Source organism: Callorhinus ursinus, unplaced genomic scaffold (genome assembly GCF_003265705.2).
Source record: "Callorhinus ursinus isolate GAN/ISIS: 27379988/994484 unplaced genomic scaffold, GSC_fseal_2.0 scaffold2, whole genome shotgun sequence".
Lineage (NCBI taxonomy): Eukaryota > Metazoa > Chordata > Mammalia > Carnivora > Otariidae > Callorhinus > Callorhinus ursinus.
Genome location: NW_027397064.1, coordinates 17,165,765 through 17,234,072, shown reverse-complemented (window position 1 = coordinate 17,234,072; position 68,308 = coordinate 17,165,765). Strand labels below are relative to the sequence as shown.

Genomic DNA, 68,308 nt, shown 5'->3' with positions numbered 1-68,308 from the left:
CCATAGAATATGTGAGCCTGCTCTTCCACCTCATGACATCTATAGGGCATAATAATATGGAACATGCCTGTACCAGAATATTAGGTGACTAAAGTAAGGTACCATTAAATTCTAAAAGGCACAGTGAAAAGGAAAGAGATTATGTCAAAGAGATATGAATAGTGGCCTCTGTGTAATGGGTCATTTTTCTCCATGCTTCATTACACTCTTCATCCAAGTCATATTTAATGAAGGCCTTGTGTGTGTATCTTCCAAAATTTCTATGCCAAGGATGTGTTATTTGGAAAACCAGGAAAAAATTAAGTGAAATAAAATGAAAAAAATAAAGACTCTTTCCCTAGGTGGACCTTGATGACTTCATCAGCACTCTTTGGGGAAAAGCATCCCAGCCCTCCCTGTACCGAACTGTGCTGCCTTCCACCTGCAAGTCCCCTTCTTGCAGGGAAATCTTCTCGGCCTCCTGCGGGAGCCCAGGGTGTTCTCCCCTCAACCCGCAATCCACAGAAACCTTGGGAAAGAAGCACCAAGACCATGGGGGAAGGGGGGGCTTGCCTTTGTGTGCAGCCCAACATCGCAGCAATCACTTCATGCACCTGCCCGGGTGTTGTTCCATCTAAGGGAACGCGTTTAAGGCAGTTTTCCTGCCAACAGTTTTTGTAAAATGCTCCGAGAGAGCATAAAGGCCATGGTCCCAGTGGGTGCAGGATTCAGAAGGGCCTCCAGGAGGGTGGTGAGGAAAAGGGCCCAGCCATTAAGTGTCTGCCTTCAGCTTAGGTTGTGATCCCAGGGTCCGGGGATCAAGCCCCACCTCGGGGCTTCTGATCTCTGCCAAGAGATCAGAAGTTTCTCCCTCTCCCTCTGCCCCCCCACTCATGCGCACTCTCTCTCTCAAATAAATAAAATCTTTAAAAAAGGGGAGGCAACCAGAATGACCCACTTGAGTCACTTCTAGGACTTCCTGAGGGAGGCAGGGCTAGGGTTCCTCCTCTGCCCTCCTCTCTGAAGACTAAAGGAAGCCTGGAAGTGTCGGGGTCCTTCTGGACTCCAGGAGATGGGACACCAGAGGCTTCACCAGGCTAAGTCCAGGCTTAGGGGCAAAACCCGGCCCTGGCTTACCCTCCTCCGACCAGCAGAGGGCGCGCGCCACCCGCGAGAAGGAGAGTGCCTCACCAAGCCACCGCCGGGAGCCGCGGGTGCGGAACCCGGGGCGGGGGGATCCCTCTTTCTGAAAATCAGGAGGCAGATCCACAGAAGAGAGAGCGTTGCAGATACAGGGGCAGGGGAGCGTTTTGTGAATGAGGGTGAGAGAAAGTCAAAGTGAGGGTAGGCTGGGGAGGGGAGGAGAGGTGGGGAAGGAGACGAACTGGAGACGGGAAAGGTTGAAATGGTGTGCGGATGAGACAGGCCGGGATGGGGGGTAGGGTGGGGTGAGGTGAAGGGGCAGGTGGAAGGCAGGGTGAGGCAGGTTGGGGTCGACTGCCCGGCGGTCAGTCGGGTGGGGCTGCTGCAGCAGGGCAATCTCGTTCTTGGGCTGAGCCTACCCACCAGAGGCTCCTCTGTCTCCTCTAGGAGCACCCAAGTCGGCTTTGCCCTCGTTTTCTTCAACTCTTCCTTGTAAGGCCTTTGTGCTCAGGCCTGAGCTGGGCATCTCCTTTTCCCCTGAAAGAAAGGTTCTGGTGCATCAAAGAACACAGAGAGGAGGCAGTGGGGAGCTTGGGAGCTTTAATGGGTCTGGAAGGGAATAGAAACACATCAGGCCATCCTGCGGGAGAGAGAGAGAGAGAGAGAGAGAGAGAGAGAGAGAGAGGGAGAGGAAGGGGGGCCGGAAGCTACCTAGATGAGCCACAGGGGCAGTGGCCCTCACCAAGTCCGGTGAAGCCCGGGTAGTCAAGGAGCAGGTGGACTGTGTGAGGCCGCTATCATTCTAGGATGGGGCAGCTCAGCGGGGGGAAGAAAAAACGAGAAAAGATTTGGAATTGGAAAAAGAGAGATTATAATGGAGGGGGCTTCCAGGAGCCAGGCGTAAGTACTGGTGGAGGGCAGAAAAAGGAGAGGTCCGGGAACCCCCTTCGGGGCTCTGGGGCCTAGAAGATAGAGGTTAAAGAAAGCCGGGGGGGGGGGGCGGGCCCCCTCCCCCAGGGGCTGAGGGTACAGCGAGGGGCGGGGGCGGGGGCAAATCCAGGGTTCAAAGAAGACGGAGGAGGCTTCAGGTCCCTTCCCTTCCCTCCCCCTCAGCCCCCCGGGGCTGGGTGCGGCGAGGGCGTAAAATCTGAGATCAAAGGAACGGTGGGGGAGGCTCCGGGCCCCTTCCCCGGGTGTGAATGGGACCGAGCGAGGCTCTGGGCGCCTGGGAGAGGCCGCACGGCTCCCGGCCGCCCCGTCTAGTGGTAGTGGCCCCCCAAGTGCGAGGCGGCGGCCACCGCGCCGAAGGGCCCGGGCGGGGGCTGCAAGCCGGGGCTGGGGTAGAGTGCCGCGGTGGCGGCGGCGGTGGCGGCGGGGCCCGGGCCCGGCCAGTAGGAGAAGCCGGCGGGCGCGACGCCGGCCGACGCGGCCATAAGGTTGAGTTTGGAGAGGCCGGGGAAGGGCAGCGGGGCGAGGCCAGCCGGCAGCTTGTAGAGCGCGCCGTCCTGGGCGGCGGCAGCGGCGGCGGCGGCGGCGGCGGCGGCGGCGTGGGCGTGCGCGGGCGGCGGCTGGCAGGCCTGGGCCAGACCCTGGAAGTCGAAGCGGTAGGCGTAGCGCTTGCCGTGCACCTTGCTCATGATGTTCTTGTCGTAGTAGTAGCGCAGCGCGCGGCTCAGCTTGTCGTAGTTCATGTTGGGCTTGCTCTTGCGCTCGCCCCAGCGCCGCGCCACCTCGTCTGGGTCCGTGAGCTTGAACTCGCCGTGGCCGCCCTCCCACGCGATGCAGCCGGCGTTGGCGCGGTCCGCCAGGAGCTCCAGCAGAAACTGCCAGAGCTGGATCTGCCCGCTGCCTGTGGGGAGGGGGCGGTCAGCCACGGGCGGGACCGGGGAGGCGCGGGGCGGGGAGGGGGACAGGTGAGGCGGCTGACCGACCCGGCCGGGTGGGAACCCGCGTCGGGTGAGGGAAAAAGCGCGCGTCGGGCAGGGCAGCTGGGCGCCGCTGCAGCGGCTGGCCGGGGAGGGGCCGATCGGCCGAGCGGTTCTTAGCCTTTCCCGTGCTTTTGCACAATGGAAGCACGGCCCCCTCTTAGGAGGACGCAGCCCCGCGGGCTCCTGGCTTTGTGAGAATTGGGCAGGAGGGCGAAGCACAGCCTCCTCGGCGTGGAGGTAGCGGCGCACCAGGGCACGCGGCTCTGGGAAGCCAGCAAGGGCCCAATACCCGCCCCTACTGCCACCTTGGCCCTGCGCCCTTATTCGGAGCGGAGAGGAGCCTACACGACCGCACAGGGTCGTCTGCGCAGGTGCTTAGACTGCCACATCCCAGCTGGACCATGTCCGCAAGTCCAGGGGGAAGAGGCCGGGGTGCAGGGGGACCAGCCCCGCCGCTAGACAAGGCCTAGCCCTCAAAGGCACAGTTGGACCCGCCCCGCCTGAGGTGGAGAAGAGGTGGAGGCCGGCTTTCTTGCCGTACCAGTCAGACAGGAATGGGAGCAGTGGCCTCCAAAGCGTGCGAAGAGGGTCAGACTCTGAAGGCTCCTCACCCCCTCCAGGGTCCGGGGTGCAGAGCGCCGCGCTGGCGTTACTGGGGTTCCGCCCTGTTTTTCGGACCAGCCGGGATTCCCGGCCTGGGAAGGTGTCACACTTTGGGGGCGTGATGCACAGCTCTTAGGAGAGGAGAGAAGACCTGGAAGCCGCTCGGCTTGGCTCCCTGCCTCCTACCATCTTTGGCCATCTCTGCGCTCTTTGGGCCGGGCCGTCCAGATTTCGGGATTTCTGGAAGGGGCAAGTAGGATTTTCCCGGATATTCGGGTGATGAGAGAGAGGGCTGCCCGATAATTCTCTCTCACTCCCCTGTTTTGGAGCCTCAGTCAGACAAGGGGAGAAAAATCTTGATACAAAGACTTCCTCTCACTCTCTTTTAGGGGAGAGGAGGGAAAAAAGGATTTTCCTCGAAGTATTCTGATTATTGATTCAAATCAAGCCTGGGGGAGCCTCTCTTCCTTTCTCAACCACTTGCTCTGAACCCAGACGCTGCCCCTCACCATCATTTCAACCCCAGTCCCTCCACACCAGCTCAGCCAGTAGCTGCCTGACTCCAGGTTGGGAGCTTTAGGGTCAGGAACAAGGGAAGGTTAAGGGAAGGTTTGGGTTAAAATATACAGCGGGCACCCACACAGACTGACATCAGAGGCTTGGAAACCCATTCTTGCTGGGAGTCAGTTCCCTTTTGGATAAAGCTGTTGCCAACGTTGTCATTGTGGTTACTGTAACTTGGTACTAGGTCTAGGGTACTGGGGGGTAGGGGTAGGCTGTGGGGAGGCTTTGCCTGGAGGACCAGCCAGGCTCAGAGACCAACAAGACAAAGCCAAGAGTAATTTAGCGACTTGCGGAGCCGGGTGGAGGAACCTGAGGATCAATGTCAATGGCCCAGCCCACTTGGCCCCCAGAGCCCTGCTGGCCTGGGCCATTGAGGCAGGTAGGTGCTGACCCAGTGCTAGTGGTGAGAAGGACTGGAGTGGCCAGGGAGTAATTCCCCTTGCCCAGAGGTGCCCTGGCCTTGTGGTCCTGCTGCCAAGAGGGGAAGGACACCAAGCACCTGGGTCCTGGCCCCTCACTGTAAAAAGGCCAAGGGCCAGGATCCTCTCCCTCTGCCCTGGTCTGCAGGTCCAGCTCTGGGACTCAGAATATACTGGAGTGGAGCCCAAGGCCAAGTGGATGCCTCCTCCCCTCAGCCTCCCCACAGTCACGCCTGGACCCTCCCTTCCCAGAGCTCCGCTGTGCACATCGCCTCCACCCTCTGGTCAGGTGGCGGTGGCGCCTGTCCTTCTGGGGTGGGTGCCCCGGCCTCCATCCGCTGTCCTCACCCCCACCCTCAACCCCCGTCCGCGGGCCAGCTCACCTTTCTGTACCGCTGGGCTCAGCGGCCCCCACCCCGGGCTCTTCCCTTCCTTGAAGAGACCGTCTCCGACGGGATCTGTAGCAGCAGGAAAAAACAGTCAGGAGGAGCCGGGCGGAGGTTGTGGGCTTGACCGAAAGGGCTCCGGGCCAAGGCTCGGGGCGGGGGGGCGTGGGGGGTTGGTTCCTGGGTGCGAGGCTGGGGGCTCGAGCCGCCAGCCCCTCCTCCCCGAGCCTGGCCCGGGCGCGCGCCGCGCGGAGCCCCTCCATAACGCCCAAGTCAGGAAACGCGTCCAGGAAAAAGGAAATCCGCTTTCCGAACGGGCCGGCGGGAGCCTTATAAAGCCGAGCAGGGAGTGCGCCCGCGAAGCGGGAGCGCCCGGAGCCCATCGGAGAAGAGAGGAGGGCGCCTGGAAGGCTGGGCTGGTGGGAACGCTCGGAGCACCGAGGTGAGAAGCCACGAGGGCGCAGGGGCGACGCTCAGCTGACCACAGCTTCCCAATGCTGAACGCACACTGAGTCAGTCCCCTGCCACACCGAAGACCCCTGCCCCCCCTACCAGGCTCCCTCAGCCGCTGAGCTCACGCCCTCGGCCTCCCAGGTTCCCAATCTGCTCACTTCGAGTCCTTAGACCTCACACTAAAACCCCAAAGCTCTCTATCTACCTTTAAGGTCCCCCAGTGCCCCTCGATTGCTCAGTCCTCCCAGCAATCCTAGTCTCTGGTCCCTTTCCCTTGGACCCCAGCAACCCCTTCCCATGCCCGAACCCAAACTTCCGGCCCCATGTCTTGGTGCCTCCAGCCCCCGGCTGGTCCCTGGTACCTGGCAGGTACATGTTGATCAGCAGGGGCTGGGAGGCGCCGCTCTGTCTCATCGCCGCCAGGGTCTGGGTGGTGGGAGGTGTGTGGGGGGGGATGAGAAAGGGGGGACGCGTCAGGCTTTGCGCTCCGGGGCACCGATCCCCGCCCGAGGCAACCGCGGGTGACAAGAAGACGGCGCGGGTCCGGGAGGGCCTGGCGGGAGGGGGCTGCCCGGGTGTGGCGGGGAATGGAGGGGGTCCTGGAGCGATGCTCCCAGCTAGCAGGCTGCCTGGAACCCTCCGGCCCCCCGCGCGGGCAGGGGCCGCAATTTCCGTTTTAATTAAAGCGCTGCTGCCTCGGCCCCCCGGGCCCCGCCCCCGCCCCTCTTATCGCCCCATCGCAATAAAGTCTCCAACGCGCCGCGCCGCAGCCAAGCGCACCCAGCAGCCCCCAGCGCCCCGCAACCCGGGAGACGCGCGGGGGATGGGCCTGGGCCTCCCGCTCTGATAGGGGTCGGGAGCGCGTTTCTTTTCCGCCTCCGTGACTCTCAGCAAACAGCGATGGGGCAGGGTACCCGGCCCCACCTCGGACCCCCGGGGCCACAGCCCCTCCTTCCACCCATTCCAGCCCCCATCAAGGCTCCACTCTCCTCCCCCCTTCCTCCCCCCACCCCCACCCGGGTTCCCGTCTCCAGGCTGCGTTATCTGCATCTTCACTTTTAAATTTCCGCTTCCCTCCCTCTCGCCTGTCGCTCCGCTCCCGGCCGGGCAGCAGTTGCTCGCTTTATCTCCGCCCCCACCTCCTCCCTGCGCCTTCTCCCTCCTCCACGGCTCCCACTCTCTGCTCTTCCCTAGAGACCCGATCTCCTTCCCCGTCTCCCTCTTGCTTTGGCCTGTTTCTCGCCTTTCCAGGGTTCCAGGCCTCTGGGCCAGCGTTGTGTCGTCTCCCCACAACTTCTAGCAGGTTGCCCCTCCTCCCCCTTTTGTAGGTCTCTCCTTCCTCATCTACTCTCTTCAGTGCCATCCCCCCTTCCCGTCTCAATGTGCGCTCTCTCTGTCCTATCTCTCTCCTTCCCCTTCTTTTTTCATTCATTTGTTCCTCACTACTTTGGGTCATGCGGGAGGCTCATGAGCCCCTTTCCATTTCCCCCCAAAAGGGTTGCTCTTCCATCCTTCCCTATCCCCTGTCATCCCAGCCTATCATCCACCCTCTCAACTACTCCCATCCTGGTAATCCCTGAACCAGGCTGCAATTGGCACCTTGCTCTAGCAGGAGTAGAAGGCTTGAAACGGGGCTCTGTACTTATACGGCCTCCAACGCAGGGGAGGTGTGGAGGCTGAAATCCCTTCGAAAGACTCTGATTGTATATTAGCATAGCTGATGTGGTTCCCAGGTGGCCTGAAGTCTCTGAGTACCTGTGGGGCTTCTTGGCTCAAGAGAGGCTAGCTAAGGAGGGATGCTAGCTGAAGATGAGGCTCTGGGCTTAGGAGCCCACCTGCAGGCATCCAGCACCTGGTGGCTACCGTCAGAATTGCTAATCTCGAGGCATTTCCCTCCCACTGCTTGAGCCCAGGAGGTGAGGAGGCTGGGGACTTGATGGCACACAGATTGGAGTGGGCAAGTTTCCTGCAGGATCCGTGATCCTGGAGTGCCCAACTGACGATGGCTGGAAAGTCCAACTTGGGGGGTTCTTCAGGGCCCCTGTTCATTCCTCACTTGCTGTAACTGCTGGAGTATTCACCTTTCTGATGGAGGGTGCAAAAGTCAGAAGGAACAAAGGAGGAGTGAGGGAGGCAGAGTCCAGGGGGAACGAGGGGATCCCAGGACCCCAGAATCCTAAAGGAAGATGTGGATGAGGAATCTGGGGGGAACAAAGATGAGAGTTTAGGATGTTCCCTGGAGACCAAACCCAGGGGTTCACAGGAGGGGAGGGCCTTGGAGGTGGGGTTGAGGTCCTAATCCTTTTCCTTCATGCCTTCTTATTCCTTTCCCAGATGGAAACTGAGGAGCAGAAGGTCAGAGCTGAGAGTGGGGAGGCAGTGGAGTTTACTCAATGCTCTCAGCAGAAGGCTGAGACAGAAGGGAGAGGTGCTCAGAGTTGGAGGTCTATCCAGATATCCCAGCTCCGGACTGGAGAGGGATCAACAGCTCAGGCTCTGTGTCTCTGCCTCATTAAAGACTCAGGTGCTGAAGGGGTAGGTGAGCGCTGGAAAGAGCTTGAGAGGTGCCCCCCCTCACTGCCCCTGGGTCTTGGCTGCGCCAGAAAGGAGATGACCTCCTTCATCCCCTTTGGCCTTGGCTGAGTACAGCCAATGGACAAGTCCCAGCCAGCTTCTCCTCCATCCTCCTCCCACCTGGCTGGATCTCAGTCCAACAGGGTTCTGCTGACCGTCAGCCTACCTAGAATGGGAGAAGGTTGGAAAGGTGAAAACACTCTCAGCCTGGTCTTTGAGCCCCCTACTCTCTAGGTGCCAGTGTGGGATGCAGAGTTGGACCTCTAGGTCCAGGAAAACCTAGAAGGTTCCTGTTGACAAAGACTGCAGCAAATATTAGCTCTCTCAACTCCCTAGTTGTACAGATGGGGACACTAAAACCTAGAGATGGGGAGTGTCCTATTCAAGTTCCCACTGCCATTCCTGCAGCCATCTTGCTGACTCTTCCCAGCAGCCACAGACCCTCCTAGAGTGAGGGCAGTTTAGCTGATGGTGGATACTAGATCTCCTTTTGCCCATTGCCTACCCTTCCAAAGCAGGAAGAGGGAAGAAGGGCTGCTGGGCTCTGAGGCTAGTTCGTCTGGGTTCTGGGTTCAACTCTGGTTCCCCTATTTCCTAGTTGTATGACTTTGGGGAAGTTAGTCTCTTCCTCTGTAAAATGGGGATTACAGTACCTATCATACAGAATTATGAGGCTTATATAACCCATGCTGAGCACTCAGACAGCCTTACATTTAGCTATTATTATTATTATTATCATCCTCCAACGGGACAGTTAAGAGCCTGTGACCAGGCAGGAACTCCAGACTCTTTGGGGGCCCACAGAAGTGTGGGGTTCTGCTGAGGCCTGAGGCTTTTAGCCCCAGCTCAGGTCAGCCTTCCCTTAACAGCCTGAATTTGAGGTCAGGAGCCCTGTGTTCAAGTCCTGGTTTTGTCACCAGTAAATTGGATGACCTCATCCAGGCTTCTCCCTCTCAGCCCAGAATCTTTCTTGATTGGTGAAATGGATGAAGTATGGGAGGTGTTAAGAGAACCAAATGCAGCAGGCGCCTGGACTCTAGAACCCATTCATTTAAAAAGCAGAATTCATACTCTACCCAGAATTCTGTCCCTTGCTCCCCCGACTCTACCCTGGGATCCATGGGGGGGGGCAGTGCAGGGGAATGAGGGCCCTACTTTGACTGCCCCGGTGCTTTTCCATAGCACCACAAGCATTTTCAGTGGTTTCTCCTTGAATCCTCACAACCCTGTGAGACAGACGAGGCAGGGATCAGTAGCTCCACTTCACAAGTGAGGGAATAGAGGTTCAAGGGTACTATATGATTGGATCCCAGATGTTCTGACTCCTGGTCCAGGGCTCTTCCCAAGGGAGCAGATGCCTGACTGCACAAGTGGGCCCTTAGGAATGGCTCAGGTCCAAGTCTAACTGTTCTCCAACATTGCCCTACCTCCTCTGGGCTCAGGCAATGATCTGGGCCACTCCTCCCCATTGATAGGTCCACTAGGGGCTTGAAAACACAAACATCCCTGAATGACAGAATGAGGGGAGTCCCAAGGGCCTTGAGGGCCCTGCCTATGTGGGATTGAGAGTATCATTAACTGGGCCAAATAGGGAACTGGGTAGAAACTGCATTGGTGCCAGGGGCTGCTACCACTCAGCCCCAACATGGCTGTGGGCTTCTGCCACCTGCCCCAGAACCCAGGCTCACTGTGGTCAGTGGCTGAGGGGTGGCCTCTCCAGCTCACCAATCCTCTGAAGAGAGGGAGGGAGAGGAAGAATGAAGAGAGGGTTCTTTGGAAGAGCTGAGAGGAAGGGTATGAAAATGCTTTGTCTAAGCTGGAGCTCGATATCATGAAGGGATTGTTATTATTCAGACAAAGGGCCTGGGGGCTCCACTAAGAGAGAGAAAGTCTCCCCTTTAGAAAGCCCTGGGAGGCAGTGGGACCTCCCACTCATTTCTCCTCCTACAGCCTTGCAGAGACTCTATAAAGCTGGGAAAAGGGTGCAGGCTTTGCTCAGTTGGATATCGAGCCAGGGTAAAGATAAAGGCTGGAAATGCCCTGGGGGTTAGGGAGGAACCCAACTGAGCTCTGCATAGAATTAAGGAGGTCCTGCCCTAGGAGCATGCTGGTGCCTGGCCCACGTGGTTGAAATTCAGCTATGAGCCCCTGCTGTAGGGCTGTGTGCACCCAAACCAGAAGATGGCAAAGGCACCATGTGTGTGCTATGGTACACCTGACCCAAGCTGATGGGCCTTTACCAAGGAGAGGTGTGGGAGTGGTTGTATTTAACAGGATCCCCAAGATTCTTGCCAGCAGTTTTCTCAGCCTTATCAGGGTCTAGCCCCATACATCATAAGCCAGTTTATGCTCCATAGTCAAGAATCCTGAAGCCTGAGAGGAGGGTCAGGTTGGCAGGGAAAGACCTTAAGAAAGATTAAGATGAAGATCACAAAGCAAGACCACAAGAAAGAGGCAAGAGGGGCAGGCAGGTTCAGGAGCCTTTATTGAGGGTCCTCAGGGGAGGTGTCAGGGCTGTGGAGCTTAGTGCTGGACTCTTCGAATGGACTGCAGCAGCCCGGTGTGGGCCTGCGTGCCAAATTCACTGTAGGTACGGAACTCTCCACTGTGCCGGTCCCGCTCCAATACATACTGGTAGCCCCGGTAGCCTGGGTACTGGTAGGCCACCCACCTAGGCCAGTGAGAGCACAAGGGTGGTAAGCAGGCTCAGCCCCCACCCCCACCAATGTCCCCCATTAGTAGCCCTCCTTTCTCAGCCCCCAACCCCCCAGCTCCAAAACCATTGCTTCAATTTTCCCTACATGGATCTCTCTCTGCCCGGCCCACTGCTCCAGGTCTTCTTAACATGGTTCTCCCCTCATCCCCTATTCCCATCCTCCATTGCCTCCTCATCTGTCTTTTTAAAAATCTCTTCCTCTCCCCCCACATTGGCTCCCTGACTCCTATCTCCTACTACATGCCCCCCACAGTCTGTCTCCATCATCTCACTTCCCCCAGTCCCCAACATCTCTTTACCATGTCTCTTAGCACCCCATCACCTTTCCCAACCCCCCTCCATGGTGCCCATTGCCTCCCTTCTCTTCTTGTCTCCCTTGTTCCAGTCGCAGGACTCACGCTCCAGAGCTGACTTTGAGGGAACCCACATCCTTGCTGGCCCAACCCATGGAGGGCAGGGATGGGTAGTCATCGCTGAGTTCAAACTTGCTGCCCTGGAAGTTCTCTCTCTCAAACAGTGTCACACGGCTGTCACTGTGATTCTGGAAGGTGAGGGTGGACAGGTCAGGCCCTCCAAAGATTTTCCCCACCTCGCCTCCCAACACAGCTGCGCAGACACTTTGGCTCCACGGACATTCCCAGAGATCACTCCGTCAGGTCCATAGCAGTCTGGGAAGCTGGGATGCTCAGAAGTCCCCAGTCTAGTCCCTTCTATGGCTTTGGGTGGAGGTGGTGAGACTGAGGGTTTCCCAGAGACCTTTCCAGGTCAGGGCGAGAGGGCATCTTGTAATATGGACCTATTTGCAGAAGGAAAATAAGAGATCCTGAGAGAAATTTGGCCCATTAACCAAGACAGTTTTCCTAAAGGTCTCAATGACTACTCAGTCCCCTGCCCAGCACCTTGGGTACAGCCTCTCACAGGATTAGGCCCAGCTAAGGGACGCCAGCTGACAGAGCCAGAATAGACAGGCCAGGGCATCAGAGTTGGTTGGGTCTTGCCTTCCATGGCCCTACAGCCTTCCCCTCCTGGAATGGAGAAGCTAGGCTGAGTCAGCATTTGCTCTTTGCCCTCTACCTCTCAGCCGCAGGCCTCAACAGTAGGGTACTTAAGTCAGCACAAGTGAGAAGTGAGAGCCTCACCTCCAGTGACTCATTTGATTCATTGCCAACCCTTCCCCCACATACACACACACAGAGACTGACCCCTTTTCACCAATGATCTCTGAATCGAGTTCTAGTTTCATCTTCATGTTAACACTTGCGTCTGAGAGCAAGACACTTTGCCCTTCTGAGCCCCATTTCCACAGCTGTATATGAGGCTAACAGCAGCCACCCCAACCTTGCAGGACTGTGTGATGACAGAAGCACTCTCTTACAGGTGTGGGGGACACAAATTGAGGAACAGTAGGTGCTCAAGACTGGCCCCGTCTTGGTGCTGTCCGTGGTGCTGATTTTGGGCACCTGACTTAGGCCCACTTTCTGAACTTTTGGAGACTCTTCTGGTTCTGGGAAGTAATGCCACTACCACCCATCTAGGAATTGTATTTACACATCTCCATACAGTGACTGGACAGCTTTTCTGAGGCACCATGGTGGGGTCAGGGCCTGGAGCTAGGAGCTAGGAGGCAGAGGGGCAAGGGGAGGGCTGTGCTTACCGCGCAGAGCACTGGCCGGAAAGAGAGCAGCTGGTCACTGTGGTGGCCACCACTGCCGCTCCAGGCGCTCCAGCAAGGATAGTCACCCTTCTCCAGAATGAACTGCTGTCCCTGGAAGTCGGGGTACTCAAAGGCCACCCAACTGGGGAAAGATAAAGGAAGCTGGGAGGCATCTGCTCCAGCCTCACTCCTTCCTCCCCACCCTCATCCTCATTGTGCTCGAAAAGACTGAAACTAATCTTTTTCTCCAACCCCAGGCCCTTACCCTGACATACACAGCTCACAGCAATCTGGCCCCTTCTAGAAGCTAAAGACACTAAACCACCTGCTATCCAGGGTTTGAGGGACCCAAGCTTCCAGCTTAGGCTCCCCAGGTTGGAAGGAATTTTCCAGCTTCTGAAGATCACCTAATCAAGGGTTCCTAACTCAAGGATTTAGGTGCCGGCAAAGGTAGGTGTAGGAATCCCCCAAACCTGCAGTAGCGATCTGTGATAACAACCTGCAAAAGTCGGGGGCCTCAGCTCTCCTGAGGGCCCCAGGCTCTCAGAGAACAGGGTGGAGCGAGAGGAAGGGATTTGGCTTCTTTTATTATACCAAGCGCAGAGCCATCTAACTCTGCACAGAGAAAAACTCTGGGGAGGAAGTAACTACACTGGGAGCCGCTTCAGGGTTCAGGCTGGTCCCATGGGGCGCCCACAAAGGGTTGCCTCTCGCCTATATCCCTTTAGTTCACATGGTTTGTCTTGTGGCGCACGGGGAGTTCTGGGGAGGCCAAGGGGTTCCCCATGTGGATCGGTCTCTCTCAGGCAAGACTAACAGTCTGGGAAACGGAGGGTCGAGAGCTGAGGTCCCAGGCTTAGGCCAGGGGAGCCCCGCGCGTCCCAACCCAGCCCGGCCGCTCCTGGACCATCACTCACGCGCCATTTTCCACCTTGACAGAGCGCACCCTGCGCAGGCCTCCGCGCTCGGCGATGTTCGCGCAGTCGCTCAGCAGCCGGCAGCGGCGGCCCTGGAAGTCCTCCTCGTCCCAGAGCGTGAGGCTGGCGGGCGCTGGGCCCGGCGCGGGGGCGCTGCTCATGCCGCTGCGGGCGAGAAGGGCGGGACCAGAAGTTCAGCGTCCGACTGCCCCCCTCCGGGGCCCAGGCCCTCCCAACCCAGGCCGGGGGTGAAGAATTCCGGGCCGCACCGGGCTGCTAGCGGCTCTCCCTCACCTCGCCCTCCCCCGCCCCGGAGAGACCCTGCCCCAGCCCCGAGTATTCACCGGGTGGGGTGAGGGCTGGACTGACGGAAAATGGAGAGGCTGCGCGCGGGCCCGGCGGCGTGTGGGGCTTTATACTGGGCCTCGCCCCCCTCCCCGCATTCTCTCCCGCTGCGGTGGGGGAGCTGAGTCAGCGGGCAGGCTGCGGTCAGTTCTCGTGTCCTCTGGGGGAGCCCAGGCCTTTCCCGCAGCCTCCAATCTGGCCCCAGCCCTCGGGGATCACAATAGAAAGTGCTGAGGCACACGTCCCGCGCCCGCCACAGCTGAGGCTGACTCCGCTTTTTCTTTTCTGGGGGACTGAGCCAAGCAAGGCGCATCCGACCTCTGGGCAGAACGCGCCCTCCCTGGCCCAGACCTTTAGTGATGGAGGTACCAGGCCACTCTGGGGCCACCCGGCTAAGACCGCGAATTCTTGACTTGAGTCTCGGGAGTTCTTCCCAACGTCTAAACTCCACCTCCTCCTCAGGCCTACGTCGAGGCCTCTCTTTCGAGCGACACTGGACGGAGTCAGACGCGGCTCTCCGCAAGCGACTTTCCTCACACCCCTCAGTCCTCTTTCCCACTGTGGCTCCTTTCCTCCCAAGCTTGAATTCCCAGACCCGGCTCGGCGCTCCGGAATTTTTCTTGCGCGAAGGGGCCAAGACTCACCGCGAGGCGGCGCTGAGCTCAGGCAGCATAAACCGCCCTAGGGAGGGCGTGGATTTAGGAAGCGCTTAGAAATAATAGTAACTAAGGGAGTGGCTCACTGTAGTAGGTGGAATATTTCAACCTCAGCGCTACGCTCCCAGTCGCCAGACAGAGCTCCAGGGTCTGGTCGGGACCTGAAGGTCCTAGGCTCTTGCCCTCAATCCCAGTGCCCTGTGTGGTGGGGAGAAGGGTGGAGAGTGGGGGAAGGAGAGGAGGAGGAGGAAGAAAGGCTTGGGACCCCCAAGGGAAGCTGCAGGGAGGACATTTCCTCCCAATTCACAGCCGAATTTCCTAATCATCATAGCTGTCAATAAGGCACAAGGACTTCTGGCAAAATTGTGAGCTTCCCTTAACGGAGGGGCTATTTCAGCGGAAGTGGAGGGGAGAGTGAGAAGGAAGCTACTGTTTTGTTGTAGGTGCTCAACAAGAGTCCAGTGAGGGTAGGCGTGGACATATAGACGTGGAAACTGAGGCACCAGGGGGCACAGGGCCTCCTCCACACTCCCACGGCTCTTACCACTCAACATCCTGTGACTAAAAGGACTCAGGCCAGATGCAGCCGCCCCAGCTCCTGGCAGTCTACCATGCTGGTCAGCCATCCTTTCTCCCAACTGCCAAGTTCATTCCCACCTCAGAGCCTCCCATTACCTGGGGTGTCTTAGTCACAAGATCTTGGCAAGCTTTCTCGTTTGCTATCTCCTAGGTGATGCTGTTCCTGGTATTTACTGTTCATCATATCACCTTGTTTTCTTTAGTGTTTATCACTCTCTAAAGTTGTCTTCTTCATCTTTGGTTTATGAGTGTTTGTGGGTGCACTGACTGTCTCCCTTACTAGAGTGTAAGCTCCATTTAAAGGGGCAGGGGTTATATCAGTCTTGTTCTTTGTTATCCTCAAACCCAGCACAGTACTGGACACAGAGTAGGTGCTCAATAAAACTTGAGTGAGGGAACAAGCTGGTCAGGCTGGGCCAAATGTCCATGGAGGAAGGGGTATTGAGGAAATTCCCCAGTGAGAGCGCAAGGGTATTTGCCCACTCTACCCCCCTCCCCATCCCCAAAATTCTGGAGTGCTGAGAACAAGCGCTGGTATCCACTGAAACCTCCCTTAGGTCTCTCTTTTTTACTGGTGAGGAATTACTATTGAGGATCATAAGGTATGTGAAGGTGAATGCCAAGAGCAAAGCGCCCTAAAACAGGAGGAGTAAAGTCCAAGTTCGGAAAGTTTGCGTCACAGCAAGGACGACCACAGCCAGGCTTGACTGGAGATGGGGTCGGAAGCACGCCCAGTCCCCGGATTCCCTACCCCAGAGGGGTTTTGGAGAAACACAAATAGGGTATAATTTCCCCCAAATCCATAAGGGAGGAATACAGACTGTGGAGAGAGGCCAGAGGCCCTCCTGGATTCTTCGTGTCCTGGCCCTTGCACTTGGTCTCACAAGTCGGGACTACGGACGTGGCGGGAGGTGAGGACCGAATCTCTCCTTCCCTCCCTCCCTCTCCCTCCCTCCTCCTCCTCTATCGGGCAATTCTGGATGCGGCCGCCAGGGGGCGCGAGCGGGCCGCGCTGGGTGGGAAGCCGGGAAGGTGGGGTGGGGTGGAAGGGGGAGTTGGTGGGAGGCTGAGGGCCGAGGGGCGGTGCGCGCGGGTGGCGAGTGCGTCAGCCTGTGCGTCTGCGCTGGTCGGTGACGCGGGCGCCCGGTGTTAGGCTCGAGGGTGCGCGGATGTCTGTCAGAGGACGGACGCTACGTCTGCGGGAGCTGGGGCTGGGGGCCTGGACATGGCCCTGAGATCAGGGTTGCACCTGATGGGCAGTTTCTGATCCAGCTGTCGGCCAGACGACCACAGGCTACAGGAGGGTGTGTGTGTGTGTGTGTGTGTGTGTGTGTGTGTGTGTGTGCGTGTGTGTGTGTGTGTGTGGCCAGGGAAGTAGTGGGGAGGTAATAAGAGCTGAGATCCAAATTAGAATTAGGAGTCCAGCTGGGATTTGGGGTGGAGACCCTTCGTGTGAGAAAGGTTTCCTTTCTAGTCCTAAATCCTGAGCTTGGCTCTGCTCTAAGAAGGTGTGAGGCACTAGCCAGCCTCTTCCCTCCTGTGTGCCTCAGTTTCCTCATCAGAAAAATGGTGTGTGGGGCCCCCAGTCCATGGCCTTTAGTTCTATAGCTGTCTGTGGCCAGCTCTCTCAGAAATGGGCACACCCACCAAGACCACCAATAGCCACTTGCCTAGACCTCTCTCAGGGTCCCCACACCCCCCAGACCTTCCCCCCACCATCCCCCGCTCTGGGGTTCAAAGTCATGGAGAAAGGGAAGAATGAGCCGCTGAAGGAGAAGGGGCAGTCAGGCGGCCCTGCCCGGTGTGCTAGAACTGGACTCTGGGATCCTTGTCCCTTTCTCGTGCTATGGACCCCATCCCAGCCTCCTTTCTCCACGAGGCTGATCCAGCTCCAGCCCCCCAGCTTCCCCCCACCCACTCCCCTCCTAGCCCCCTTTCCCCCCCCAGCAGCTGGTCCTGTTTGTTTTCCCTGATCGGTTGCACTCAGAGCTTCCTGAAGGATGGATGCACAGGTGGCTTTGTTTGCCAGCTCAGCACCGTCACCCCCACCTCCTCCCCATCCACAGCCTCAGCCTTTGGGCGTGGAGGGGGAAGTTAGGCAAAAAAGAAAAAAAAAAATAGTGTCCCCAGATCTACACCTCCAGGAGACCTCAACACCTCATAGGGATCTCATCACCCTCAAAGAACTCCCCATCCCCAGCCCACCCTCTCCAGTCCTTCATCTTATATGGGGACTTTTCCTCCCATCCACAGAGAAATCTTCAGGACCACCCTCCCCACGATTCTACCAAGACACAAATCCCACAAGGTACCTTAAGATCCCACAGAGAAACCCTCAGACTCAATCCTGTGTTCTCAGCACCTGCGACCCTCAGATCCCACTCAGAGCCCTATCCCATCCAGGGACATACGGATCTGATAAAGAACCCCTCAACCTGATCCTGGGCTGCCACCCAGGTCTCTATCCCATATAAAGGCCCTGAGAATCCCCAGAGACATCTCCCTCAGAGCCCCATCCCTGAACAGCCCCCATCTCAGTACTGCTGGGCAGCTTAGAAGCGCCCAGTAGCCAATGTCTTCTCCTCAAGTTGGCCCGCTCCCATCCCTTACCCCTCATTTCACTGGGAAATCAGCCACTGCTTCGGTGCCTGAAGATGCAAATTCTGTGACTAGTGCCCCCCCCCCCTCCCTTGGTCCCCTCCCCAGCCTCTCCTTTGCAGCCCTGCTCTTCCACCCCCGGCCCCCACCCCACGTCTGGAGCCAGGAACAGGCAGATGAGCACCTTCCCTGGGGCTGTGAGGTCTGGTCTCCTGGGAGACAGAGATAACTGAGTGAGAAATCAGCTCAGTTCAGGCAGGGTCCAACAGCTGGCCCAAAAGAGGGGGGTCCTGAGGGGGTGGGAGCCCCACCCACACACCCGTTGTTCTTCCCTGCTAGAAACGGAGTCCCTCTTCTCTGCCCCTCAGTGGGGACGTGGAGCTAGCTACCATCCAGGGAGATGGGCGGCAGCTTCCAGCACCGCCCACTCCCCAGGCACAAAGCCATGGGGCTCACACAGGGCAGCAGGGAGAGGGCATGCGTGCACACGCATTCACGCAGTTCCAGGCACACAGACAGATCCCACCCGCATCACGGGTGAGCACTCTCCAGGATTCAATAGACCCCCAAAGTCACACTCATTTATGGGCAGACACTTGTTCACTCACTTGTTTCTCAGACATTTAATAAAATGTACCATGTGTCCCCCTGTGCTGGGAGTCGGAGTCACACACAAGTGTGCCCTTGTGACTTACACTTGCACCTATCCCATTCCACCGTCACCCGTCCCCGAGAGAAGGAGAGAAGGCCCTTCAGTCACCTGCCCACGATCAAACAGACGCCGGAGGGTTAAGAGTGCTCTGGCGTCTTGCACTGCTGCCTGGGGTCACATCCAAGCTCCACTGCTTATCACTTGCACTCTACTCCTCAGTTTTTCCCTCTGTAAAATGGGAACCATAGTCTTAAAAGCTGTTGTCAAGATGTAAGAGCATGTAAAAACAGAACCGGCCTGCAGTAGGTACACAATAAATGTTAGCTGTTATTGCCACTGTGGTTGTGGTTATGACTGGCTTTGCTGCACGGTTTCCTTTCCCCCATACCCCCAGGCCTGGCTGGGATGGAGATTGGGGTCAGGGCAGCAAGCATAGCTCTGGGATCTGCATGCCCCTTCCCACATTGGTCTCGTGGAAGCCCCCTAGCACTCAGGATGGGGAGCCTTCCTGCCTCACCGCATTCAAGCCCCTCTGCTCCTGATCTCAGTTTCGGAGGGTTGGGAGGGTCAGAGGGGGCTTTCTCAATTTCCTTTCCTCTGCCCTTCTGGAAAAAGCACTTGGGAGTGGAATCGGAGACCTGACTTCTGGTCCCTGTGCTTTTCTGACTCCATATGTGCCCTTGGGCAGGTCACTCCCTCTCTTGAGGCCCCAGTTTTGTACTAACTGCTGATCAGGGAGGGGCCTCCCAGCCCTGACTGCTGGGATCCTGTGATGCCTCAGGAAAGCTCACTCCCCTCCCCACCCAGCCTCTGCACACACCGGCCCCACCCCCCAGCCAGAGTGAGGGGGCGAGTTGCCAAGGTCGCCATGGGGACTAATCTCTAAGAAGGTCAGTGAGGTTCTGGTCCTACCTTGGTCGGATGGGGATTAGCACCTGGTTATGAACCTCCCCCCCACTGGTGCCTCCACTCCCAGGTGCCCTGAGTCTCACGTAGACCCTGGGCAGAGGTTCCAAGGCTGGGCCACAACCAGTAGGTGGGTAGGGGTCAGGTCGGCTGCCAAAGCTGTCTCTATAGCTGTGGACAGGAGAGAAAAGGACAGAGATGGGCTCAGACCCATGCCCGTCACTGCTCAGTGTCCAGCGGGGCCCGAGTCTTGACCCTCTTTGTCTTTTGCCCTTTAATGGGGAGATGGGTCTCCCAAGAGAAGGGTTATCAGCCCTACTCCCTGGCTGTAGAGGCCACCTCTCTCTCTCCTCTCTTGGGGGTAATTTCCCCCAATGTGGGGATGGAGGCTGTTCTCACTTGGTGGACCCCTACCTCCACACACACTATGCCTTCCACCTCCGGTTACCCTGACCTTTGACCTGGCATCTCCACATCTCTCTGTCTCTCAGAATTGTACGTCTCTGGTTATGTCTGGTTGCCTCTGTTCTTCTCTGGTTTCTCTCTGGTTGTCTCTGCCCTCTCCCTAGCTCTGGCTTTCACGGGGGATTGGGGAGGGCTGCAGCCTCTCCAGGTCCTGAAATCTCCCCTGGGTCTCCCATCCCTCTGGGCTGCATCCGCTGGCTTTCTGCCCTGCTTGTGTTTTCTGCTCTGCTTCTCCCCTCCCCATTTCTCCTCCGTGCTCTCCCAGTCCCGCGGCTGCCCGCACTCCAACTGCTCAGTCCCTCCCCCCCCGCCCCCCCTTCCTCCACTACCTGTCCCCTCCCCCGCCTGCGGTGCTGACAGGGATGACAGGAAGCAGGCTCCGGCTGGGAGCAGGAAGGGGGAGGGGTAAGGGGGCTGCTCGAACACCAGCTGCTGAGCACCCCCCCCTCCCCAAGCCCCGCACCTGCAGGCCAGCCTGGCGCCTGGAGTCTCCACCCCTGGCCGGGCAGGGAGGAGGAACCTGGACGAGAGGCCTGATTTCTGGCCTCGGTCAGGAAATGCGGGTCTTGGGGATAGGGGGTGGAGGTCTGGGGAATTTAGGCCCCTGGGTAGGGGGGAGGCGGTGGCTCTGTCACAAGAGCAGACCCAGTCCACTGGCGGCCTCATTCTTCCCAACCCCCCCTACCCCAATGACTATGTGTGGGGAAGAGGGTAATTTCAGGGGGAGCTCTCTTCATTGTGCAACCCCAAATCTGAAATCCCAGCCCGAGGTGGGGAGCTCTAGCCCCCTTCCATGATTAGGGAGGGAAGAGGAAGCCCTCACAGACCCAGGAAAGATGTGCCGGGGCCAGGCCCGGCCCCTGACAGGCAAATCATGGGGCCAGGCAAGGAGCAGAGGGCTGGGCCCAGCACAGAAGTCTGGTCAGGGAGGGCAGGATGGGGGCTGCACACACCCCAGCCCAGCCTGGGGACCCATAGATGCCTCCCTCCCCAGGGCTGCTGCAGTCCACCCCCTCCCAGAACCGCCTGGAATCTGTCAGAGCCACCTCGTCCCCTCCCCCTCCCTTTTCTCTGCATAGAGGACTCAGCAGATCCCACGGGGCCTGCGGGTAGTTGGGTGGGGATGGGGGGGAGGGGGCAGGGGACAGGTAGAAGGGACAAGACAGCACCTCCAGGAACATCCAAAATGGCGCTGGAAGGGACCAGTGACTCCTGACCCTCGTTCGTTCTCTCTCTCTCTCTCTCTCTCCTGGGGGGGTGGGAGAGGGGACTACATCTGCCTGGGTGTGCGGTGGTATAGTCCATAGCCCATGATGCTTCCTCACTCTAAGGGGAAACTGTAGCTCCTTACTGCTGAGGCTTCTCTCCGCTTCGGACCTACAACAAGCCCCTCTCTCTGGGGCTAGACCAGCACCACCATCAATTTTGGGGAGGAGGAATGGAGGACACCCCAGGTCAAAGGACAGAGACTGGGCTAAGGGCTCAGACTGACCTCAGGCTGTGTGTGGAACTCTCAGTTCTAGACTCTCCAGGAGGGAGGCCAGGGTCTCGGGCAATCTCCACTCCCTCCCCCATGTCAGACCTTAGCACTTGGAATCACTGCAGAAGGGGCCAGTCTGTCTCAGGTTTGGGTGGTGGCTAATAATCCATGGGCTCCTGCCTAGGAAGAAGGCCATTCACACCCACCCTCACCCCACCTGTAGCTGCATGAAACAGGAGGCCTTGGGATTATGGAGTTTGGGAAAGGCGGTGAGCTGCAGTCCCTGGGGACCCCATCTGGCAAGGGCTACCGGACCCCGTGTTTGTCCTTTTCAATCAGTCTGTCTGTCTCACACATGGGACGACTGAGAGGGGCCAGGGAGAGGGCAGGGAGTGAACCCCCAGGATGTCAGCAGCAAACAGATCCAGAGAAGCACACTTGATCTTCATCTGGCTCTAACTCTCCCAACCCAGCTTTTCCACCCCCCCACTCCCCCGCTACTGCTCCAACCTCTTGAGGGCCTCCAACTTCCCAGGTCAGGTGGCTCAGAATTATTGCTGGAAGCCCAGAAACCAGGATCTGGGGACTGGTGAGGTGCTCGCAGCAGGCCAGACCGATCCCTCTCATTGAGCAAAGAGGAAAACCCGAGGAGAGGCTGGGAAATGACTTGCCCAAGGCCACAGAAGTCGCTGGGACAGAGCCGGACTAGAAGCTGGGTTTCCACTTCCAGAGGGCTCCTGTTTCTGCCACAGCCCCTTATGCCACCCGGTGGAGCCTGTTCGGCCGGCCCATACTACCCGGAATCAAGCCGGGCAGCCCTGGAGTTACGGGCAGGACAAGGCAGGGCGGGCGGGGCCGGATGGGAGCCGGATCTCCCCTGGGAGCGGCGCACAGCCTCTCCGTCCCCATACGGCGGCGGCGGCGGCAGGTGCCTGCGTGGCGGTCGAGCCTGGCCCCCGGGCGGGTGCTGAGAGGCCACCCCTGCCTCACGCGAGCCGAACGAACAAAACGCTCAGGTCCGGTTTGTGCGAGGGGCTCGTCGCGGGGCGGGAGCGGAGGGCCAGGGGGCCTGGCTGTGGCCCTGGGCGATCTCCTGGTCCTGGTCTTCTGCGAGCGCCGTGCCGCACAGCGCGCCGCTAGCCGCCGCCCTCACCTGCGCGCATCTGCGGCTGACACGTCGCCCGCCCAGGCGGCCACCGCGGGTGCGCACCTGGCCCGCCCCTCCCTTCCTCCCTTCCTGGCCACCCTTCACCTGGCCGGGCTCTGCTTGGCTTGGTCCCCAGCCCACTCCCCGGAGCTTGTGCAGGAGCCTGGGCTCAGCGCGCTCTTATACTGCCTGCTCAGTCCCCGCCCCTACACACACACACACACATACATACACACACACACACTCACACCTGTCCGGGCGCCAGTTTGCTCGGAGCAAATATTGACTCAGAGGAGGCGGAGCGCCCCCACCCCCTCCCCGCCCCCGCCTGGGTTCTGGGGCCGGAGCTCTTCCGAGGCCTTGGCCGCGGCGGCGGGGTGGGGGGGGGGGCTGTCGGGGACCTGGGCGCCTCTGGAACAACACCAGATGTCACTTTTCCACCCACCTGCCTGGAGGGGGGTGGAGTTGCAGAAGACAGAGGCTGCCGGGAGGAGGTTAGGGGGAGCGGGAGGTGGGTATCCTAGGGAAGGCCGGACATCACCTGGGCTGGGGATTCAGGTTCACGATGGGAGTCGCTTAGTAGAGCCTGTGGCCCGCTGTCTAGCTGTGACCTCCACCCGCAACCCAGAGTGTAGCTCTTAGCCCTCCGCGACGTGCCTCGGTTTCCCTTTCTTCTCAACCTCTCAGCACAGTCCCGGGAGCCCGACACATGCCGAGAAAAGGCTGGCGATGCAGGGACCGAGCCTCGGAGCAGGCGCAACGGGGAAAGGGGAGGGGTGGTCACCTCGCCCTGCAGCCACCTGCTGCGCCGATAAGGCCTGGCGCTCAGTTCCTGTCCCCCAGGCAATGCTGGGGCAAAGGCCAGTTAGGCCCCGCCGGAAGCGCCCTCCACTGGCCAAACCAGGTCCAGCGCCGGGCAGCGAGCAGCCGGAACTCTGGCCCAGCTGCGCTGTGGAGGGGAGAGAAGCAACCTCCCAGCACCCAAGGCTGCAACGAGTCGCTGCAGTCCACCTCGGCCGCTCCAACCATCTGTCCCTCCCAGAGCGCGCTCGAGAATTCCTCCTACGTCGGGGAAATAAAGTCAAGGCAGATACAGAAGGCTAGATGCTTTAGTGGTGGGGCGGTGGAGAGGGGGGCCCTGAGGGCAGCAAGTCGGAGGGGCTGGACTGTGGCATCCTCAAAGAGTCGGTAGGGGGCCGCGCCACCAGGCAGGGCACCTCGGCATGCTGCGGCCCGAGGGGCGCCGCCGAAAGCAAGTCGGGAGTCTCAATCCTGGAAGACAGAAAGCCCCAGGGAGAGGTTGGAGAGAGACTTCGAGCCAAGTCTGCCCGCCCCTGCCGCCCCTCGCGCCCCTCCGGCGCAGTCGGCGTCCCCACCTGGAAACGCTGAGCGGCGGCAGGGCGATGACGCGCGGCCGCGAGGTGAGAACCACCTCCCCGCGGCTCGCCTCCACCAGGATGTTCTGGATCATGTTCTCCAGCAGCGCCTCCTGCAGGTTGGCGAACGCCGGGAGCCTGCGGGGGGTGGGGTGTGTGGTGGGGGTGGAGGATGCGGGTGTCAGCACCGCCATCCACTGCGCTCGCCTTCTCCGCGGGCCTCTTGCTGCTGTACACTGTGTGCCCTGGGCTATATCTCCGCGGGTTCTCATTCCACCCCCCGCCCTCCCAGCACTATAAGGCATCTTTGTTCCAATTTTACAGACGCTCAAATTGTGGCTTAAAGGGACCAAGTTGCCAAACGTCCTGCTGCTGGAACAAGTGGTGGGACCAGAGTCCAGGCAACTGTAGGTCCCATCTCAGCGCCAGGTGTGGGGAGGAGGCATCAAGCTGTGAGAGGGGCCCAAGGGACTGGCTGGGGCCTAAGGAATCCCAACATGGACAGGGAGGGCCACAGAGCAGCCCCGGACAAAGGCCCTCCGGGAAGCGGTGGCACTTCTCTCCTGGCTCTAGAAATCCACTGAACGACCCCCTGAAAGTGGTGTGCTAGAAAATGTTAACGGCCAGGTCTTGGAGGGACAGACTAAAGCTCAGAAGGCCTTAAGCCACCAGCGGGATGTCAGTGAACGCGGAGCTGGGAAGAGCCTTACACCCAGCCAGAGGCTGGCCCCAGCACCCCACTGCCTCCTGGGATCCTTCTGCACACCCTGCCGTGCGAACCCTCATCTGGGTCTGGCTGCTCACCGGCTGGTGGTCTCCTTCTCATCCTGTTCTTGCTCCTCTTTCACCATGACCTTCAGCTGCTGCTGCCACTGACATTTCAGGGACTCCTGGGCCGTGGGCTGCAGTGTGGGCTCAGTCCCCGTCCAGGGCACCTTCTCTTCCTTCTCCCCCCGCTCCTCCTCCTCCTGCTCCTCCTCTTCCATCTCCTCCTCTTCCTCCTCTTCCTCCTCCAGCTCCTCCTCTTCCTCTTCGCTCTTCTCCTCCGCTTCCCCCATTTTCTTCTCCAGCCTCAGTTTGTCGTCCTCAGACTCCTTGTCTCTGCTGCCCTCCCAGCTGCTGGCGGATGGAGACAGGACTGGTGCTAACTGCAGGGTGTTGTTCTGGGCTGTGAACTTGGCTGACTGCTCATTCCAGAACTGGCAGAAGTAAGGCATCTTCTCCACCAGGCTTTGGTTCACGGCCTCATGGAAGACCTTGTCTTCTAGCAGACCCCTGCATGGCAAGGAGGAGGAGGCCCTTGCCAAGAGGACTTGCGAGGGGGCTTTGCAACCCCTGTGGGGCTCTGGCTCCAGAGTTCCTCAAGGGGCAGTTCTGACTTCTACGTCTACAAATGGGTGCTGGATGTGGGAAGCCAGCCCTTAAGTCAGTTGCCCCGCCCACCCGTCCTTTGGAGGAAGGCTTCTCTGGGCTCCGTGGGTTCTTAAGAGGCAGAGCCAGGAGGTCAGAGTTACACAGATAAGGGACAGGAACCCCGGGGGAAACAGTGAACTGGCTCAGACCTTATCTACTAGCCCTGGACAGGACAGAACTCAGGATCCAGCCCTGAGGATCCTTCTAGCAAGCTCCATTAGAGCTGCCCCCATCCTGCAGGGCCTGGGACCACCAGTGGAAGGATCTTGTGAGGAAGTTCTATTTTTCAGGAAAGGAAGGGCTGGGGCTTCAGGGGCCACGGGTGGACACAGAGCTGGGTGAATAAGCTGCTGAGATGAGGGGGATGGTGAGGGTCCAGGGGGGTACCTGATGATGGCGGTGAGACAGTCAATCAGGAGCTGCTTCTCCTGCTTGGAGACAGGTGCCCAATTGTCTGGGGATTCTCCCTCAGAAGCCTCCAACTCCTCCTTGGGGTATTTCCTCTTTGGCAGCTCCCTGGAGCAGGCCATGACATTCTGAGTGGCCTGGGCAAGCCACCAGGCTGGGGGTAGGGTCACGAGCAGTGGCGGTGGCCATGCAGTCATGAGAACATAGATGAGCTTGGGACAGCCCCCCCGCCTTGGCCCAAGTGTAGTGCTACTGCATTTGGGGACTGAAGCCCAAACCTCAAGGTTGGCGCAGGACCTGGAGAGGCTCCAAATTGGAAAGGGGAGGAAGGAGGTGGGGCAGGAGGCCTAGGGGTGTTCCCCAGGGGGTAGAGACCCCTCCCTCCCTGAGAATTCACCGGTGCAGGAAGTGCTGGGGAAAGTCGGAGAAGAAGTTGGCCAGGAAGTAGTCAGTGGCATGAGCACGGGCCGTGAGGCCCAAGCACAGCATGTCTGGCAAGGGTGGCTGGGGACAGAGCCAGAATATCTTCTTCTTTGGGATCTTAAGGTTCCAGCTGACAGGCCGGTTGAGAGGCTGCTGATTCTTGATGGGGGGCAGTGTCTTTGGAAAGGGGAAGACATGGATGACAGGGGTTTGGGGACGTCACTGCCTCACTGCTGGGTCCCTAGCCCCAACCAGGCCTTTGGAGCCAAATCGGAGTGTGACCCCACCCATTGGCACTTCCATCCCTCCCTTCTAGGAGGCTGGGCCAGCAGTTGGAGGTATCTCTGGGAGCAAGCAAGGACCTCTCAATTTATCCCAAGGAGACGGGGCTTATGAGCTCACCCTGTACCTCCTCCTAGGTGCACAAGCTCTACAATATGCTCCTCCCTGTGAAAGCAAAGAGACCCGTGCTTAGGATACAAGAAGCCTAGAGGAGCTCCTCTCTTCTTACCTTTCTGCCAACCCATGGGGTGAGGGTGAGGGGCTGGAAGCCAATGCCAGGACCTGCTGCCCTCTTGATCTCACCCAACTCCCAGCCACACCCCCTTCCAGGACCTTCTTTAGGGAAGTGCTCCCTGCAGACAAGGAAAATCAGATCACCCAACCAGAGGAAAGAAAAGGCGATGCCACCAAATGTAGGCAGGCTGTACCAAGGGTGCTTGTCCTTGTGCCTCGGGTCACAAATACTCTCCTTTATGAAGATTTCATTCAGAAATCCCTTCTCCCGCACCGTCCAGACATGATTTGCATTCATAGTTGGGCCAGAGCTTCAGAGGGGAGTGGTGCCTCCCCGGGGGCTGAGTGTGGTGAGTGCAGAGGTGAGCAAGGTGCAAGAATACCAGCACAAGGAGGCTGGGAGACTGGAAGAGGGAGAAGGGAGCTGTTCTGTCTCACATTTACTCTCCAGCTCCCCTACAGATACGAATAGCCTGCTTAGTGCATGCTTACTGCTTACACTGCTGTAGGCACTGTACGTGCTTTAGCTCATTCAATCCTCACAACAGTGCTGCGAAGTAGGCACTATTTTACTTGCATTCAAAATATTTTTTAAACCTTTACTTTTAACCTTCTTAATATGGAAAATTTCAAATGTATAGGACAGTAGAGAGAACGTACAGAGTCCTCTGTTACCCATCACCCAGCTTCAACAATCAGCAGCTCATGGCCAATCTTGTCTCATCTGTGCCCCACCTCTGGATTATCTTTTTTTTTTTTAAGATTTATTTATTTATTTGAGAGAGAGAGCGCGCGTGTGCACACACACTTGTGGGAGCAGGGGGGGAAGGGCAGAGGCAGGGGGAGAGGGAAAATCTCAAGCAGACTCCCTACTGAGGGCAGAGCCTGACCTCAGTCCCATGACCCTGAGATCATGACCTGAGCCAAAATCAAGAGTCAGACGCTTCCCCAACTGTGCCATCAGGTGCCCCTGGATTATCTTGAAGTCAATCCCAGATGTAACATTACCCCTATTTTATAGTTGAGGGAACTGAGATGTTATGTTAAGTAACTTGACCAAGATCCCAGAACTAGAAATCATCAAAGCCAGAATCAAAACTGGGCAACTTGTCTCCAGAGCCTGCCCCCAAAACCCTTGTCCCACACCGTCTTCCATCAGAGGGTGAGCTGTCTTGTCTCCCCTGGGTCCCCGGTGCCCAGCGCTTAGCAGGCACCCATTAAACACTGGCTACGTGAGGCAGGGAATGGTCAGCCAGTCTTCTGAGTCCAGAAGACAGTCTCTTGGGGAGAGGCTATGCTTGGTCTAATGAAAGCAAGCTAATCTAGGACAGGCTGGCCAGTTTTGCACATAGGACCACCTCACATCACCGCCTCTGTCCCCCCTTGGTAAAGCCAATCAGAAAGATCTGTGGTGTTCAAGGCTCACTCTGGCCTCCTCACCTTCCCTTTCCTATCTGTGATGGTGAACTCCACCTCCTGTCGAACTTCCTCATCCTTCCACTCCTGTAGTTCCTTATGGTACTGATTCAGGAGTTTCTGTCGGTATACCTATAGCCCAGGACAAGGAGAGAGAAGGCCAAGGTCTGGAGCACCTGTGTGCCATGGACCCCCACCCCCCACTCCCCAGGGGCTGGCCCCCGCCTTTCTGTGAAGGTCTGGGGATCTCATAGCTCACCCACATCCCAGTACTGGGAGCCATGCTCCATCCTAGCTTCACTCTGGTGCTGGTCCTACCTTGCATACCAGGTCTATGCTGTAGAAGCTGGCATGCACTGAGGTCTTCAAGGTCACCACAAATGGGACTGTTTCTTCAGGAGCCACCTTCCCTGTCATGGGACTCACAGACACCTGTTTGGGGGAAGGGGTCTTTGGAGCTTCACAGGAATGGGATAGAGTGGGATGAAATGGGGTGGGTATGATGGGGTGGGATGGGATGGACTGGAATGGGGTGGGGTGGGGTTAGATGGGGTAAGATGGGTTAGGATGGGGTGGGATTCAGTGGGATGGAATGGGATGGGGTGGGATGGGGTGGGGTTGGATGGAATGGGATAAGATGGGTTGGAATTCAGTGGTATGGGGTGGGATGGAATGGGGCGGGATGGGATGGCCTGGGGTGGGTGGTGGGGTGGGATGGGGTAAGATGAGACAAGATGGGATAGGGTGGGGTGGAATAGGGTGGGCCTGGAGCCCTGCTAGAGGTTCTAATTCTGCGGAAATAGGGGACTCTCACCTCCCCAAAGTCTAGAGGCTTCAGCTGCCACTCAAAGACAACTGGCTCGTTCTTGGAGATGTTGTTGAGGAACAGCAGGCGGCTGCACTTAGTCTGCACAGGAATGTTCCCCAGCGAGATATGGGACTGGGACAGGAAGACATTCTGTTGGTGGAGACAACACAACAGCCACTTTGGGCGGTGACAAAATCATAACCATAGCAACCTCTCCCAGTTACTGAGTGCCTTCAGCAGGCACCATGGTAGGCCATTCACACACATTTGGTCCTCACCATGGCCCTGTGATATTTGTATTATCGTCCCCACTTTACAGATAGATGTGCTGCTAAGGTTTAGAGGGCATAAAGAATTTTTCCAAAGGTCTCTTACAGGCACAGTGGGGATAAACCCAGTCTCACTCTAAAGTCTAGGCTTTTGACCATTAAAATAGGCTTGGAAGGGCTGAGAAATCAGAATTTGCTTAGAGAAGACAGAACTAAAGCCAGTGTAATTTGAATCCCTGAAGGATAGTTGTAAATGAATGGGGGGATGGGCAGTTGGCATCTTCAAATAGGAACAGAACAGTAGGGGGTCTGGAAAGACTGAGGCCACATGGAAGGGGCACTTTCTCTCTGTCCAGACCCTGAGTGTCTCCAGGTCTGGGACTTTGGCTCTTCTTTGTGTCTTCAGGGCCTCCATAGTGCTCATCATGCAGTTACGGTCCAGAAAGGGTAGGAGTGGAAGGGTGGACAGGCCGATGTATGGGTATATAGTGACTGGACGGCTGTATGGAAGGATGGATGGAGAAGTGGGTAGATGGGTGGCTGGATGGATCAGTAAATGGGCATGTGGGCCAATGGGGAGGAGATGGATGGATGGGTGGATGAATGAATGGGTCAGACATCCCAACATTGGGGTGTGTTTGAACTAAAGATGGGGTTATTGACCTTGGATACCTTACAGCAAAATCCATCTAGGTCCAGGAATGGACTGTTCTGGATGAAGATAATACTTTACAGCCCTAAAATGGGAGAGCTTCCTTCTACCCCTTCCAAAATCCCCATCCCAATGCTCAGAGTGACTTGAGCAGGAACACCTATGGGCACTAGGTGGCAGGGTAAGCCTCTCGTGGAGCGGGTGCTGCCTGCTGGATCTCGGTGAGGGCTGGTTCCAGGCTTCCCCTCTGCATCCTTCCCTTATCGCCTCCATCACATTTCCTTCCCAGCTTCCCTCTGCACTGGCCCCCCGGGGCCCTTCTAAGCCTCAGGCCTTCCTACCTCCCTTCCCCCTACCTGTCCAGGAACCATCAGCCTAGTATGCTTGGGGTTGTCATGCCAAGAGGAGATGTTGTGGAATGGGGCTGTGTCTCCCATGACATGGGGGTCATAGCCCACTCCCTGGAAGCGGATCATGGCTGAGTTCCATCCCAGGACGTGTATGGGCACATCCACCTAGGAAGTTAGGAGGGTGGGGAAGGGACTGGTCAGAGCACGGCTTGCTGAGGAAGCCAACACCAACCTCCACCCATAATCAGCCCAGGCTGCGGCTCACGGTGTAGGTCTTGGCCTCAATAGGTGAGAAGATCCACAAGACCTGAGCAGTTGTGCCTGGCTGGATCTCCCCTTGGGGGTTGAGGCAGCTGAAGATGGGGTGATTGAAATTTTTTTCCTGAACCTGCGACAGGATGTTCGTCTGGATCTCGTATGTCACGGGCACCGAGCCACCATTATACAGCTCATAAATCTGCAGGCGGGGTAGGGGGGCGGGAATAATGAAACCTCCACACCAACTCAGGGCTGCAAAGCAGAGAGCCTGGGGTCCTGTGTCCACTGCGGGAGGGCAGGCTGATCTCCATGATGTCCCCCTTACAGCCCCAGAGCCCCCTAACTACCTCTAATTTCCCTTATGGCCCAATGATCCAAGAAGTATGTAATTGTATTTTCAGTCTGGGACATTTTAGGATAATCTGTAATCCTTATTTTATTTGCTCTTAATTTACTTTTGCCAAGGTATAAGGGGACACTAAGGCTCGTGTCTCTAGTGTGGGGATTTACAGAAGTGTCCATGCACACACCCTCCAGACCCTTCAGCATCTTCAAGGCTCTCACTTTAATCACCCAGGAGGCTGCCACTTTCCACGTCTGCCCTTACAGGCAGTCCTGCTTAAGGGCAGATGAGGGAGGGAAAGGAAGCTATGACATCCCCCAAGACTAAATCCAAAGTGTGGGAATCACAGAATGTCCTGGAAGCAACCTGAGATCTTCTGGTCCAATCCCTCATTTTAGGATTAGAAAATGGAAGCCAGAGAGAGCAAACAGTTTGTTTGGATCTAGGTCTTGCCCCCTCATCTTTCCCAGCACCCACTCCTGAATATGCTGATTTTATTTCTCTAGCCTGGGCCACCTCTGAGCTCCAGACCTGGTATCCAACTTCCACTCCACAAGCCCTCCCTGCCCCCTCACCAGCCACTGATTGTCTCACAGACATCTCAAATTTGGTAAAAACCAAACTCTTCACTAGAAAGTTCTACCCCCACCCCGGAATCTCCTTTCAGTAAATGCTCAAACTAGGAATTCAATACATCTCGATCCCTCCCTTTCTCCCACTTTCCCAAACTGGCCCCAGCAAGTCCCAATGATTCTGCCTCTAAAATATAAATTAAATCTGTTCACTTCTACTTCTGCTGTCCTCTTATGGATCCAGGCCACCATCTGTCATCATCTCATGAATGAAAGCAGAAGCTTGGCCACAGTTGTGGAGATTGGTTGGAGGCACAGTTGGGTCTCCTTGCTCTAGATCTGGGGGCATTTTTCATTGTCTATGTTCAGAGCCACAGGGAAGTGGTCTAGTCTCTCAGGAAAGCTCTCCAGGGGGCACTGAGTCTTTGCCTTCCTTTTCAAGGACATGGGTCTCTGCAGCCCTGTTTTGGGGGGGAGGGGGGTGGCTTCCAGGAAGCCAGTAGGGTAGAGGGTGGTGTAGGGAAGCATACAGAGCTCAGGGCTAGGGGTCCCACCCTCTCAGGTTCAGAAAGCCCATTCCTCTGACTCTAGGCTGGATGACCAGAGGCCTCTGCTCAGAAATACAAGGACTTCTAAATAGTTAGAAATTTCACAGCTATGGCATGTTTGGGAAAATACTATGTCCCCCTCTGGGAGATTTCCAATGTACATTTTCAGAGCAAAGGAACCCAATTCCCTCCACTTGATAAAGAAAATTCTATGGTTTCGCAAGGATTCAGTCTCGTTTTTCACACTCCAGAAAAATGTCCTTCCTGGAGCAGTGATTTTCAACCTGGGGCTGAGACCTATTAGTGAGCAGATCATGAAAGCAATTTAGCAGGTGGAACAGAATAAAATAAAAATGGAAAACATCAGACTGCTTTGCGTGTAGTAGTGTATATATTCATTTGTGGTACTTTAAGTATATGTGTATGTATGTACTTACTGGGTTATTATCCAAAATATATTAGTGTGATTCATGATCAAAGAAGTTTGAAGAATCTTGTGCCAGAAGAGAGAACCCCCTGCTTTTGCATGGGGGCACAGGAACAAGGCCTGGCAAAGGGCTTACTTAGCACCAAGCACCAGGAAGCGGAAGCCTCTCACCTTGGATCTCTCCTAGTTGCCCAAACTCGGGGTTTGACCTGTAGCCCCACCTCTTAGAGTGAGGACTTCTGGAGGGTAGGGTCTTTGTCACCCTGTAAAAGGCTGATGCAGATACACAGAGATCAATGCTTAGGCTTCTTGGGAACCAGGACAATGTAGACCACTGACCTGCCTTGGGGGCAGTGTGTCGCCGATGGGGACAGGGACGAACTGGTGGCTAGTGGAGGTGAAGTGCACGTACTTTTGCTCCAGCTTCACTGTCACACCTATGAAATTTAGCTGGAAATACAAAACCCATGAGTAGCATCCTTCCCTGGGAGAAACGGAAGTACCCAGCAGAAAGATCTGGACCCTAGCTCCCCGGGGGGCATAGTTCCCTGCTCCTCTCTCAGGAGTCCAGGACAAGACGAGGTCTGGGGTCTCACCAGGATCTCCCGGCCATGGGACACTTTGAAGAGCACCGGGAGGCGATCGGTGCCCACGAACACGTGGCTGGAAGGGAAGAGATGAATCTGGGCTGCGTTATGGAGCCCCGGTACCAGCAAGAGAGCAAAGCCCCTGGAAGCATGTGGAAACCTCTGAGCTGGGATGGGGCAAGAGGGACATGAAACCTCCCCGCCAAGTGGGTGGACGGGGTCCTCCCCTGGCGGTGGGCACTTAAGGTACTCTGGAGTCACAGAGTGCAAGGCCAAGCTCCTCCAGGAGCGCAGAGAAAGGGAGGGGTGGGGGCAGGGTCTCCAGGACTGGAAGTGTAGGACAGGCAGTGGGAGGAGCACCTGTATTTGAGTTCCACCACCTGCTCTTGTCCAGGACTCAGGCTCCCAGCCTTGGGGCTGATGGAGAATATGCAGTTGTCCTGCACACGCATTTGGTGAAGCTCGGTGGCGTCAAACTCTGCTTGCTGTGCCCACAGCTCCAGGTCAATCTGCTGGTCACTTGGAAAGAGGAAGGCCCTGGAAGAGGGGTGCAAGCCTCTTAGAACAGAGAGGCAGGGGCTCTGAGCTGCAAGCAGAGTGGATGCTCCCCCGATTTGGCAAGCTGCCCCATGCATGGCTGAGCAAACATGCTATGGTGGATTCTCACTTCATAATGGCCCCCAAACCCAAACCCAGGAATGGCAGCAGGTCCCTGGTGACAAAGTGGAAAGTGGATATTGGGGCTTCCATTGTGGGGGACATGGATCTAGGGGGACTACTTGTGTATGTGGGTAACGGTGAGCTAGCCAGTCACTAACCCCAGGGGGGGAGTAGTTTGTGTGATAAAGCTCTTAGGAAGGGCCATTTGAAGCATCTAAAAACGCCAGCAGCACCAACCAGGCACCCCGCCCCCCCACCGAGAGGGAGGGTGTCTAGGTCAGCAGGAGCATAGGGCAGAGAAGAGATGCCCCAGCAGGGCTGGCATTCTTGAATCTGGAGCAAGTCTGGGCATAGAATTAACGCCCCCCCAAATGCCTCACGTTGTAGGAAAGTAGATACTGCACTCTAGCTGGTTGACAAAACAAGCGGTGAAGGGTTCCCTGGGTTACGATCTGAAAAGGAGGACCCCTTCACTTGCAGAGACATGGCACAGAACTGGCCTAACACTGGGCAGACGGCATGAACGGGGAGCAGCCAAAAGGGGAAATGCTCAACAAAGAGTCAAGGAAATCACAAATCACGACTCCCTTCAATCAGTCTTAAATAGTTTCACATTAGCAACGGGGTAAACAGTTCTACTCGATACTGGTAAGTTTAGAGAGAATGGACACCTTCAAACAGGTAGAGAGAGAAGGTATGGCTACACCTTTTGTTGTAGGAATTTTGACAGTGTCTACTAGAATAAAAACCGCATGAGCCCTTTGACTCAGACATTCTCTCCTGGGGAAGTACCCTGCGGGAATAAATGCATGCGTGCTCACGCTCACACACAAGTTTATTACAACTTTCTTTGTAGTGGCAATAAAAAAAAACAACCCAGTACAGGGAGTTTAATAACTTAAGGGCCATTCATATTACGGAATATTATGCCAAGTATTACAAAGAAAGAGTTAAGGGGCGCCGGGGTGGCTCAGTGGGTTAAGCATCGGTGAAGCATCTGCCTTGGACTCAGATCTTGATCGCAGGGTCCTGGGATCAAGCCCCTTATCACATCCCATCATTGCATGGGGCTCCCTGCTCAGCGAGGAGTCTGCTTCTCCCTCTGCCCCTCCCCCTGCCCCTGGTTCATGTTCTCTCTTTCGCACGCGCTCTCTCTCAGATGAATAAATAAAAAATCTTTTAAAAAAAAGAGTCAAGAGTTTTATGCGTTAATCTGTATTGATCTGAAGGGAATGTTATTGGCACAATGCTGAGTGAAAATGTTAATGATCTAATGCTAGGCAGAAAGTAATATGTACAGCATTGAGCTGTTACTGCAAAAAAAAAAAAAAAAAATTCAAGGGAAACAGAATAACCCCTGGGCTGTGTTTGTGTGTGTGTGTTGTAAGTGCTGAGGATGGAAACTCCCTTCAAACCCTCCATCACCCCAGCAGAGTGGACATGCAGCAGGAGCTGAGGAGTTTCCTGCTTCCATCACCTTTGTGTCTTTTGACTGGTGAATAAACTGCTTTTGTTATTTTTTTGAAGGGATACTGATCAGCAGCAAAACTGGAGATCTTGCTACTTTGGGGTTATCCGGATAGTTTCGACACCTCTGTTTCCCTCGCTGCCCTCACCCAGTCCCCGACCAAATAATCCCAACCCGCTCTTCCCTGCCAGTCCTCTGGTGTGGGCCCCCTCGCCTGCTCCCCTGCCTCAGGCTGCTAGTCCATTTCTCTCCCTGCACCCTGCACCCCAGACCAGAGTGGCAGGTCTTAAAGGCAGATCATGTCTTTGTCCCCCGGCCCCTCTTACATCGCCACCATGCCCTCAGGAAGAAGTCCAAACTCTTAGGAGAAGGATGCCAAGGTCCCGATGTTGTGGCCCTCGTCCACCTCTCAAGTCACATCCGGCACCCCTTCCTCCCTATCAGTGCTCCAGCCAGGCTGAGCCCTTTTCTGTTACCCGTGTACATACCAAGACCTCTGTTTGGAAAGTTTTTTTTTTTAATTAATTTATTTATTTGTTAGAGAGAGAGCACAAGCAGGGGGAGCAGCATGAAGAGGGAGAAGCAGGCTCCCCACTAAGCAGGGAGCCTGATGCGGGACTTGATCCCAGGACCCTGGGATCATGACCTGAGCCGAAAGCAGGCTTAACTGACTGAGCCACCCAGGTGCCCCTGTCTGGAAGGTTCTTTGCAGCCTCTCTGTGTCTTCTCCCTAAGCTGCAGGTCTAGCTCAGTTGTAGCTTTCTTCAGCATCCATCACCCTGCCCCAGACCCCTGCAGCACCCGGAGGGCCAGGCTTGGACCTGTCGGCACCTTGATTCTGAGGGCCAGGGCGGGAGCCCAGGCCTAGAAGCCCCCCGTAAATGTTTAGTCAAGACTTAATGAGTGCACGAGGGACCAGGAGATGTTAACTACTGTATCTGATGTCAGTAAGGCCCTCCGCCTCCCTGGGCCAGGAGCAGAAGCATCAGAGAAGACCCAGAGGGAGCGGGGCAGGCAGCTATAGGCTCCTATTTCCTCCGATGCTCCCCCTCCCACTTGGGGTTCTCACTCTGTCCTGCCTGCTGCTGCCTCCAGGCCAGGTCCACACTCCCCATTTCTTACTGGTCTTGGCAGGAATAAAACCTTCAGTCTGTTCTTTATGAGCTCAGCAGAGACCAGCTAGAATTTTCAAAAATAGCCTTCTAAGAAATTGAAAGGAAACACAACAACACAAAAAAACCTAGGAGAGTCAAGCCTTCCAAGGAAGGTTCGCTGTGCTTGGACTCCTGGAAGAAGCACGGACTCCCTTCCTGAACCTCAGATGATCTCCTGATGGATAGGCTCAGCTCAACGGGCACTGTGCCTGGGTTTCCTCCCACCTCGGTTTCCAGCCACCTGGCCTCTCTCCACAGAGAGTGTGAGCTGGCTTGCTCCCACACAAACACACTTGCATGCATAATCCACCAAAATACCCTGCTCCATGCCAGGACGGACTAACGCCGCTTTTCCTGTAGCGCCTGGCTTCCGGCCATTCCAGTAGCCCCAGTGAATGGCGGGTTTGGAGCTCAGGCGGACCCCGGGCCTTCCCCACCAGGCCAGCAGCCCTGCCTGCCAAGCTTCCTCAAGTCATCAGGGCCAGGAGGCCTCAGCTACTCGTAGTCCTGGCCCTTCTCAGACAGGAGCCACGTAAGGAGCCATGTAAGGAACCAGCCTCCCCAGTTGCCTTTATCCCAGCCAGGGGCAGGACAATCCAGAAAGTAAGGGCAGCCATTGTACCCCTGATGGTGCAGCCCCCAACCCGGCTTTGCCCCCACACACCCCAAGACTCTGCTCAGGCAGGAATGTTCCTGAGATCACAGAAGCACCCCTCCTCCCCCTCCCGTCGCACGTATTTTCCCAGGCTGGGCCCCTGGCTCTCTCTCCCAAGCCTTACCCAGATGGGTGCACTTGTTTCTCACCTCCGTTTAGGCAAGAAATGTTAGAAGTCATCAAAAGGAAATTTACTAGGAAGTCCAGACACGTGGCAGAGGCAGGGAGGAAGAACAAGAAAAGGCCCTGGCATGGAAACAGGATGTTTACTGGGCACAAGTTCGGGCCCCGACGGGAGGAAAGTCAAGCACAGGAAGGTCCACGCTTGGCAGGCTCAGGGCTCCAGGCCTGGGCCCCTGTGACTGCAGAGGTGCAGCCTGCCCCGCAGCCAGCCTCAAGCCTTCCAGTAGCCCACGTGGCTTCGCTCAGCCACATCTTCCTCCCCGACACTGGCTTGGTGGCAGGCTGTCCCTGTCCTTCCCCACCAGAGATCTAAACTCGCTCCCATGCAGGCCTGGCCTCCCCAGACTGAAGCTCTGTCGGGAGCACCCCACTGCCTAGCACAGTGCCTGGTACACGGGAGCACTCTGAAGACTTCTTGCTGACTAACCTTTACCGATCTGGCTTTGAATTTGGCTCTGCCTAACAGCTGAGCGGCCTTAGCTGAGTCCTTAGCCTCCATTGGCAAAAGAGTCAGCAGAGGAGGATTTTTTTCCCCAGGGTTGGTGTGAGGCTTGGAGGAGAAAAGGCTCGTAAATCAGTGGCCTGGCACGCAGCAGGTGTCCAAAAGGATACTCCCCACTCATTAAGCTTAGGATGACCGTGCTGGTCTCCATCAGTCTCCCCCACTCTTGAGCCTATGGACATGTCTCTGGCAGTGACAGGTTTGGAGTGCTGAAGGGTGATCCCCAATCCCACGCTGGCCTCCCCGCCCTATCAGTGAGGGGATCCACTTCTCACAGACCCCAGCCAGGTCCACCCCAAGCCAGAGACGGCCTCCTGCGCCTGTCTCCTGGGTCCCTCAGCAGCCCCCTCCAAGCCCGCCGTACCAGTCCAGGGGAACCACTCCGCTGTTCTTCAGGGCCAAGAGCACCACTGAGGGTAGGGCCTCTATCGGTGCTGCCCCAAAATTGAAGTCAAGCTTCAGAGGGGTGAAGATGGTGGGGATCTGGCTTGTGCTGTGTGGAGCAGAGAAACAGACCCAGAGACAGATGGGGACAGTATGGGGCCCTCCCAGGGCTGCCTGGCTGGCTGGCTGGGCAATCATCTTCCTGCAGGTGGGAATTGGGAGAACCTGGGACTCAGGGGCAGGGGCCAGACCTTGAGCCAATCCCTGACTTCTCTAGGCCCCTCCAGGGATGGGCAAGAATGTGGGGGGGAGATGGGGAGCCACTCCATGGACAGGTCCTCGTACTGGGGGGGGGTGTGGGCAGAAAGCTCCAAGAATACACCCAGATAGGTCCTGCCCCTTCCCTGGGGCCCACCTCACCTGTGCCGGGTGGGCACCTTGTAGGTGAGCTCCCAGGGGGTGGGGTCACGCTCCAAGTAACTGTTGAGCCTGTCCAGGGAAAAGAGGTGCCACAGGTGTTTCCGGGTGATGCCCTTGGCGCTGCCCATGGAGCAGACATCCAGGATGGAGAGTAAGGGGTACACAGCCATCAGGAAGACGCGACACAGCTCCTGCCTCTTCCCAGCCTTGTTATCTAGGATGGGGTGTGGAAGAGAGGAGTGGCCTCACCTCCCAGCTGCCCTGGGGCACAGCATGCAGGCTGAGGGTGTAGGACCCCTGGCCACCTGCCCAGGACCCTTGTCAGGAGCAGATGTCTCCCAGGCTCTAGGATGTTTCCAGCAACAGCCAAGCCTCATCTGGTACTTTCTATGTGTCAAGCATTGTCCGAAACGCTCCACATGCATCACTGTGTTAACTGTGCACTGTTACTTGTTTTCAAACTGACTCTCACTAATGGCTTTATTGAGATAGAATTTATATACCATAAAATTAACCCTTTTAACCCATATAATTCGGATTTGTCGTATATGCAGAGCTGTGCAACCATCACCACTAATTTAGAGCATTTTCGTCATCCCAAAAAGAAACCCAGCACCAAACAGTTGTCACCCCCATTGCCCCCCCCCCCCGCCAGCAACCACTGATCTACTTTCTGCTGTATCTACAGATTTGCCTGTTCGGGATATTTCACATACATGGAATCATACAGTATGTGGCTTTTGGTGACTGGCTTTTTTCACTTGGCGTAATGTTTTCAAGATTCATTCATTCATTCATTCAAGCACATATCAGTGCTTCAGTTTTTTTTCTTTTGTGCACACATGCACACACATACACAGACATCTGCACAAATGGATGCGCTTGGTATGAGGCATACACGCCAGTCCCCCACAGGCACACCCTAGAATGCTAATGCTCACCCGGCCAGCCCCGTCTGGACCCTCAGCACCCTCCCACCCCAAGTCCTGCTCACACAGTCCTCCCCCTTTCCTCCCTGGCCCTGACTCTGCCAGATGGCCCAGGTACCTCTGTGGGAGAGGAGAGAGTAGCTGATCTTCCAGCAGTACTGGGACCGCTGGTGGGGACAAGCAGTCAAGCAGACGGTGTCCTGGGACCGGGGTGGCATGCTCCCCTCTGTGCGGTCCAGCTGCAAGGCTGCTCAGGGATGACCCGGGTGGGGCCGAGGGCAGAAGAGGCACTCAGCGCAGGCCAGAGAGTCCCGGCCTCTCCTCCTGCTCCTTTCCAGATACCCTTCCCCTGGGCCAGCAGAGCACTGGCCAGAGAGCAGGCCCAGAGCCAGGAAACAGGGAGCAGTCCCTCTTCCCAGACCAGACAGAGGAAACCAGTCTTTGGGTCATTGCCAGCAACAGTCCCATTTTACAGATGAGGCAGCTGAGGCTCAGAGAGTCACCGGCCCATGCCACACATGTAAAAGGTGGAAGCACCAAGTGTTAAGCCCTGCTCTATCTGCCCCCAAACCTTGATCTGGTTAACCATCATCCCTCACTGCCTGCCTCCCCGGCCCCCCGCCCCCATCCCGGTCCAGGCCTGAGTACCAAGGGGGCCGTCGTCCATGACCTCAGGGCTGCACTGCTCCAGGAACAGGCGATAATAAAGAGTGCAGTTGCCATCGTTCAGAAGCATCAGCAACCTGGACTGTTTGCTGTTCACCAGCACGTTCCCAAAATCCAGCTCCTTTTCCTTCACCTGAGGCCCAGAGTCAGCCAGCCACAGCCCTGGCTTTCCCACCCCTGGCCTCAGATAATCTCCAAGTCAGGGCAGGTCCAGAGGGCCAGAGGGCTCCCATCCCCTGCCCCCTTGGAATTGGGCACCCTGGGGCCTTCCCTCCCACCTGTGCCCTGGCCCCCAACTCCCCAGCCCCACCTGCCACGGTTCTCCTACTCACGGAGAGGCTGCTGGTGATGCCCACACCCACCAGCCGGAGCATATAGTGGGTGGTGGTGGGGGGCTTGGTGTCTGGGGGCAGACCGGCTTCCCAGACCCACATCCCCACTCGGAACAGATACTTGGTCTCCTCCAGAGGGCTGAAGGTCCACGTCAGCGTCTGGGGCCACAGAGATCATCCCTGTGTGGGGCTCTCCAGAACCCCCTACCCAGACTCCTGGCCACCAGAGGTCCCACTGCTGGAGATCAAGCTATGGTACCCCTTTGTGAGTATTTGCCCTGTGCCGGGCACTTTCTATACATCCCTCAGCCCTTCCATCCTTTATCCCCACGAGGTAAGCCGTATTATTTAGTACCTCGTTTTCTGGGACAGAGAAGTGGGGGTAACTTGCCCAAGGTCACACGGCTGGCGAGAGGCTTGGTGGGAGCTGGAGTATAAACTCCTGAAACCAAATCCAGAGCCTATGTGGTCTCTTGCCTCCCTGTCTACTACCTGGGTTCTTCCAGATACCATGTGTTGGTGGTTCTTGGCCCAAGTTTGGCCAATTAGTCTATAAGGCCCTAGTCCAGGGAATGGGGCTCTGCTAGATTGGGCCCCAGCTGGTGCCCCCCTCCAGACTGCTGCTGGGACCTCGAGGATGCCCCTTCCTCATGCCTTAATGAAACCCACCCATTTGGCCCCCAATCCAACTGCTCCAAACCACCTCCCAGTGATCTCGCAGCTTTGGGGACCAGGGATGGAGAGCAGACTCTCCCCTTGAAACTGGATCAAGTGCCAGCCCCACCTCCTCATTTGTAATCTTCATAAATGGCTTTTTCTTCTCTAAGCTTTGATTCTTCTTTGTAAAAAGGGCATTTTAAGACAATGGTAGCCATCCCACCCACTTCTAAGGCAGGGGAGGTGATTACGGATTAAATGGGAGGGGGCACACTGTAAGCCTGGCCTCTGAGAGGCATGAGTAAAAGATGATGGTGAAAGCGAAGAGGACCTTGGCTCTCCTTGGAGACAGCCCACCCCAGCTCACGCAGACGTCCCTGAGTGCGTGCCTTGGCTGGGGGGCGGGGAGCAGGCAGATGGGAGCATGGGCCCCCAGCCGTGGGGCGGGGCACTCACAAGGCTCTCACTGGGCTGGATAAGTCCCCGAGCAGGCTGGACGGCCAGCACCTTTCTGTGCAGCTGGGAAATCCTCCATTCAAACTCCAGGGGCAGACGCGAGGGGTTGTGGAAAGTGAAGAGGCTGGTGGAGGAGCAGCCCACCCAGGTGGGCTTGAAGAACACGCGCTTACAGGTGTCCAGCTTCAGCTGCAGAGGCTCCTCCCGGCTCTGCATGCTTACCTCCTAGGGCCGGAGGAAGGAGGGCAGTGCCCTGATGTCACCCCGCTGCCCTGGCTCCCTCCCCCAAATGTCCAAAAAGCCTGGGCACGGGCAGCTTCTGGCAAGACAGAGTAGGTAGTGACCAACCCAGGAGATGGTTCTTGAAAAGAACTCAGGGACTGAGAGAGGCGGTACAGACCATTTCATAGGCCAGATATGGGCCCACCACCCTGGCCCCTTTCCCTGGCCCAGCCCCAAACGCCCCTCTGCAACCTGCAGATATGAGTCTTATATTGCCCCCACTCATTCCTTTGGGACCTCTGCACCCCTTTTCTTGTCCCAGACACCTTGAGGTGGACATGCTGGGCCCTGAGGGTGGGAAAGTTGTTCACAGATGTGGCAGAAGGGTCTTCTCCCTGCTATGGCACTTCCTGGGGGGAGAAGCAGCCCCTTGACTACTTTAGGGGAGCAAGAGAGGCCAAACCCAGAATTTGGCTTTGAGAAGGGAAGCCCCAGACTATGGCCCACTCCTCAGGACCCAGTCCCCTAGCCTTGCTTTTTACCTTGAGATACCGGGGGCAAAAATTGAACTGCAAGTAGAAAACGTGCTGCTTCCAGGAGTTGCCCTTGGGGTAGGTACAGACGAGGAAGATCTGGTGGGCCCTGGGGGCCACGAGGCCCGAGCTGGGACGCAGGGAGATGTCTGAGCTGCTTTGGGGGGCCAAGTTGAAGGTCAACATCATGGAGCCTTTGTTGATCAACAGCAGGCTACGGTAGGAGGGTTCGTTGGGGGACACTGCAGGAAAGAGCTGGGGTGCATGACAAGAGGGACCCATGCTCAGATCTGTGCGCTTCCCTCTCCCCTAACCCACTGATCTGCACACGGGCACCACATCCCTCGATATTCCCTGGATGCCCAGGGGCTCAGAGAAGTCTATGTGGGTTTGGGTGGGCCTGTCTCCAAAGAGAGCCAAGTACCTCCACACATACCAGTCACTACCCTGTGAACAGGGAATAGAGGGGATATAGCTTGGCCCCCAAAAATGCTTCTGTCCTCCAGAGACTTCCAGGCAGGGAGATGGAGTGGCTATAGGAAGTGGGCCCAGGAAACGCAGGCATCTGAGACCCCCCCACACCCCTGCAAAGTTAAGTAGGTCTTTCATTTTAGGGTGCCCTCAAATCATCCTTTGGAGAATTCACTTTCAGAGATTCTGGTCCAGAAGCTCTGGGATAAGCAGCCCCTTCTAGATAATTCTCTTACAGATGGCTGAGGGGAACCTCCGAGAAAGGGAAAGCCCCAGAAATCCCAGCTTCCAAACCTTCCTAAAGCACGTAGGGTATGGCCAGCTGCAGGCTAAGAGCTAGGCCGGCCATATCACACAAGGCCCGAGATCGCTGACCAGGGCGCCCAGTCCAGCTGGGGCAGATGTGCCCGTGCCCGTGCGTGAGGCGGTGGGGGGCAACCCAGGCCCAGAATCGGCTGGACAGCAGTAAAGGCCACAAACTGCTGGGACAAACCAGTCAAAAGAAAGGGACGGGAGTCCGGGAGGGGAACCCCGGGCAGTCAGGGAGGGACTTGAGCTGAATCTCGGGGGTGAAGTCGGTTGGGGATTGGAGAGCAGAAGTGTAGCTGGTGGTGGGGGGCAGGATCACCTCCAGCACAGGGCCCCAGAGGGGCGCCTTTCCAGCACTATGAGGCATGAGAGCAGTGGGGACGGATGGGAAGGGTGACAAAGGTAAGGGAGGCTGGGAAGAGGTATCGAAGGAGAAGCCAGGACTGGAACTTGGCCGACTGGCTCTGGAGCTGATGCTTCTAAACCTTCTGTCATCTCGCTGCTCGGGTCAGACAGGGCCTCCAAGGGCTCCTCAGAGAGGCCGGGGAATTATGACTCAGGAAGCTGAGGGACCAGCTCTGTGACCCACAGCAGCCTGCGCAATCTCCAAGGCCAGGGGCTCATGGTGGGTGGTCGGATCCCTAGCAGGTGCTCAGCAAACAAGGCACAGAAAAATGAAGGAGCTAGAGAATCTTCAACCTCAGTGCGGGAAGCCCAGGGAGTATTTCAGATGGAGCAAGGAGGGGTCAGGGGTTTGAGCCCCAGACCGGCCCACAAGAGAGCTCTCCATGACCAGAGCCCCAGGGCCTCGTGGTGGGGAGGTTGGGATGGCCTGGGAGGGTGCTGGGATGTATCTGAGGCCAGCAGAGTGTGGACCGAGGCAGAAGCCAAGCTCCCCTGTCCCACCTCCCACTGCTCCTGGGGCCACGCTCACCTTGGGGGCCTGCAGGGAATATTGAGGGATGTGGTGCTCCAGGGCAGCACGATAGCTGTGGCCTCGTGCCCGGAGGGTCAGGCACCAGGAGGGACACACGGTACAGTCCTCCTCGATGTTATTGTAGCTCCGCAGGACCTGCACGGGGGCCGGACCCAAGGACAAGCTGAGAGTCCTGTGTCCGACCCTGCGGGGCCCCCCAGCCCGCCCCTCTGTGCTACAGGAGTCCCACACTGGGCACAGAGGGAGGAGAGGGGCTCCCTGGGAAGACAGTGCAGAGACAGCTGTCAAAACGACTCTGACCGCAGCAGCACCACGACAGCGCCGGGGCTGGGATGCACAGACAGCATTCATCCTGCAGGAATGTGCCTAGAAAAGTGACGGCCAATAGAAACAGAACACGAGCCACAAATGCAAGCCGCAAAGGTAGTTTTACATGTCCTAGCAGCCACATTAACAGAGGGAAAAACGAGAAATTCATTTCAGCGATACGTCTTATTTACCCCAAGAGATCCAAAATCTTACCATTTCAACCTATTATCAATATATAAGTGACACGTGAGACACCTTACATTCTTTTTGCGCCAAAGTCTTTGAAAGCCAGTGGGTCTCATACAATGTGTCTCAATTTGGACTCGCCACATTGCAGGTGCTCGGTGGCCCCATGTGGTTGGTGGTTGTCATATCAGACAGTGCCGGGCCAGAGCCAGTAGCCTAACAATCTGGAAGGCTCAGCCTTGGCAAAGCCAGGTGTCCACAGCCTTATTCCTACAAGCCTCCACATCCCCCCACTGCCAAGATATTAGAACAGAGGCAATTAAAATCTCAGCTTTGGAAAGCCTTCTCAAAAGTTCAGATACGACCCCAAGTTTTTAGATGAGAAGACCAGGGCTCAGGGACATTAAGGGACTTGCTCAGGGTCACACAGCCAGAGGTCACACACCTCACCCACAGTAAGGGATGCTTATCTCTCAGCCCCAGCACTCTGGCCCCTGGGAAAGAACAGCAGCGTAGGCAGAGCTGACAAGGAAGGGAAAAGGCAGGACCAGAGATGAGGGAGCGACCAGCGTCTGTGACCAAGAGGCTGGGCTGAGCACAACCAAGGGAGGTTGTGCTAGAAGCCCCTCCCCCCCACACACCTAATTATCTGGCCCCCCCTGACTTGGTCCCCCAGGCTCTGGTTCCAGCCCATGGCTCTTTTGGCTGGACCACTTCCTACTTCAGGGACTAGAGAGAAGCCAGGAGCCCCAGGGAGTGACTCCTTGTGTGCTGAATTTTCCCAAAGGGCTTGACTCCAGCTGAGTTCTCCCTCTGGAGGGAGTGGAAGGCCACATATGCGTGAGATGTAATCAGATGGGGCAAGAATTCCCTTGGCCAAGGCAGCCTATGAGCCTGGGAGCAGACAAACCAGTAAGGACCACCGTGTGGCCAAGGAGGAGCTTGGCACATTGAGGATGGATCCCACGGCAGCCCCCATCACTCCCTCCAACCCCGCCTTGCCATTCAAGCTCCAGGGCAGAGAGGCAGCCCTCCCCCCGTGTTGGAGGGAGCGGTGGGGGCTGCCCCGTAGAGAGCCCCGTGGGATCTCTACTGCCCCCACGCACCTTATAAACAGCGAAGGCCTCGAGCTCCACAGCATACAGGCAGTTGGGGTAAGGTGGATGGAAGTGCAGGCGCATGGCCATGGACTTGAGTGGAGGCACGTCACAGGTGTCTGGGGTCACCCAGAAGGGGCAGTCAGACCTCTGCGTCCAGACCACCGTGATTGTGCCTTTGGTGTGGTTCATCAAGCACAGGGGGACAGGGTAGGGGTTCTTGGGCCCAGGGCAGGCACCAAAATCCACGTCAGTGGGCTCTATGCTGACAGGTGGGGGGAAGATGGCTATGTCGCTGGTACCATCGACGAAGTACTCAGTCATGGGAGGGATGAGAGGATACTTCAGGGCTGACGCGTCTGCCAGGTCCTGTGTGGGGAGAGACAGGTGAGTGGGGGCCCACTGCCATTCCTCCTGCCACTGCCCCTCATTTGCATGCCCCTTTCATCCCCAACTACTAATGGTGCCCACAGGGCTCTGGGGGAACATGACTTGCCAAGAATTTCTAGAGAAGGGGGCACGAACCTGGGGAGGGGAGCCTGTCTGTAGGGGGCCCAAAACAGTCCATCAAACCTCAGTGGGAATCCTGAGGGCCCCATTCTGATCTTGCTCCAGCTTCTTCTCCCTCAGCAAGATGCCCAGGATGTCAGGAGGGTAGAACGTCAGGCCCCGTGCCAGGTGTGTGCGGTACCAAGCGAGGTGCTGAGGCCTCAGGATGGCTGGCTTGGTGCTGTCTGAGTGGCAGGTCCCAATCAGGTCCAGGAACAGCGGGTCCTGTGACATGTGTCTGTGTAAGGCCAGATTTCAATCCCCGCCGAAAAGGGATGTGACCAGGTGCCAAGTGGTCAGGGCACAATTTGTAGGATCTTGCCCACGGCCCTGAGTTGGGTCCTCACTTCAAGGCTCTCTACTCTGAGTCCAGTCCTCCCTCCCCCCAGCCCATCAGCAGCAGCAGCAGGAGCAGCAGAAAAGCCCTTGACCTGGCTTGGAGTGAACCTTTCTGTGCCGTTAGCCGAGCTCTGGCTCCAAAAGCCAGGCCGGGGCCCTGGCAGAGATGATCCAGGCAGAGGTTCCAGAATACAGGAGAGGGGTCACCAAGCACTGTCTTCATCACTGGGCCGCAGATTGGCTCCTCCAAGGCCCAAGAGAGCCCCTCCTTGCCTCCTCCCCCACTGCTCACCTGGTGGTGAATGAGACAGGCCACTCGCCGAGAGTAGATGATGGGGTGAGTGGGCTGGAAGGTACAGTGCAGGGTCATGCGGGCCTTGCCCACCAGGGTCCCAAAGGCTGGTCTGATGCCGAAGACACTCTCTTGGCAGTCAATGGCAAATTGGAAGTAGGCTGTGCAGTCCGACTTGTTCTCAATCCACAGGGGCTGCTCTGAGGTCTGCCCGAGGTTGACGCAGCTGAAGTTGACACAGCAATGTTTCAGGGACACATCAGGACCTGGGCGGAGATGGGGCTCCTGTGAGCAGCCCCGTCACCTGGGTGGGGCTGGGCTATCAGCCTCCCAGAGGATGTCTCAGAATGTGTCCCCTGATGGGAGGTGGCCCTTCCTGGAGACTGAAGGCTGGGCTGGAAAGACCCAGAGCCCCAGCAACCTGAGCTGACCTCCAAGTTCACCAGGGGTGAGGGCAGGAACATTATCTCCAGGTGTCCCAAACTGATTCCACACTGAGCCACCAGGGGGCAGCAGACACCCAGGCTGAAGGGCAAGGAGGCATCAGGCCCTTCAAGCAGGCAAGGAACCCTTCCCAATCCTAAACGGGGGCTGCTCCTGGCCCCAGAGGCAGTGCGGCGTCCTAGGGTGGCCAGTACCTCTACAGAAACCAACGACTTTGAGCAGGGTTTGGGAGGCACAGCCAGACGGCATGATGGACAAGTAGTCAATAGTTCTGACGTCCAAGGTCTCGGGGTGAAAGGACACCGACACTAACTTCTCCCCTCCTGGAGGCACAATGCCATTGGTAGTGGGGCACGAGAAGGTGTGATCTTTGGCCAGCATGTCTGGGGCTACTTCGATCCGGAAGGGGGCGCTCACCTGTGGGGTGGTGGGGGGGGTGGCAGGAAGGGTCAGGTCACAGGGTGAGGCAGCTGTCCTTACCCAAGTGCCCAGCTGAGGGGGTGAGGGCAGCTGAAGTCCAGTCTGTGCCCCACTTGTCAGCTGGAGCATGGAGACCACCTCTGCCAGGAGGAAGGAAGTGTGCCGGGCGCTGGGACTGCCTGGGGGGCACTCTTTTCTTTCCCAAAGCTACCAGAAAGGCTAGCTGTGGTACTGGAGGTAGGACCACCTTAGGGCTGCTCTTGGAGTTGCTCTGGGGATGGTCAAGGGATACTCCAGCCCAGCCCCCAGCTGAGATGAAAAGACACCTGTTGCCTGACACATGCGTGTATCAACAGACGTGGGTTATGTGAGGCTTGGGGCCAAAAGTATGGAGAGAAAGAGGGCATCTTGTAAAAGGGATGGGTTTTAGGAGCAGCCGGTCCTGTGGTCCTGCCCCCCCCACCCCCATACACACACACAGGACACATACCGCCGAAGGGTTATAGAGCTTGATCTGCCTCTCGGCGGTGCGGCCCACAGCGACGGTGCCAAAGTGCAGCACTTTCTGGATGCCTTCAGCATCCTGGTCCTCTGGTCGCTTCTGCTTTATGCTCACCAGCAGCTGGGCGCATTTGGCTGGGGCAGAGATGAGGGAGTCTCGGGAAGAAACCCACCAGGGCCTCTGTGGCCCCAGCGGAACAGTCCCTCGAAGAAGGCAGGTATCCCCAGGGAAACACTGGTCTGCCCCATCAAGGAAGGCAAAGGAAAGGCAAAGCCTGCAGGGCTAGGGGAGGGTGGGAAGCTGGCGGAGGTCCTGTGGAGGACAGGCCAGCGGGGGACGTGGGGGGGCACATGGAGGCTTTGAGACCCAGGAGGGGCAGCAAGTGGGCTCTGGGGACAGGTGAGGGGTCGGGCCTCACCCACAGCCTGCAACTGGATGCTGCTCTTCTGCTTACTGCCCTCTCCATACCAGCATGTGGCCTGAACTTCATAGATGATGGCCAAAAGGGGGTGAAAGGTCACCTTGATGTAGGAAGCCTGGCCTGGCTCCAGCAGCCCCGTGGTGGGCAGTACATGGAAGGGGCTGGAGAACTCCCAGGTGAAGAAGGTGGGCAAGTCCCTGGAGGGGGGGGATACAGATCGGAGCCACTGGGCTCATTCTGACCCCTGCCCCTACTTTAGAAAGGCAGAGATGCTGGGCTCCTCTTCTCCTCCTTTCCCCCACCAGCACCCCGGGACCCGCCTCACCGAGCTCACTCTCCCCGCCTCTGAGCCTCAGCTGCTCCCCTCACCCCACATTTTCCAGGCAGAACCAGGCCTCGGCGGTGTCCCCCACAGCACACATGGGCAACTGCAGGGACGGTGGGCAGATCAGACTGTGGCAAGGCAGGGTGGCCCTCAGGTCCACACAGAACATTCCCTCTTCTTTCTCAAACCAGAGCTGGTCCATGTACTCCTTCTGCAATGTGGGGGGTGGGAGGCCGGGGGTGGAGGCAGTCGTTGATGGGTGGTATCTGCATGGTACTCAGGGACCACACATCCCACCCCAGCTCTTGGCCATGCCCCCGACACAGTCACCGAGGGCGGTGTCCGAGGAGGTGTCCTCTAACACGGTCTTGGTCTCAGAGACAGGGGGCCTCTTTTGTATTTGGGGGAATGTTTTGAGAGTAGGAAGAGGCTAAGGAATCTAAGGCTTTCTGGTGGCTAACACAGTAGCACAGATTTTAGCCCCCAACATCCAACTAGGAACCCCCCGTGGTTTCATGAGTTCAGGGTCGGAGCCTCTCCAGGGCTTCCCAAGCTGGAGTTTCTGCTACAGCTGTCAGGATGAGTATGTGTGTGTCCTGGTGGGGAAGCGGGGGGTGCTCCCTGCTGCTCTGCCCTGCTTCCTGTTCCAAGGTCACAGCGCCTATGTCCCTCCCTGCCAGTGCCCTTAAAGTGGCAGACCTTACCTCCTCCAGAGGCCGGAAGATAATGGGGAGTGTGAAGGTTATGCCCGGGCTCAGCAAGATGGGCTGGGGGATGACTGTGAAGAAGAACTTGGTCTTGGGGGACCTGCAGGAGAGAGCCAGGGCTTAAGCACTTTAGAATCAGGGCTCAGAAAACAAGAAAAATCCCCGAGTGCTGAGCTGGGGGGGAACCAAGGCTGAGAACAGACGGGCCAGGATGCCGATCCAAGCAGAGATGTAGGCAGGGTTGTAGAGCTTCAGCATGGGTCAAAACCATAGACAGTGCAGATTTAAAAAATAGTCACAGAAAGACGATACTGCCAATAACTCTATACCAATCAATGTTAAAGTTTAGGTGACATAAACCCATTTTTAGGAAAGTTTAACTTACCAAAGTGGACTCAAAAATTAGATAATACAAGGGTGCCTGGGTGGCTCAGTGGGTTAAACGTCTGCCTTTGGCTCAGGTCATGATCCCAGGGTCCTGGGATCGAGCCCCGCATCAGGCTCCCTGCTCAGCGGGGAGTCTGCTTCTCCCTTTCTATCTCCCTCTGCCCCTCCCCCCTGCTTGTGCTCCCCCTCTTGCCCCCGTCTCTCTCTCTCAAGTGAATAAAAAATCTTTTTTTTCTAAAGATTTTATTTATTTACTTGACAGAGAGAGACACAGTGAGAGAGGGAACACAAGCAGGGGGAGTGGGAGAGGGAGAAGCAGGCTTCCCACGGAGCAGGGAGCCAGACGCGGGGCTCAATCCCAGGATCCTGGGATCATGACCTGAGCCGAAGGCAGACGCTTAACAACTGAGCCACCCAGACGCCCCAAATAAAAAATCTTTTAAAAAAAGAATTAGATAATAAATTTTATGGCCACCTCACCTAAAATCATCAAAGCCATTAAATAAGTAGTCAAAAATCTTTCCACAGAGAAAACACTAGGCCGGATGGCTTCACAGCAAGTCCTACCAAACATGTGATAAAAAATAACCTCAGCCTTACCTTCCCAGTAATATAAAATGAGGAAACACTCCCCAAAGTATTCTATGGATCCATCATAATGTTGTTACCAAAATCTGACAGAGGTAGGAGAGGAATGGAAAATTACAGGCCTATCTCTCTCATAAACAAAATGAGAGAGCCCAAAGAATTTAGCAATGTATAGAAAGAATAGTGAATTATGACGAAGTTGAGCTTACTCCAGGAAATACATGGTTGGTTCAACAGAGGAAATCAATGTCCTCCACCAGGTTAACAAATTAAGACAGAAAAAAAAATCAAATGGTCACCTCAATGAAGAAAAATATTAGATAACCTTCAACATATTTGTGAGAAAAACTCTTAACAAACAAGGAATAGAAGGGAATGTCCTTAACCTGATAAAATCTTTAAAAACCCAAGCCAAAACAAAAGGCCACAGGAAACATCTAAACCAATGGTGATACACTGGAATTTTTCACGTTGAGATCACAAAGGAACAAGGATAAACATCAGTGGTGGAGGAGATCATCAGGGAAAGTATGAACTTTTCAACAAATGGCTTGGGGACATTTGGACATTTGTTTGAGGAAAAGAATTATTGGATCCCTACTTGAAACCATTCACATACACACACACACAAATAAAAGAAAACCATTCACAAAAATCAATTCTGCATAGATAAAAGACAAACATGAAAAGCAAAACTATCGTCTTTAGAAGATACTACAGGAGACTGTCTTCATGACCTAGGTAGGGGGAGAGAAGGACTTCCTAAGCAAGATACAAAACAGCACCAACCATAATATAGAAACATTGATACATTTGATTCCTTTGAAATGAAGAACTTCAATTCTTCAAAAGACATGGGAAAGAGAGGAAAAGACAAGTCACAGGTGGGAGAAGATATTTACAAAACATAACTGACAAAGGATTAGTAGCCCTAAGAATTTCTATTAGAGACAGGGGCACCTGGCACTGGGACTCTTGATCTTGGGGGTTGTGAGTTCGAGCCCTGCATGGGGGTGGAGTTCACTTAAAAAAACAAAAACAATCCAATAGAAAAATGAGTACAGACTTGAACACGAATTCCACAGATGAAATGGTCAATAGCACATGACAGACACTCAGCTGTATCAGTAAGCTGGGAAATGCAAATTAGAGCCACAAAAAATTAACATTGTTGGAAAAATTGTAAATTCTGACAATAACAATGGTTGGTAAAAATGCAGAGGTGCGGGAATTCATGCATGGCTGGTGGGAATAGAAATATAAATGAGTACTTTAGAGAACAGTTTGGCTTTATCTATAAAAGGCAAACATGGACACGCTCTAGGTCACAGCAATTCTCCTCCTATGTAGCTACCCTAGGAAAAAGTCCTGTACGTGAAGATCTATACATGAATGTTGATCACAGTCCCAAACCAGAAACAACCCAAACATCCCTCAATAGAAGAATGGATGAATATACTACAATATAAGCATCTGTTGGAATATTATACCGTGATGACAAAGAATGAACTATTGTTGCATGCAGATGAGTCTTCCAAATGTAACTTAACAAAAGCCAAGGAATTACAAAAATATACCATACTATTCCACTTATGCCAAGTTTGTAAGAAAGTAAAATTAAACTATATCATTTAGGGATGCAAACATAGGTGATAAATCCATTCAACTGAGAAAAGCAAGGAAATCATTATCATTAAGTCAGGAGAGTGGTTACTTTTATGGTAGAGAAGGTGTTTCAACAGGGGAGTGACACACCATGGGAGAAGGTGAGCTTCAGACACTTACTATTCCACTCGTAATCTGGTCACATGGGCTCCACTTCCAATAATCATTCAAACTGTGCATGTTTTGTATAATCTTCTAATTTTATACGATAACTTTATTTTTTTAAATGTATTTATTTTAGAGAGAGTGTGGTGGGGAGGGCCAGAAGGAGAAGGAGAGAGAGAATCTCAAGCAGACTCCCCGCTGAGCGAGGAGCTGGATGCAAAACTGATCTCACGACCCCGAGATCATGATCTGAGCCAAAACCAAGAGTCGACACTTAACTGACTGAGCCACCCAGGTGCCCCTAATTTTATACGATAATTTTAAAGTTTGTTTTCTAAAGAGTGACGGGGGGGCTTGAGGGCTCAGGGGCTGGGTCTCTGACCCCTGATACTGGTACCTGTATGTCATCTTCTGGGTTTTCAAGGACAGATTTTTCAGAGCCAGGCTCTTGGTGATCTCCTTCCCGAGTGTCCAACCTTGCCACTGCAGCACCTCGACCACCTCAATGCCCCAGATGACCCTCTTCTTCACTTTGTCTTGCTTTTTTGAGAAGCACATGCGAGTGTCCGTCAAGCTGGCAGCCTGGAGAAGAAAGGACGCATTAGCGGGGTAAGATTGAAATGCCCAGAGAACAGGCAAAAAGCTCCCATCTCCAGAAAGCAAGGAATTGACCCGACCCTTGGTCCCTAGGGGATGGTCTGGAGAGAGAAGATGAGAGGCAGTCAGATATTACCATTTCCGAGGCCACTGCATGGATTCTCCATGACCCTTCCCCTGCAGCCTTCCCTGGAGCCTTCCCTGGACCACTCCATTGGGCACTGAGCAGGCTTAGCTGGTGGGTTCTGTTCCCCAGTGCACCCAAAGATACCAGTCCCCTCGGGTGCTGCCTTTTCCTTTCCTTCCTTCCCATCCTACCCTTTTGCTGCGGAAGCCTCTCCTAGCTGGAGTGGTCTATCCCATGCACTTTGTGAGACCACAAGAATACTCTACCATTCCCTCTCCCATCCCTCAAGTGGCTGGTGGAGCAGAGGAAGGAGTCAATTTGCCTTCAAGAAATCCCCACCCCCTGTCGTGATGTGGGGGCTACTCCAAGCACTGCTCCTGACGATGTAGAGGCGCAGTGTGCCAAAGCTTCCCATCTATAACGGAAAATCCTTCCCAAGCTGATCCCTAGTCCCATCTACCTGAGGAGGGAGGGGGACGGAGGGGGCAAAGCCCAGGTGAAGGGAAAATGAACAAGGTACCTCTTCCTACCACAGTCATTGCAGTGAACATTTCACTCACTGCCATGTTATTTTATCTTTGGCCAAGTATTGCTTCTATATTGTTACTTAACATAAAGAATTATTCATCCACTGGACAAATATTTGTTGACTACGTATCATGAGCCAGACATTGTGCTAGGTGCCAGGACTATAATAGTGAACAAGACAGACACATCTCTTCTGTCTTGGAGCTTATTACACTCTCAGCTTAAATATTTACAGAGAGTATCAGGTGGCCAATATAGTATTTTCTTTCCTGGTTGGCCCATAGAGGAAAGGTGACATGGGTGAGCCAGGGTAATTTATGGTAAATATCAGTAGGGACATCAGTCAGGGTCCAATCAGGAAAACAGAAGCCACCATGGGTGTTCAAAACAAGGAATTTAATGCACAACCAAGGCACAGTGAAGTAACCCAGAAGCTAGCGACATCAAGAAGCTGCTACCACGCTAGGTTAGGGGAGGTACTGGGGTTCTCACAGCCCCAAGGCCTGTCTGGTGGGGACTGGAGTCACGGGGAGATGCAGCTGCTGATGGGAATACTGTCACGAAAGTGGGTTGGGGGAGAGAAATGCCCTGGCTCCTCCCTTCCTCCCCACTTTCAATCTCCTCCCAGCTCAGCGCAGAGTGGGTAAGGGCCGTGAGGGAACATGGGGCAAACAGGCCCGGAATGGCACAGATGGAGGGGTGAGGTGACCCCCGGTCCTCAGGAGACACAAGAATGCACACACGACACAGACACACATTGCACCCCACACAGTCCTACCCCACAGTCACACTCCTTGTGTGTGACTCCTCCCCTGCTATGTCAGCCAAGAGCTGCAAAAAAGTCAGCAACATCCACATCTTGGTCAAACACAAGGGGTGAAGCCCAGAAGAACTTTCTGAGGCAAGAGAGAACCCTTGACTACTCTCTCAGCTCTGACTGGCACCTCCCCAGAGTTCTTCACATGCACCCCCACCCCTCACGGCCACTCTTGCTGCTGCCACCACTCCAGGCGGCTTGGTGCTCAGTGTATGCAGGGTCTAGGGTCGGGGTCTGGACAGGGGGAGTCAGGTCCTTCCAGATTCCTAAGCACCCCTGCCGGCCCTGCAGCACCCCGCCCCACCCCCCCGGACACGTGCTCACGTGGGCACTGGTGTTGCTGCCGCAGGCACTCAGCACCACACTGCTGCCAGTGACGGTGGGAACGGCCACTGTGCTGGTGCTCAGGCAGGAGCCGGAGTTCATGCTGTCCCTCGTCTTCATCAGGGGGCTTGAGGCTGCCTGGATGAGCATCAGCCACCTGGAACACAAGTCCAAGGGGAGCACTCTGGCTGAGCCAGGAGTTCTGCCAATGTGGAGCTAGGAAGGGACCGGAGGGGACACAAGAGGGACATCAAAGAGAGAGGCTCGTGGAGTAAACTGGCCGTGGCCGTCATTATTACAGGGGGGCCCGCTTACCAGCTGTGGCATGGAGGTACAAGGTGGCACCATGAGCAAAAAGCCAGGGTACAAGATCCAGCGCTCTGCCCAGGAGCCTAGAAACTCATCATTCAGGAGAGGGACTCAGGGATGAGGCCCACCCAGCCCTGCCTGCCATGGCCACCCTTTGCATTTCTCAGGAAGCCCCCAGTGAGTGTCACTGAAGCACACGTATTACTTTTATCTGGCTTTTGCTCTCTACTTGTTTCTTCAGAGTGTGTCTTGCCTCCTGTGAGAAGGAGAAGGGGCAACGAAGAGGTAAGTGAGACTGGATGAATCCCGGTCTTTCGGGTTTCCTCTATCGGTATGCAACCTGCAGTCCAGGTTTAAAGTAAGCATTCACTGAAATAATCACTCAATCCAAAGATAAGCGAGTCAACTTCTAGAGCAGAGGGATCCATGGAGAGACTGCAGCTGGAAATTATATGCAAATATATGCAAAGGTTATATGCAAACCATATGCAAAATGTCATATATATGGCAAAGTGCTTTTTTTCCAGGGAAAGTGTCCACAGCTTTCACCAAATACTCAAAAGGGTGTTTGGTCCTGCTCTAGGGAACACACACGGGGCCTAAACTCCCAATCCCCTCTTCCTTTAGGAGATTCCTTCAGCACACACACACCCAGGTGTGGCTACCATATTGGACAGCGTCAATCTAACACCTTTTTGAAATTATGTATATTTTTCAGACTACTCAGTGTCCTTCCCCACCTCTTTGAATAATAATCTCAAAAATAGTAACAACTTTTACTGACATTTATTGAGAACTTATGTGCCAAGCAGTGTTGTAAGGCCTTCTCACGTATTTTATTTTATCATTTTTTAAGATTTTATTTTTAAGTAATCTCTACACCCAACGTGGGGCTCTAACTCACAAACCTGGGGTCAAGAGTCACATGTTCCACCAACTGAGCCAGCCAGGTGCCCCGTATGTATTTTAATCTTTACAACAATTTATGATGATATGTAAGCTGTCTTTTCTTTGGCCTAAAATTACCTCTCTTCCAGGCACCCGGGTGGCTCAGTCGGTTAAGTGACTGTTGATATCAACTCAGGTCTTGATCTCAGGGTTGTTGAGTTCAAGCCCCATGTTGGACTCCACCCGGGCGTGGAACCTACTTAAAAAAAAAATTACCTCTTTTCAAGTTTGGGGTTCAGCTTTCAACTCCTTATTATAACATATTACACTTTAGTCAATGATTTTATGGTTATCCTTTAAAAATTTATACAATTTTATCAGACACTCCCATCCCCTCCCCACCACCATCCAAAGCAAAAGATTCTGTTGATTCAGTTTTTCCTAATTGGCAACACCTCCAAAACCTCTGGAGAATATCTTAGATTCACTCACTCATTCATTCATTCATTCATTCATTCGCTCACAAAGCATTTACTGAGTGCCTGTTATATGTACAGTGCTAGGCAATGGACAAGAGAGGCAAGGCCCCTACCTTCCCCTGTAAAGAGGATATTCAGAAGGAATCAAAGAAATGCCAGCTAGGGAGGCAGGGAGGAGAGTCCCATTACCTTTCGGCTATTGGATGGCTTTGTAGTCCTGCCTGATTCAGTAAAGTCTGTGACCTCAGGGGATTCTATAAATAGCCAATACCTCAGAGTTCTGAAAAAGTCACCAGTCAACACAGGTAGAAGAAATTAGAGACAGTGGGGTAGAAATCTCCAGATCAGGTCTTAGGGCTTAGGGAAGAGAGCGCTGGTCCCGGAGAGCTGCATCTGCTCAGGTTCACTGAGATGGGCAAGTTTCTCCATCTCCTGGAGCCTCAGTCACCTCACCAAATGAAGGTTATCTTATTCCACAAAGTTGATGTGAAGTTGGAATGAAATAGGGGATTTGAAAAAGCCGTAGAGGAACCAGTGTTACTGTAATTAACAATCATAACTTCCATACTCGGTTGAGCTACTCTTCCAAAAGACACCCATCTGCAATCACTGTGAAGACACTGGGCAGGGTAGGTGTTGTTTTTAAATCCAATTTTCTAATATTGAGGACTTTAAAAAAATATATCATCAGCTTCCTTTATTTGCCTCTTTTCCAACGTAAACATTCCTAAGATGACCAGTGGGAAAAGTGGCGGGTCGCCGCGTAGTGTGGAGTGGAAAAGAAATTGGTAAAATGAAGTGATAAAAATACTTAAGGTCGTTCCTCTGTTCTCTAGGATATCCCCAGACTGAACTCACCGTAGTCTCAGTCCCACGGGGCTCTCTAAGGGACATGGAAGGGACCCCCGGCCACAATTTCCCAAAGGAGGCGGTCTTCCGGGACAGATACCTTCGGTGGCTACTCGCGCCGTTCCCCTGGTCCTGGGAGCAACTCTCAGAACTCACTCTGCCGCCATGTTGATGTTTCCATAGAGACAGGACGCTCAGGACAAGGTGTCTCCCGGTATCCCAGGACAACGACGGCATCCCGAATGAGTCATGCTCAGAGAAGGCGAAAGCGCCGCCCAATTTTAATGCTTACCCTTTTTTAATTCTCTGATTTTCCCTACTAGTAGCCACTGAGCTTCTGCCAGTCGCAACATGCAATGTATAGTCTCCTAGTTGTCGTGACGTCCTCGCAGTCCTTATTTTAGTAGACGACCAAATTCATAGGCGGTTACTCCATGGGCTCGTCACCTGAGTGGGAGCCGTTCCAGTTATTTCCGGCCGCGCGATGGTGACGTAGGGTCAGAATCTCAACCGGAACTTCAATCTGTGATCGCGATTGTTAACTTGAAAGCAACCCCTAGTTATTTTTCACTTGCATATTGCTTTACAACTGGAGTCCTCTGGCAGGTGGCAGAGAAAGTGTCCTACCCGTTTTCTGCCGGCATTACCTCCTCCCTGGCACCAAGCTAACTCTTTTCTAGGGATCTGGAGGTTAATGTATGAAGAAGGCGCTGGTATGCTAATGTGGATTCTTGGAAGCGCATTTGTTGATTTGTCCGCATTTGCTTTGTGGAAAAGGTCTGTAAAATAACAAAAACTCAAGGGAGTAAACTTTAATCTAATTGGCTTTTTTAAATGGATTTATGAACTGGGCAACATCCCATCTACCAAGTAGAGGGGAACTCCAGGGCGTTATGCAAAAGGGAAGGTTTTTATAGACAGGAGGGTGGGACAAGATGTTATTAGCAAAGGAAAAGAAAGGATTATTTCAGGCAAGATGGCCTTCCCTTATGGGGAAGGGCAGGGGCTCTTATTACAGATTGCTTATCTTCTTTTGGGGGTTGGAGAGGCCACCTGTGACAGATGACCTCATTGGTGCTGACCAGAAAATTCCTGTCTGACCCGTTAAGACTACATTTCTGGGGGAGGTTGAAACTTGGCCTAAGTGACACCATTTTGGGCATGTGGTTTTCTTTGTAACAGCTCTAATTTGGTGAAGACTCCTTAGGTGGGTGAAGCTGAAAGCCTCAAAGTTCATTCTGAGCAATTAAAGATGTTTCACTACCCAGGACGGTGATGGGGGGTGGTGTTACAGGGAGAGACCTTAATGAGTCTAGGAGTAAACCCAGAAAATAAACTCTCATTTTGGGAAAGTTGGCATTTACTTGTGAAAGTAAACAATGGATGGACTAAGATGACAAAGTGGCCTGAGTTGGCCTGGGAAATCACATGGCCAGAGGCTGGCTGAACTGGAGGGAAGGGGCAGGCCAGGGGGCCCATGAAGTTATGCCAGCACCATTAGGTCTGGAATTTTCTTGGAATCAAGGAATGTGGAACTCAGTGAGCTTTTCACCGGTTTTAATGTTATTCTCAGAATCTGAAACCTGCACTTTGGACATGACAATGTCTATGCTGTTTGTAGTTTCTATAATGATTTCCTTTTTGTTTTCCTCTAAGCTCTTTTTGAAATGGTCAACCTGACTCAGCTGGACCTTAAGGACAGGGAAAGGGGCCTGTTTTTCCATTCTTAGGCTGAAAAGAAATAGGAGCAGTGACTCTGCAGACAGGGCTTGGTTGTGGTCTCAGGAATCCCAGCAAGAACACCCCAAGGAGGTGAGAAAGCTCATGCTAGGAGCCATGTGTCCTTGTGCCTCTTCAGTGAAAGAGTGTCCCTCCACAGCTCTGGTATGCCTAAACCTTGGTGGATTCATTGTCCTCACCCTGTGTGCTCCACTTCAGTGGGGTTCTGGCTGCCTCCTGAGAATTCTGCTGGAGAGCTCTGACCTTGACTGACATAGTGGACTCCCAGGGAGAGGTCCAAGCCGGACTTTGCTCCAAAAGGCAAACAACATGGAAAGGGGTGTGGCAACGGGTTGAGTCTCAGGAGGAGAGAGGAAGCTGAGTTTGCTTTGGAAGTCCCCTTTTCCAGGAGGCCAGAACCCATGGGAAAAAATGGGTGCTAGGCCCTGGTGACTGTATCTTCCATGGACCCAAGAAAGACAACAGGGTGGGTGCTGTTTGGTTCAAGGCTGTGAACAAGGGTGGGTGATGACTCAGGAAATTGATGAGGACCAGGATGTGGGAGAAAAGGAGGAAGGAGAATGGGTAGTAGGCAGACTTGAATCCTTTTGTCTGGAAACCTTGGCTGGAGGTAATAAAGATAAAGCATACACTCAGTAATTTTGGCTTCAGCACACTCAAAAATATCTTTTCTAAGTCTTGCCTCTCTTCCCCCACCAAATAGAATAGAGGAGATTCTGGGCTGGGAAATCTGACCTGAGATTAATCCTGACTGTCACTTATTGACTGTGTGATCTTGAACAAGTCACATGACCTCTCTGAGCCTTAGTTTCCTCAACTGCTATCTGGGGGTAATTATCAAAAGACTCATGTAGCAGGACGCATAGGTGGCTCAGTCGGTTAAGTGTCTGCCTTTGGCTCAGGTCATGGTCTCAGGGTCTTGGGATGGAGTCCCAGGTTTGTCTCCCTGCTCAGCATGAAGTCTGTTTCTCCCTCTCCCTCTGCCTTTCCCCCTCCTCCTGCTCATGCTCTCTCTCTCAAATAAATAAATAAAATCTTAAAAAAAAATGGGATGCCTGGGTGGCTCAGTCAGTTAAGCATCTGCCTTCGGCTCAGGTCATGATCCCAGGGTCCTGGGATCAACTCCCACATCAGGCTCCTTGATCAGCGGGGAGCCTGCTTCTCCCTCTGCTTGCCACTCTCCCTGCTTGTGTGCGCTCTCTCTCTGACAAATAAATAAATAAAATCTTTTAAAAAGGCTGGTGTAGCGACAGAGTGATCACAGAGTGATCAGACATGTGAAAAGTATTTTAGGCATGATAGATAATCAATAAAGTTAGATGCACGTGCATGGTCACATGCTAGAAGATGGTCACTCACCAAATGGGAGGTCCTTATAATTAAGCCACTCGGTTTTCTGTGCACCCTCCCTTCCTACCACCTCCTAGCCTCTCTGCTCCACACTAGAGAGGCAGGAAGTTTTTCTTCTCTCCACATCCCGCTCTTTTGTTTCTACAAGAAGGAGCCTGCCTTGGTGCTCTGGGATGGAGAAAGACAAAAGTAGGTACCAGAGTGATTTTCTGTCCAGTTGGCAAGTCAACCCAACTGCAGAACTTGCAAAGTCCCCTCCCGTCTTCCTTCCCTGCAACTCTGACTCCATTTCCAGTGTTGGTACTGAAATCAGGTCTGCATCCAAGATGTACTTAACTTAGGGGAGGGAGATGAGGAGATGAGTCCTCCCACAGAAATTTCTGACCTCTGAAATTAGTGAGGTAAGTCTTCCAAGCACATTATGCCAGGCTTTAACCCTTTTGTTGTTGGGTCATGGGGAGAGCTGGGAGTAATGGTGAGGGGACAAGGGAGAGCAGCCACAGCAGAGGAGGACTCAGCCAGTGACTATTTCCCAACTGGTACCAAAGTATTTCCAGATTTTAACAACCAGTAGAGCTATAGTGGATAGTATTAGTTGCAAGTGAGACCTGAGGAAAAATCCTACCTCACCAGCTGCTGTATTCACAGTTACTTATTTCTAGCCAAAACTTGGTATCTCCCCCTTGAATTCCCCCTCATTGGTGAAGAATCAGTCACCACGTCTAACTGCTCTTCCTTTCTAGTCTGAGCAGTGCTCCTTCTCTGTGTTAGCTTTCCCAGCTGTCTTCCCCTAGACCATCTCCTCTCTCCAGCTACACGCCTCTCTGGCCAGCACCATGGACAGCTCTGGCTGACCAGCCCATCCCAGGCCATCCCCTTGCCCCCTTGCCTTCTATCCCTACAACTCTGACCCACCCCAGTGTGGAACCCCTGAGGTATGAACTGAATGAGGGTCATCCTTGAAAAGATAGTACAGTGGAGTGATTAAGAACAAGCTCTGGAGTAAAAAAGTTTGGATTTGAGTCCCAACCCCACCAACAAACTCTCAGTTCTATGATCTTGTTGTTTTGCTTCTATAAGACCCAGTCTGCTCATCTGTAAATAGGGAAAACTAACACCTACCTCAAAGGTTGTGAGGTTTAAGTGTGATAAAAGATTTAAAGAACTTAGCACCATGCCTGCCTTATTATATGTTCTAAATAAAGGAAGAACATCATTATTCTGTGACTTTCTATCCTATTTAATTCCTCAAACCCTTTTCCAATCCATTCCTGACCAGGGCTCTCTCTCAAGTAAAAGTATCATTACATGACCGCCAGCTCAGTGCAGCTGCCCTCCTTTGGGTGCAAAAGTTGGCTTGGACTTCAAGGATGGTAAGGGAGCCCACCTTGACTGGTCCATGAGGTTCTGACTTTGTTAGACTTTAAAACTTTGAGTTAGTTTTATTTTTTATTTATTTTTTATTTTATTTAAGATTTTATTTATTTATTTAACAGAGAGACACAGAGAGAGCACAAGTAGGAAGAGCAGCAAGCAGAGGGAGAAGGAGAGGGAGAAGCAGGATCTCCCTGAGCAGGGAGCCCAACATGGGGCTCGATCCCAGACCCTGGGATCATGACCTGAGCTGAAAGCAGCTGAAGGATCATGACCGACTGAGCCACCCAGGCACCCCGAGTTAGTTTTAGATGTATGGAAGCATCTCAAAAATAGTACAGAGAGTTCTCATAAACCCTTCATGCAGCCTCCCCTTAGGTTAGCATCTCACATGACTATAGAACACTTATCAAAACTAAGAAAATTAACCATGGTACAACACACACTATTAATGAAAGAAGAGAATTTATTTAGATTTCATAAGCTTGTCCACTAACGTCCTTTTCTTATTTCAGTATCCAATTCAGAACCTTACCTGGGGCATTTCCTGAATCTTTCCTTGTCTTTTATGATCATGACTCTCTAAAAGAGTACTGTCAATTATTTTGTAGAATGTTTGGGTTTGTTTCGTGTGATTAGAGTAAGGTATGTATTATTGGGAAGCATAATACAGAGGTGATATGCCCTTCTCAGTGCATCATATCAGAGGGCACATGATGTTAGTATGCGTTAATGGTGATGTTAACTTTGGTTACTCGGCAAAAGTAGTGTCAGGATTGTCCACTGTCAACTTGCTACTTTTCCCTCTTTATTAGATTTTGATCATGTCCATCTTTTGCTTGTCTAGGATTAAGAGCTCCCCCAACCCCATAGTATATAATCAGTCACTCCTCACAACCCTGGTGCAGCATCTCTTTCTGCTCACGGGTCCTGTCCCCATGGTTTAAGAAAACCACCATTTTGCACCAAAAAAAAAAAAAAAAAAGAGTTCCAAACCCAAGAAATATGTCCTCGAAATAACCTTTTTACCCTTACACTCCCAACCACTCCCCTGAGACACACCCAATTCCCTAGTATCTGCCTGGTCACTTTCCCCTCAGTCTTCTTAAGTCAGGCATTTGGAGGCATGTGCAAAAGCCAAAGGCAAACATACCTGGAGTTTATAAGGACAACAGGGTGCTTCTAGTCCATTTTCAGGAACCTTCTGTTGAGCCCCTGCAAGTTTCTGTGTGCAGGGGCACTCTGAGAAAACGTGGCCAGCAACTGTTCACAGAAACGTCCAGTCTATCTCTCAGGTCTGGCCTCAACCCTTGAGCACTTTTTTCAAAATCTAGCATTTGGGGTTTTTAAAAGTCTCTAACAGCATTCTTTTCATTTGGCCATGGATGACTCCTTACTACCCACTAGCCCAGATCCATGAGCTTCCCTCCTCCCAGAAGGCTCTTCACTTCTCCAGGAGTTTGCTATCAACAGAGATCCTGCCCCTAAAATGGATACATAACATACTTCTAATCAATTGAGTGTGGAGAGATCTGCTTATCCAATCCTCCCCTTTGTTTTCATCTCTATCTGCCCCTAGTTTATTCCAAATCAGTGTGTCCTCCCATGCTGCTGCTTTAGAAGATTAAGAGCTGGGGCACCTGGCTGGCTTAGTTGGAAGAATATGCAACTCTTGATCTCAGGGTTGTGAGTTCAAACCCCACGTTGGCTGTAGAGATTACTTAAATAAATAAAAACTTAAAAAAAAAAGATTAAGAGGCATCACACCTCCTCCAGCCCACTAGTGACTCCATTTAAAAAAAAAAAGATTTATGTATTTATTTTAGAGAGAGACAGAGAGAGAGCCCATGTGTGAGTGGGGGGAAGGGCAAAGGGAGAGAGAGAGAATCTCAAGCAGACTCTACACTGAGCCCAGAGCCCAACACAAGTCTTGATCTCAGGACCCATGAGATCATGACCTGAGCCAAAACCAAGAGTAGGACATTTAACCAACTGAGCCACCCAAGCGACCTATGACTCCATTTTTAGAAGCTTTTGTGTAAAAGCATGAAAGACCTTAGAAGATGCCTTCATCCGTCCCCATCCCCTCTTTGCCCTTTGTTCTGGTTACTATTGCTGTGTAAGAAGTCACTCCAAAACTTCAAAGTTCCAAATGCACATTTTATTTTGCTTATGATTTTGTGGGTCAAGAATTCAGGAAGGGCTTGGCCAGGCAATTTTTAGAGTCTGTCATGTAGTTACATTTAGTTGTTGGCCAGGGCTGCCCTCTGAAGGTTCCATTGGGCTGCAGCTTCCAAGATGGTGCTCTCACATGGCTGACAGTTGACACTGGCTGTGGTCTGGGAGCTCCCGCTAGCCTATGGACAGGAACACCTATCCGTAGCTTCTCTAGCTCGGCAATCTCAGGGTAGAACCAGGCAGAAGCTATATGGTCTTTTCCAAGGGGAGAGGAGTGTCAAATGATTTGTGGACATATTTTAACCATTGCTACTCCCACCAGCATGGGATCCCCTCACAGCTTCTAGAACATTAGTCCTCCAGGACCACCCTCCCTGATGGGTTCTTAGCCAACCCCGGCCCCATCAGATCTTTTAGGTTGAAGCCGAAATGCCTTCCTCCCATTCCTCTGGGATGGTGACTCATCAGTTCCCACCTCCTTCAGTTTGCTGCTGTAGGGCACCTGGATTCTGATCTGGACTCTGCTACTGTGTGATCTTGGACAGGTGACTTCACTTTTCTGGCTTCAGTTTCTTCTCTGCAAAGTAGGAATTAAGAACAATGTCACTTCATAGGCTGTTAGGATTTTAAAAGATAAGTGAATAGCAGACAGCACAGCTGATGCTCCTGATTATGAAAGAAATAACTGGGGGCAAGTCATTTTCCCTCTTGGAGACTTGATTTCTGAAATGGGGATAATTCTCTTAATCCAATTCCCCCATGCGGATGAGAGGGGGTCTTAAATGGACTGCAGGGAGGGCCAGCTCACAAGATGCCCCCTGCATCTATGCCCTGCTGGGGCCCCATGCCATGTGCGTGCAAGGTGGCCAGGGTGTGGCTTGGGGTGGTGCAGCGCACGGGGCGGGCCACTATCTGCCCCACCGGCCTTATCAGATCCGGGCTGGCCACAACTCAGCCCCATGGAACAAAGAGGCTTTGAGAACCAGGCTGGGGTGTGGGACATGGGGCCGAGCCCCATCAGGCACATTCCACCCAGGGGGCAGAGGGCATGGGGTGGGGAAGCCATTGCTGCCAACCCCTACCAGAGAGGTTTCTCTGCACTGGGGGCACCCTTCTGTGTGGGGAGCAGGGCCTGTGCCCTCCCCCAGGGCCCAATGTCCGACTTCTTTGGGGCATTTCCTCTCCAGATCTTCCCACCAGGCCCACAGCTCCCACCCCTTCCATGGGGCGCAGTGTCCCCCCACCCCCAGCCCAGCTCCCATTTCCCCTCCTGGCCCCTTTAGCCCCAGCCACACCAGTTCCCAGTTCCTGAGCGTGCCCTGCCCCTCTCCCCGCATCTGCTCCCAATAATCTGTCCACCTACCCTTGCCCCAAGCACTCAACCTAGAAGGTGGCAGCCCAAAACCACTTCCAGGAAGCCCCCCAGCCACTGGTGTCATTGAGCTCATCCTGTCCCCACCCCAGTCTAATTGCTCTGCGCTTCCTCCTGTGTGACACTGTGGGGGAACTTCTCTCCAAACTTGAATCACAGGTGGGGAATCTGCTGAGCCTAGCAGAGAGGCCCCTGCCGGCCGTCAGGGCCAGAGTCAAGGTTGTACAAGTTGTACATACGGGCTCTAGGCTGGGCAGGCAAGCCGGGGCTGAAATCCAGGTGTGCTGGTACCCCAGTGTGCCCCCTGCACTGGGTTCTCTCCTAAACAGGTTTGCTGGCACCAGGCCAGAAGAGTTGTCTTTTCTAGCTGGATCTCAGCCTTTCCCAGCACAGCACGGCAGACTGTCAGAAACCATCCCCAAGGCAGCATCTTCAGGTAAGTGCATCCCACGCAGCTTCGGAAGGGCCATCCCCAGGGTCACTGGGTCTTTCCAAACCAGAGAGAGGAGCCTCCAAAGACAGCTTGGGGGTGGGTACCTGAGCGGGCGCCTCTGCACAGACGAGTAGGAGAGCTGGGGTGTAGTGGCCCGTGTGTTGAGGGCAGTCGGTCCAGGCAGCTCCATAGGCCTCCCAAGCCAGATTTCCTACTTTGTCTCCTGTACACCAACACTCCAGGTCTCCCTATGTCCAGTTCTCCCCAGGGACTTGTGGACTCAGGCACAGGTGTTGCAATTTGCCTGGACTGGGCTTGCGGGGCTACTCTGCATCTTCTCCCCATGCACTCCCAATGGGGGGTGGGCAGGCAGAGAGAACAGGAGCCCCGAGGGTCACTCGAACCCAGTTGGACCGGCCTTGGGCAATGAGGAGGGAGGATATCTATATAGAAAGCCCTGGATTTCTCCCCCACAGGTGCAGGCACTAAAGGCTGGAGAAGAGCCATGGTCATGGGCTCTGGGCCTGGGGGAGCTGGATCTCATGCTTCAACACCTGAAGTTGACTTGAACCCTTTCCTCAACCTCACTACTCACCCAAACTGGCCTCAAGTCCTGGCCATTCTACTCCTAAACATCTACAGGCCATCACCTTCTTTCTGACCCCATGGCTATCTCTTTAGTCCAGGCCACCAACTTCTCGCCCCTGTAAATGGACTCCCCGCTTCCGCAGCTGCCTTCTCTGATCCATCCTCTACACTGCAGCTGGGCGAGCTTTCTGAAACAATCTAGTCGCGAGCTTCCCCGACTTCAAACCCTCCAGGCCCTCCCCAAGCCCTCAGGTTCAAGTCCAAATGTGTGGCATACAAAGCCCTGTGACATTTGACCCCTGCCTGCCTCTCTGCCTCAGTTTGGCCAAGCCCACATAGCCTCGTGACGCAGGCCTGGAAGTCCCTCCAAGCCCCAGGCTCACTCGAGCCCCCATGCTTTTGCATTTACTGTGTCCTCAGCCTGGATCCCTTCCTTTAATGACCTGCCATGCAAAGCCCTCCTTGCCCTACCTGTAGCATCCTCGCCTCCAGGAAGCCCTCCAAGCTCCCAGCCTCCGTGGCACTCCCATAGCTCCCCTGTGAGATGCCAGCCACAGCACTCAGCACACAGCACAGGTGTGTCTCCCCATGCTGCTTCCTCCCACCCAAGAGTTCCCCTTGGCAGGGACTACCGCTTTCCTTCACGCACAGGACCTAACACAAGAGTATCCAGTGAATAACGACCAAACAGGTGAATGCAGCTCACAACTGTAGACGCCACAGCCTTGGGGGCTGCACTTGACCCTGAGAGGAGAGGCAGGTATTGGGTCAGTAGCTGCCTGGGCAGCACTGTTGACCCTCCTCTGGGCCTTGGCTTTATAGACACTGGGGCGAAGTGGGTTTAGGTGGGAGGGATTGGGGCCACCATCATATTGTAATGGTGGAAGATGGCAGGCTGTCTCCCCGTGTCTCCTCACTCACAGTCTGCTCAGATCTGCTCCCAGGATTCTTGGAAAAGCCTCAGGGCCCCACGTCCACACCAAGGTTGGTTTTTTAGGGTCTGAATTCAGATAAGTTTTTTTCTGAATCTTTGCAGCCTTCTCTGTCTGAAGAATGAATTTGTTTCCTAAGGAAGCCCATCTAGAACAGAAAGGTCTGGGGACACCAAATGGCCCTGCGTCCGCAGGACAGAGTGTGCTCAGGCCCAGTAGGAGAGGCAGCTGGACCCCATAGAGGAAAGCCTCTCTCTCTTCCTCCCCCTCCCCCTTCCCTCCCTTTCTCTCTCTCTCTGTGTCTCTCCCCCACCATTAAAGAATGTCTATAAGGGAGAGAATGTACAAACAAATGGACAAGAGTATCTTGACCTTGATCTTCTGTTTTTCACTGTAAATGAGTTCATGGACATTCTGGACCCTGTAGGCCTGGTCCATGAGCGTCTGCCATGAGTCCGTTCTAGATGTGCTGACAAAGCTGACAATGCTGAGAATACCCTCCAGAGAGAACCCAAGTTCACCAAGGGAAAAACCTTGTGGTCAAAACTGGGCCCAAAGGCCAGGATGCATGGGTTCAAATCCTGCTTCTGTCCCTTGCTGTGTCATCTCAGACAAGTTACTTAACCTCCCTGTGCTTCTGTGCTCACCTGGAACATGGTGATATGAAAACATACACCACCTAAGGTTGTTACCAGAATGAATGGCTTCATATAAAGCACTTAGAACAATGCATAGTGACGGTTAGTCTTCACTGAACAACAGCAGTTGTCACTATAGCCTGTGGGGCTTATTTCCTCCCAGATGACGCAGTATCCAGGGCAATGACATTTTCTCCAGAGTTTTCCTCCATGGAGGTGGGGAAAAGGTGAGGTAAGAGTCTGAGCAGTCATCCCTGACATAGTGATCTTTGTAAGCGGGGAGAACGTGGGCAGTGGTGTATTTTAGCGACTGGCTCTCCATGGTCAGGGGAACTCTACTTCAGAGCATACACCAGTTTCCGTGGTGTGAATACTCCCGCCATGGCCTATTTCAACTATTTCAACTGGCTTGTGGAACATCTGACAATTTCACAAGTGTACCGCTGGACCTGGGAATCTCAGCTGACCTGTAGTGAGATCAGCTCAGAAAAACCTGCCTTGGGCTAGAGAGACGAAGAGAAAATGAAGAAGGGGGTCACCTTGTCTGGACAACCAACTGGGCCTTTTCTAGACTGAGCAATGTTTCTCCAAGTGCGGTCCATGGACCATCTGCCATGTTTGGTATGTTTGTAAAAATAAGTTCCTGCACCTCGCTCAGCACCTATTAAAGCAGAATCATTTGAGTGGAGCCGGGAATCATTTTTAAACACGCTGCCCAGGTGATTCTGAGGTTTGAGGCCTGCTAGATTAGGGACCCCTGAGTTATCCCAGAAGTCAGAAGGGGCCACGAGGCAGATGCGAATTCTACAGAATCTTTTCATACCATGGTCCATTATTCTCACTGAAGGAAGAGAACCCCAGGCCCTGAGAAAGTCTGGAGTAAGCAGAAAAAGCGCCTTGACTAGGCACAGTGAGGTGGTTCTAGATGAGTAAAGTGACCCCAGGCTAGTTACCTCAGTTCTCTCTCTGGTCCAGTAGTGT

General features: G+C 54.5%; 3 protein-coding genes across 12 annotated transcripts; all 3 read right to left on the bottom strand.

Moving 5' to 3' along the window:
- Window positions 1–1,720: 1,720 nt before the first annotated feature.
- FEV (FEV transcription factor, ETS family member) lies at window positions 1,721–5,907 on the bottom strand. The gene is made up of 3 exons (XM_025886973.2): window positions 5,838–5,907; window positions 5,020–5,094; window positions 1,721–2,971 (listed from the first exon to the last, which is right to left on the bottom strand). The coding sequence occupies exons 1-3, from the start codon at window positions 5,887–5,889 to the stop codon at window positions 2,382–2,384; spliced, it is 717 nt and encodes a 238-aa protein (XP_025742758.1). The 5' UTR covers window positions 5,890–5,907; the 3' UTR covers window positions 1,721–2,381.
- Window positions 5,908–10,526: 4,619 nt separating this feature from the next.
- On the bottom strand, window positions 10,527–19,231 carry CRYBA2 (crystallin beta A2). The gene is made up of 6 exons (XM_025886970.2): window positions 19,079–19,231; window positions 18,275–18,394; window positions 13,337–13,501; window positions 12,420–12,561; window positions 11,164–11,306; window positions 10,527–10,720 (listed from the first exon to the last, which is right to left on the bottom strand). Exons 3-6 carry the CDS (start codon window positions 13,495–13,497, stop codon window positions 10,573–10,575), a joined length of 594 nt encoding a protein of 197 aa, XP_025742755.1. The 5' UTR covers window positions 13,498–13,501; window positions 18,275–18,394; window positions 19,079–19,231; the 3' UTR covers window positions 10,527–10,572.
- A 4,034-nt stretch (window positions 19,232–23,265) lies between these two features.
- CFAP65 (cilia and flagella associated protein 65) lies at window positions 23,266–57,188 on the bottom strand. 10 transcript variants are annotated; one of them, XM_073878522.1, is made up of 34 exons: window positions 57,015–57,188; window positions 54,513–54,762; window positions 54,198–54,354; window positions 52,202–52,386; window positions 49,057–49,159; window positions 48,397–48,563; window positions 48,025–48,224; window positions 47,595–47,740; window positions 46,879–47,101; window positions 46,241–46,506; window positions 45,634–45,834; window positions 45,070–45,429; window positions 43,466–43,603; window positions 41,761–42,006; window positions 40,997–41,221; window positions 39,884–40,042; window positions 39,534–39,684; window positions 39,004–39,132; window positions 37,957–38,170; window positions 37,517–37,645; window positions 32,891–33,067; window positions 32,540–32,672; window positions 32,283–32,393; window positions 30,061–30,252; window positions 29,802–29,960; window positions 28,531–28,674; window positions 28,035–28,148; window positions 27,741–27,848; window positions 26,187–26,231; window positions 25,759–25,961; window positions 25,341–25,469; window positions 24,345–24,815; window positions 23,541–23,678; window positions 23,266–23,436 (listed from the first exon to the last, which is right to left on the bottom strand). In XM_073878522.1, the coding sequence occupies exons 3-34, from the start codon at window positions 54,345–54,347 to the stop codon at window positions 23,274–23,276; spliced, it is 5,679 nt and encodes a 1,892-aa protein (XP_073734623.1). In that variant the 5' UTR covers window positions 54,348–54,354; window positions 54,513–54,762; window positions 57,015–57,188; the 3' UTR covers window positions 23,266–23,273. The 10 variants fall into 10 exon arrangements, with proteins under 10 accessions (XP_073734623.1, XP_073734619.1, XP_073734625.1 ...); XM_073878518.1 differs by lacking the exon at window positions 57,015–57,188 and adding an exon at window positions 56,732–56,963; XM_073878524.1 differs by lacking the exon at window positions 54,513–54,762 and having other exon boundaries at window positions 54,198–54,413.
- Between the last annotated feature and the right edge of the window lie 11,120 nt (window positions 57,189–68,308).

Bases quoted from the DNA above. Each gene is read 5' to 3' on its own strand.
- CRYBA2 (XM_025886970.2), bottom strand. From the start codon at position 13,497: ATGAGCAGCGCCCCCGCGCCGGGCCCAGCGCCCGCCAGCCTCACGCTC. The intron at 12,562-13,336 runs GTGAGTGATGGT...ATCTTTCCCCAG, and splicing joins GTCAAGGTGGAAAATGGCGC to TTGGGTGGCCTTTGAGTACC. The intron at 11,307-12,419 runs GTAAGCACAGCC...CTCACCTTCCAG, and splicing joins TCCGGCCAGTGCTCTGCGCG to AATCACAGTGACAGCCGTGT.
- FEV (XM_025886973.2), bottom strand. From the start codon at position 5,889: ATGAGACAGAGCGGCGCCTCCCAGCCCCTGCTGATCAACATGTACCTG. The intron at 5,095-5,837 runs GTACCAGGGACC...CTGCTGCTACAG, and splicing joins GATCAACATGTACCTGCCAG to ATCCCGTCGGAGACGGTCTC. The intron at 2,972-5,019 runs GTGAGCTGGCCC...CCCTCCCCACAG, and splicing joins GAGCCCAGCGGTACAGAAAG to GCAGCGGGCAGATCCAGCTC.
- CFAP65 (XM_073878511.1), bottom strand. From the start codon at position 56,959: ATGCCGTCGTTGTCCTGGGATACCGGGAGACACCTTGTCCTGAGCGTC. The intron at 46,507-46,878 runs GTACTGGCCACC...ATCTCCGCCCAG, and splicing joins AGTCGTTGGTTTCTGTAGAG to GTCCTGATGTGTCCCTGAAA. The intron at 37,646-37,956 runs GTGAGGTGGGCC...TGCTCCACACAG, and splicing joins AAGGTGCCCACCCGGCACAG to CACAAGCCAGATCCCCACCA.